The sequence below is a fragment of the Nomascus leucogenys genome, chromosome 10 (assembly GCF_006542625.1).
Source record: "Nomascus leucogenys isolate Asia chromosome 10, Asia_NLE_v1, whole genome shotgun sequence".
NCBI lineage: Eukaryota > Metazoa > Chordata > Mammalia > Primates > Hylobatidae > Nomascus > Nomascus leucogenys.
The window spans coordinates 29,269,419-29,341,507 of record NC_044390.1 but is presented as its reverse complement, the minus strand read 5'-3'; the positions used below and the strand labels follow the sequence as shown (position 1 = coordinate 29,341,507).

Sequence of the window (72,089 nt, the reverse complement as noted above, 5' to 3'; positions counted from 1 at the left end):
TCTGTCAATAATTCTGGATAGTTGGAATGTTGTGTTGACATGATTCCTTCTACTTTAACATAAATATAAATTTGGGTCAAATTTTACAAAAAACTAGGAATTATTTGATACTTTTTTTTTAGTTATGGTAACATCTTATTTCCCTTTCTTTTTTAAAATTTTTATTTCTCTTTTTTTAATAAGCCTTTGTCAGAATCTAAAAAAAAAAAATAGAGATGGGCTTCTTGCTATGCCGCCTAGGCTAGTCTTGAACTCCTGGCCTCAAGTGATCCTCTTGCCTTGGCCTCCCAAAGTGCTGGGATTACAGTCATGAGCCACCATGCCCAGCCCATCCTAGTTCTTAAAACCAGATTATTTGGATTGAAATATACATATGTATATGAATATATAATATCTAATTCCTCTTAAAATGGAATCCAGATAATAATGTTTGCATTTTCATGATGCTTTACTGTAAGTAAAGTGGCTAAGTGGTGCCTCCGGGACTTGAACTCATGCAGATTTTACTGCCACTTCATAGTATGTTCATAATAGCTTCTCTCAGGCAGGGCTATTATTCCCACTTACAAATGAGCAGACTAAGGCTCATAGAGATTTAATGAGCTGCTAATGTCAGAAGACTAAGAGTCAGAACTAGAATCCCAGTTCATGCTTTTTATTCAATATAATCTATGCATGATGATGTTTATTGCAGCTGTATTGTTAACAGCATAACAACAGAAAATCACCAGATGGCAATAGGCAAATAAGTGAAATAATACACCAACTAAATGGCATATTATGCTGTCATTAACATTATGACTTTAAACAATAATAATAAGGATGATAGCTACCACTTACTGAATGCTTACTTTGCGACAGGAACAGCCACAGTCCTTTATGTGAACTAATTTTGGTTTCACAACTCCATAAGACAGGTCCTATCATTGTCTGCATTGCATATGCTGAAAACTGAGGCTAAAATAAATTAAATTACTTGCCCAGAGCAACTCAGCTAAGAATGAGACTGATTCCAAAGCAGGGTTTCTCAACCTTGGTATGATTGACATTTTGGGTGGGGTAATTCTTTGTTGTAGGTGGGGCTCTCCTGTGCATTGTAGAATATTTAGCAGCATCCTTGGCCTCTACTCACCACTTGTGATAACCAAAAATGTCTCCAAACGTTGCTAAATGTCTTCTGGGGGACATTGAGAGCCACTACCCTAAAGCCTGTGCTTCACCATTATGCTGTTTACTCCCCTGCCAACACCACCAGCCTTCCTACAGAACCTGGTGGTAGGAACATACATATATTCACATACAGAAACAGATATGGTCAGAGACAGGATTCCCTGAGATACAGGTTCTGAGATTTGACGGCAGGAGTTTAGGGGGAGAGCGAGTGTTCCCACCCCAAGTAGTGTTTTTGGGAACCTCACCTGTGAGGAAGCAAGGGAAACAGAATTGAGCAGAGTGAGAGCTGGACTACAATGCCCACTGGTTGTGACAGGCCTCTGCCAATTCCACAGGCAGCTCTGCAACTGGGATGATCCTTTACAGTTGGCCTGACCTTCATCCACTCCCCATAGACCCATCACTGGATGCGGGCTACCCCCAAGGAGGGGGTGTGTTCTAGGACAGGGTGGGTCCCCAGGGAAAGGACTTGCTGAGAACATGATGTGTCCGAAATCGGTGGGTTCTTGGTCTCACTGACTTCAAGAATGAAGCCGCGGACCCTTGCGGTGAGTTACAGCTTTTAAGGTGGTGCGTCTGGAGTTTGTTCCTTCTGATGTTCGGATGTGTTCAGGGTTTCTTCCTTCTGGTAGGTTCGTGGTTTCGCTGGCTCAGGAGTGAAGCTGCAGACCTTCGCGGTGAGTGTTACAGCTCATAAAAGCAGTGTGGACCCAAAGAGTGAGCAGTAGCAAGATTTATTGCAAAGAGCAAAAGAACAAAGCTTCCAGAGTGTGGAAGGGGACCCGAGCGGGTTGCCACTGCTGGCTCGGGCAGCCTGCTTTTATTCTCTTATCTGGCCCCACCCACATCCTGCTGATTGGTAGAGCCGAGTGGTCTGTTTTAACAGGGTGCTGATTGGTGCATTTACAATCCCTGAGCTAGACATTAAAGTTCTCCACGTCCCCATCAGATCAGTTAGATACAGAGTATCGACATAAAGGTTCTCCAAGGCCCCCCCAGAGCAGCTAGATACAGAGTGTCGATTGGTGCATTCACAGACCCTGAGCTAGACACAGGGTGCTGATTGGTGTATTTACAATCCTTGAGCTAGACACAAAGGTTCTCCACATCTCCACCAGACTCAGGAGCCCAGCTGGCTTCACCCAGTGCATCCCGCACGGGGGCTGCAGGTGGAGCTGCCTGTCAGTCCCGCGCCCTGTGCTCGCACTCCTCAGCCCTTGGGTGGTCGATGGGACTGGGTGCCGTGAAGCAGGAGGTGGCGCTCGTCCGGGAGGTTCAGGCCGCACAGGAGCCCATGGAGGGGGTGGGAGGCTCAGGCATGGCGGGCTGCAGGTCCCGAGCCCTGCCCCGTGGGAAGGCAGCTAAGGCCCGGTGAGAAATCGAGCGCAGCACCAGCGGGCTGGCACTGCTGGGGGACCCAGTACACCCTCCGCAGCTGCTGGCCCGGGTGCTAAGTCCCTCATTGCCCGGGGCCGGCAAGGCCGGCCGGCCGGCCGCTCCGAGTGCAGGGCCCACCAAGCCCACGCCCACCCGGAACTCCAGCCGGCCCGCAAGCGCCGCGCCCAGCCCCGGTTCCTGCTCGCACCTCTCCCTCCACACCTCCCCGCAAGCTGAGGGAGCCGGCTCCTGCCTCGGCCAGCTCAGAAGAGGGCTCCCACAGTGCAGGGGTGGGTTGAAGGGCTCCTCAAGTGCCGCCAAAGTGGGAGCCCAGGCAGAGGAGGCGCCGAGAGCGAGCGAGGGCTGTGAGGACTGCCAGCATGCTGTCACCTCTCAATGATAGCCACCAGCACTTGCACATATGGTGACTGAATGCCCTCTCTGTCCTGAAGTGGCAATCTAGGCAGAACACCACAGCTACATATATGACTATTTTGATAGAATAATTTATAAATAACTTAAAATATACGAGCATGTGGACCAAGACTGGAAAGTAATAAGCAAATGAAACTTGTCATTAAAATGGTAGTGCTTGCAGGCATGGTGGCTGATCCCTGTAATCCTGGGACTTTGGGAGGCTAAGGTGGGTGGATGCTTGAGCCCAGGAGTTCCAGGCTGCAGCGAGCTATGATCACACCACTGAACTCCAGTCTGGGCAACAGAGCAAGACCATGTCTCTAAAAAATAATACAAATTGGCCAGGCGCAGTGGTTCACGCTTGTAATGCCAGCACTTTGGGAGGCTGAGGCAGGTGGATCACCTGAGGTCAGGAGCTCGAGACTAGCCTGGCCAACATGGTGAAACCCTGTCTCTACTAAAAATACAAAAATACAGGCGTGGTGGTGTGGGCCTGTAATCCCAGCTACTCAGGAAGCTGAGACAGGAGAATAGCTTGAACCCAGGAGGCGGAGGTTGCAGTGAGTAGAGATTGTGCCACTGCATCTCAGAGTCTGGGCGACAGAGTAAAACTCAGTCTCCAAAGAAATAATAATAATAATAAAATTTTAAATAGTATTTCTATAATGTATTTTTTCTCTTTTTTCAAAGTTGAATACAAGGATGTGGTCAACCATACGGTTCTTACCATTGAAAAAGAAGTGCTGAGGCCAGGCATGGTGGCTCGCGCCTGTAGTCCCAGCACTTTGGGATGCCAAGGCAGCTGGATCACTTGTGGTCAGGAGTTCAAGACCAGATTGGGTGACATGGTGAAACCCCAACTGTACTACAAATACAAAAATTAGCCATTGTGGTGGCACATGCCTGTAATCCCAGCTACTCAGGAGGCTGATGTGGGAGAATTGAACCCCGGAGGTGGAGATTGCAGTGAGCCAAGATGGCGCTACTGTACTCCAGCCTGGGCAACAAAGCAAGACTGTGTTTTAAATAAATAAATAAGTGCTGAGATCTCAGAAAATACAATGCCTAGCTTCAGAATACCATATATTATGTATTCATCTGGCTATAATGATTCCCCACCTGTTTATCCGTCCTAATGCAAGGAGCTTCCTTTCATAGTAATGCCAGGCACTGCTCTAAGTACTTTTATGTATCCTAACTTATTAAATGTCCTCAACCACCCTAAAGTAAGTACCTTTATAAGCTCCATTTTACAGGAAAGGAAACTGAGTTTCCAAGAGTTTAAGTAATTCAAGATCTACACAGCTAATAATTGTGAAACTGGGATTTGAAGCCGTATACTGTGACTCTCAAATCCTGGCTCTTACCAATCCTGGGCTACCACCTACTATATACATTTATTTCACACTGTGTCCCTGAAGTCCCCTCAGCATGACAGTAATTTGTCTTCTCACATTTTTTCTTTAAAAAACAAAACAAAACAAACTAGAGTAGTAAAGCTGTCAATGCAAGACTATGCTAAGGGATAAGGGATAAAAAAAATGCCTTCAAGTTTCCTATTTTAAAGTCTTTTGAGATTTAAAGGCTTTTAGATGCCAGTGGAGATTGTAAGAATAAAGTTATGCTATTTTTCTTTAAAGAATCAAGTCCCTCTTCTGCTTTCAACACAGAATAGGAAGGTCTATGAATACCTGTTTGAAGGATGACTCAGAGACAAAGCTTTACCCTCCCAAGAGACACAAGAGAACTAGACTACTTCTGGGACTCAAAAGGGAATTGCTGTTGAGCTGATTCACTAGGGACTGTTTCTGGTCCTCTGGGAAACGATTGAAAATTCAATTAAAGTTCATTAGCATTCTGAAAGACAATTTTTTCACCAACAGACCTGAGCGAATTTTCATATTCCAAATTCCCAGTGAATTTTTTAAAAAATGAATTCCCAACCTCAAAAATGGTCTTTTTTCCCAGAATGCCCAAGCAATTCAGAATCTCTGTTTCACAGGAATACACAACGCATGTGCCAGTTGAACAAGGCCTTCAAAAGGTCCACAGGTCAGTTGTCTCAATAGATAACTTTATTTGAAATGGAATGCATTTTGAAAATATGAAAAATAAATCACATCTCCCCAAAATCTTCTAAGAGGCATATTTACACAAGTTATGACCATGCTAAAAAATTCATGAATGTGATGGTGTATAAAGCATTTGGTACATGATGATACTTGCTTTCCAGAAGCTGGCATTTGTATATTATAAAACGTTAAGAAGAAGGCTGACCTCGGAATGTAACAGACAATAGTTTTATGTTTCTTCTCAATATACAGTGACCTGGAAGGACTACCTATTGTTAAAACCTGCTTCCCCACTGCTCAGCCTGCCATCAGCAGTCCAGCTGCAGAGCAGTGGAGAGTAGGTCTCACCAGCTTTTGTGCAGATGCTTCTAACCCAGAGTCCTTCTGCTTCCTTCATTGGACAATATTGCCCTTTCTAAGAAAACCCTTTTAGATCCTGTACTCCATTTAGCAAATGCCCTGCCAGCAAAGTCACAGATGACTTTTTTACCCAATCTTAGGTAAATCTGGATTATCTGCCCAATCGTACAAGTCAAAAAGCCACCCTTGAAAACTGTTGCAAGATTCGAGGAAACAGGTCTTAAGAACCTATCCAACACATGATTCCATAACTAATACATCTTAGGTTGTTTTAGGCAAATAGGTGTACCTCTTGAATCACTGATGGATTCAATATCAAGATCTATAATTTTCACGTTTAAAATTTATTCTGCCGAGGACATTTTACTGGTAGAGCAAAAACCAATCAGTTTGACACACACAAAAAAGAAAATAAACGTTCACAGTCCTATCTTCATAGGATTCTGTGCTATAAAATTGCTCCAGGTTCAAGTCTTAGACCACTCTTCTAAGGCTGCTACAGAATATAATATTAACACTAGAGCCAAGCTAAAACTACACGACTTTTCCCCTAGGGACAGAAAACAAGGGATATGTTTAAACTCATACACTTGCAGCAAACTTTACTGTCAGATTTAAAATTAGGGCTTTCTCTTAAAGGGCTTCTTTAAGAGAAACACAGAGTGTTTGGTATATGAGAGAAAAAAAGAGTTAAAACAGGACTTTCAACTTAATCTAGACTTCCTAACAGTGTTTACATGTGAGGGAAACTCCTTTAAGTAATGTGTATTTTTTATTTTTACCGTCATTGGAGACAAAAAAACAAAAACATAAACATTTGAAGTGAAGTTATAAAGATGGCTTGATTTCTACATTAGAGAATCCCAGCTTGCTCAATGAGGAAAATGCTCATTTTAAAAGGGCCCGTTATAGACATTTACTCTCTGACATCAGCACTCCCCATAAAGCATACACAGATCTAAATGGATTTCCACTAAGAAAGTCTGTTTAAGAAGCTTCATCATGATGTTTAGCCTGTCCCAGAATTCGTTGTTCTCAGGGAATGACATGAGAGCAAAGAAAAGGAACACTCAGTGAGGCAAGAGACAGCATCTCCCAGATGCTGGGGAGTTACACATTTTGTCCTTCCTTCCTTTGTCCCAACACACAGTTATTGAGCTCACTGTGTATGAGGCTTGGTGCCAACAGAAGTTCAAGGACGAAAGTTCAGTTTCCAGATGGAACATTACTCTTAATTTTCCAACTTTTACATTTTATGTTTATTTAAGGAGTGGGTCTTCTATTGGATCTGCCCTTTCGGTTGAAAAATGCATTTTTTACCTTTTTCCATGAAGCTGATTTGTCAGACTTCAAAATACCTTAGGTGGTTTTGTATCATTTTCTTACAGGTAGAATAGAGCCACTGAGACATTAAATGATGTACATTTATATTTTGTTTTGTTTAGTCTTATTGAGCATGTTTGCTTTTTTGCTCTGGAAAAATTATTAATAATAATTTCAAAGATGTCAAAACAATAAAAGCCATTCTACTTCTAATTTCTTAGATTTCACATTAAATGCTAAGAGGGGTTCAGAATAGAAAGTGATAAATGTCAACATAAATATCACACTAAGGAACAAGGGCTATGGAAAGTCAAGAAACCATTATTCCGGGGCCAGGTGTGGTGGCTCACACCTGTAATCCTAGCACTTTGGGAGGCCAAGGCAGATGGATCACCTGAGGTCAGGAGTTCAGGAACAGCCTGACCAATATGGTGAAACCCCATCTCTACTAAAAATACAAAAATTAGCTGGGCGTGGTGGCATTCACCTGTAGTCCCAGCTACTCAGGAGGCTAAGACAGGAGAATGGCACAAACCCAGGAGGCGGAGGTTGCAGTGAGCCGAGATCGTGCCACTGCACCCCAGCCTGGGCGACAGAGCGAGACTCCATCTCAAAAAAAAAAAAAAAAAAAAAAAAAAAAAAAGAAACCATGACTCTGGTGGCCCTATTAAGAACCATGGCCACCACGGGGGAAAAAAAAGAAATCCAGCCACCAAGAGGGAGCCTGGGCATATTTTTTTAAGCAATGAAATTACCTAGCCCCATATGTAAGCTAACAACATACAAATGCCTTTTTTAAAACCTACATCAATCTTAATTTGTAAAGTATTTGGTATGGATTTTATTTTTAGTACAAGAATTTAAAAAAAAATCCTCCATTGGGAAAAAACTGTGGTTCATTTGGAGTTATTATGATTTGCATGCATTAAAAATATAGTACTATGAGGTACTCCTCAAAAAGTACAGCCATAGTTCTAAGGAAGCTGAACCAAACTTGATTTAAGAAATCTTTAGATGTGGCTCTCATTTCATATACATATATACATACATATATATATATACATATTCATATATGTGCATATGTGTACACACATGTTCTCATATATGTATATATACATACATATTCATATATGTGTATACGTATATACATATGAAACGAGTTTTTAAATGTTGGCAACATATTTTCACAACCGCATCCTAAACAACCACTGGAAGTGGGGGTCCACTTAAGTTTTGTTTGCCATTAGCTTAATAGGGGAAAGCTATTTTAATTTTCCCTGCAACTTTTTGGATATGAGTTATGATCTCATATCCAAATAGTCATTTAAGTATTGCACTAAAAAGTAACTTGACCTTGGAACTCCTTTCTAGATGGAAGGAGAATAAAGACATCTGTAGCATGTAATTCTATTTTTATTTCTTGACTACATAACCTAGCAGTGGTCTAATACTGACCGTTTCAATTTAAATGCTGGAAAAATACTGACCAAGACTTTCTATGAAAAAGATAATGGAAAACAGAAACCAGTCAGTAAAGCCAGGCAGATAGGAAGTGATTTTCAGCCCCAAGAGGACTTTGTATCATCTATGGCTCCATTTAAACTTAAGTAGCATCTGTCCTGGTGGATTTTGAACATCCTTTTGATTTAACACAGAAGAAGGTTTGTTCTACCTTTAAAAGCACATCCTCTTTTTTTCCCCAACAGACTCTTCCACAAGTGGCTTCTAAGACAAGACTGGGGTTGTTTTCTTACTGAAAATCCTGTGTTTATCCAGTCTTTTCCTTTTCAATTTCTGAGTTTAGCTAACCTAACAACAAAACAGAATTCTCAAATTTCTCACAGAGCAATGAAAAGCAAAACAGTTGGTTTCTCTGATCAACATCATTTTCAGTATGAAAACAAAAAGTTATGACTCCTAGACCTTTGAAATATTTACAAATTGTACTTTAAACAACCAGATTTTTCAGTGTGCTTCTAAAACAAAGTAAAGGGATCAGAAAATGTGGTTCAAGTCAAGTGTGCAAAGCTCTCGAAGAAAGGTCCTGCAGCCTGGACAGGAGTACAAATATTATCTTATACAAGTTAAATGTACTCTTTCCCTCCACAACATTTTTGAAATGAAACAGCAAATGCATTTATACTCACAAATTAGTCAAAACGCCTCTTCTCCTTATTAAGCCCTTTACACACAGATGATAAAAGCAAGGTTTTCCTATAGGAGATGTGGCCCTACCACATATTCAAGATACAATCACCCTACCATCAGTTAGGTTATGTTTTAAATATTTTGAAATCAGGTATCCTTACTACTGATTTCCTTTCAGAAACTATCTTGAACATTAGATTTTCATAATTACACCATTTTTAACTTCTAGCTTTTTTAAACTTCTAGACAAACTATATGTCTGAGCAAAAACAAAAACAAAAATCCTCAAAAAAAGTAGTATCAGAGTTTTAATTTCAACCAGCTGGCACAACAATGAAAGTGTCAGACCTTCTGAAAGTACTCGAGGAATAATGAATAGCTTCTTAATGTTTTCCCCTCCACCGCCCTTTTTTATTTTCCAAGATTAGGAATTACTATGGATTAGGTTTTTGAAAATAAAGTTTCCTTTTTGGGAAATGGCCTACATTCAGAAATGTCTTAGAACAAGCATTTTAAAAAAACTAATAAATAATAATCAATCAAAATACATTAAAATAAAATTACAGTACATCATCGCTCCTAGAAAATTCACCATACTAGACGATCCTTTCAAAGGTTCATAAATAAAAGTCTTCTTGACTCGAAATCGTTTCCTGCATCGTGATGAAAAGTATGCAGAAAACTAAGAAGAATCGCAAGTTTTCGGTAGGGTGATGTCCAAACAACTTGATCTGGTGCGGGGCGGAGAGACTGTTTTGCTTTTGATCCAAGTGAAGACAATAGAAATGTGCTCGTCCCACTTCCTCAAGTCCTCAAAACCTGGAAAGAAATGACACCGAGTGAAGTAGGTGGCTAAGAACCCTCCGAGACCAGTTCTGTTCGGGCCGGTCCGCCTGACAAAGCGGGCTCAGAAAGACACCGCGGTGTTTCCCTCAACTGCCCAAACACATAGTCAAGTGGGGCTGGGGGACGCACCACGGGACAAGGACGGTCGTGATGGGCACGGTCGTGATGGCCGCGGGCGCGGTCCGCGAGGCCCCCTGCCTGGTTCGGATCTCCCCAGCCTCCCCTCTCTGCCCAGGCTCTCCTAGCTCCAGCTTGTTTCTGTTCCTTCTATCGCCCCAGAAACTTGGAATGAGTTCTGATTTCTCCATACAGGAGCCGAACCTGTGAACAAGCTTCCTACTCCTCCCAACTCACTACCCCCGAGACCCACTCCTCAGGGGCGCGAGTGCCGGGACCTTACCTTGTCTTGCCCGGGAGCTGCCCCCTTCAGGCAGAGTTGGAGGTGCTGCGGAGAAGCCGGTGTCCGTGCGGCTGCGAGTGCGGCTGTGGGTGTGGGTGCGGTATTTGGTGCGGATGAGGGTGCGGGTGAGGGTGTGGGTGCGAGTGAGGATGAGGGTGTGGATGTGGATGTGGATGCGGATACGGGTGGAGCTGCTGGGGCTGAGGCTTGGGTTGGGGCTGAGGCTGGGGTTGTGATTGGGGCTGGGGTTGCGGCTGAGGCTGAGGCTGGGGTTGGGGTTGGGGTTGGGGTTGGGGCTGGAGCTGCGGCTGCGGCTGCGAGGGGGGCTGCTGCTGGACCAGGTGCTGCTGCTTCTGCCGCGTGGACTTGACCGCCAGGATGGCCTGACGATTCTTGTACTGCACCATCTGCAGCGTGATCTCGGCGTTCCAGCCCTGGTCTTGCGGGCACCGAAAGTCGATCTCCTTGCCCTCTGCCATCACCACAGTGAAGTACATGTATTTGCCCTTGCGCTCCACACAGTCCACGGTCTTCATGTTGGAGAAGTGCAGTTCCTTGAGCTTGACCGGCGGCTCGAGGCTGGCGACAGCGGGGCCACTGGGTTGGGACGGCTCGGCCGGCCCCTGCCCGGGCTGTTGTTGCTGCTGCTGCTGTTGCTGCTGCTGGTGTTGCAGCTGCTTGGGCGGGATAAGCAGCAGCCCTTCCTCGGTGAGGATGCAACACTTTTTCTTCCAGAGCTGCAACAAGCCGTCGCTGCGCTTCTCCAGCACGCCCTCCTTCAGCGCTTTGCAGCCGCTGCTCTCCAGCATCCTCCCAGCATAAGAGGGGCCGCCGCTTGGCTCGGCCTCTCCGTTTCCAGCCGCGCGGGCCGGGGGCAGCAGCAGCAGCCGAGCGCCGTCCTCGCCCCAGCGGCTCCCACGGCCGCCTGCCCGGAGCGCGCAGAGGAGGCTAACACGCAGGAGGCAGAGCGGCGGTGGCGGCTCTGGGTCCCGGCAGAGGGACAGCCGCGTCCTGATGCGCCACAAGGTCCCGGAGCTCCGAGCTGCCGGGCCTCTGCCGTCCTCTTGCGAGCGCTCACTGAAGGGTACTGGCCGGGCCCCCTCGCGGCGCTTTTGAATGGGCCATCTTCCCCACCCCCGAGTGACACCCAGCGGAAAAGGCGGCTCCCGGCGCCCGCACCCCGGGGGAAAGCCCAGCTCCGAGAGGCGCTCGGCAGCCGGCGCACGCCTCATTAACTTGGGGCCTTTCCAAAGCCGGCTGCGTCCACGCCCCCCCGCGTCCCTCGCTCCGCCTCTCGCCGCCCACTTGCTTCCGCGCTTGTTCCCCTGGAAGGCGACCCGGACCCGAGCCCCGGAAACTCCTCTCCTCTACCCAGGGCGATCGCCCAAGGAGCCCTGGCTGCCTGACGACTCCTGCCGACGCTCACAGGGCACTGCGAGGCCATCCCCCGCGTCCCGCTTCTCCCCGGCCCGCGGGGCTCTCTGCTAACAGCCTCAGAAAGTGAGGACCGGGGCGCGGAGGCGGGGGCAGCCTCCAGGCAGTGCTGCCTCTTGGTTCTTGGGAATTAGCCCTGGGGATTCGCGCTGGGCTCCGAGAGCCCGCAGAACCAGCGTCGTGGCCTGGGCGAGCTGGGAGGCCGGGGCCGAGTCCCGCGAGTGTGCCTGCCCCGGACGCTTAGGTAAACAACTGAGCGCACAGAGGCCGAGAGGACATCGTGTCTTCCCACGCATTTTCGCTGACGGTCACTAAGTAGGTCTTCTTGGAAAGAGGGCGATTGTTCAAGCAATAGTGCGACTGTCGGGCTTGCCACGAGTGGAGAGGCGGACCCACGTCAGGTCGCATCTCGCCTGCTTTTTCTCGACCTCGACCGCAGGCGCTAACCCGTCTTCGGCTTTCTTCTTGACCCGTCCGTACGGTGTGCAACTCTTAATAACTCTCTACAAACCGGGGTAATATCCGGTGCTGAGATCCCACACTGCAAGGCGCAGTTCCAAACGCCTGGTCGTCCTCGCAGGTCCCTCTTTCCAAGGCCTAGCCAGATCTTGGTTTTGGAATCTCATTTATCTGTGACTTGGGGAATGCAATACCCCCAGCTCCCTCCTACTCCTACATTTAAACAATGCCTATAGAAGCCGCTTCCTGGGAAGTAAGGCATAACCGAGACCTAGCCTCCCGGTAGGGAAGTTCATCCGTTTAGTAAACAGCCCCAAATACGTGCGGACCCTCACGAGGATACGAAGAATTAAACCAGGGCTGGACAAGTCAGAGTGGGCCAAGGTAAGAGTTAGGGCTGCTCCTGTGCCCACACTGGAACAGATAGATTAGCTCATCCGCTAGTTGTGTGGCAAGAGCAAAGAATTCAAGAGGGGAAAAGTGAGAGGAGCTTAGAGAGCTAAGCAAGAATCGAATACTTTGTGTGTCATGGTAAGAAATTCGAAGTTAATACCAAGGTAATCATAACAAAGGACAACTTTTATACACGAGGGCGTCCTGAATATTCATCTAAGAAACAATGTCTGATCCAACGGGACAATCCAGCCAGCAATCCTGAGTCCCACCAAATTATGCTTGGCCAGCTTTCTAGCCTTCACATTGTTAATTTATTAGCAATCTTTTCATGAGAAAGGCAATTATTAAAATTACGTGGACTTCTAGTAAAATTATCTCAAAGATTTACAATTATGTATACCAATAACAAAAAAACTACATGTTTTCTGCTCCCCTGCCTTTGTAGGACAAGTGAGCATTCCAGAGAATTTCTACATGACCAGCTGTTCATTCTTTTAAGAGGATGACATTCTTCAGCTCATCTGGAAAGGATACTTCCTTTAAGTCTGTTATTCAGAGTCTCCAAGGGCAGGTGTAGTTGGGAAAGACATTTCATATGGAAAAACAAACTTGATAGGGTAAAAAAAATGAGATGTAATCTGGAGGCCCAAGTCATTTTCTTAGGAGAAACTCAAATGTATTTGGTGTTATCTAACCTGCAGTTTATCAGTCTGAAACAAATGCGTTCTACTCTCATTTGAAAATGTCCAAACAGCCACCAATTTTCAAAATCACCCATTTAACTAGAGACTTTAAAGCCCAGAATTTGCAGTTATGTATTTCAGAATGATTTAGTAATTTTGTGAGCAGCTCAGAGGTTAAGTCTACAATGTCTGACTATGGTGCATTATTGAAAATATCAGTAGTATAAGGATCCCGTAGATTGGTGATAACTTTGCTCTTAATTTGTTATTTCAACAGTCACCACCAACAGTTGGTGACTTAACAAATTAAGAGCATAGTTGCCATATGCTCATATTTGGCAAATATGTCAAAATGGCCATATTTGCCAATTTTTTAAGACAATAAATTCACAGAAAATGCATTACAGGAAATAAAAAAAAAAAAACTTTTGGGCCAGGCATGGTGGCTCACACCTGTAATACCACCACTCTAGGAGGCTGAGGTGAGAGGATCCCTTGAGCCCAGGAGTTTGAAACCAACCTGGGCTACATGGCAAGGCCTCCCTCTACAAATGTAAAAAAAAATTAGCCAGGTGTGGTGGCATGCGCCATGTAATCCCAGCTACTTGGGAGGCTGAGGTGGAGGACTCTTTGAGCCCAGAAGTTCAAGGCTGCAGGAGCTAGGATCGGACCACTATACAAGCCTGGGTGGCAGCAAGACCCTGTTTTAAAAAAAAAAAAAATTCAGCTGTATATGCAATGAAAACCTATAAGTCACTGAAAAGTTACTGAAGTTTAGAAAACTAGCCAACAAAATCATTGCTTTGGTAAACAAATTTGAAATGGCTAATTCAAAGTACATTTTACAGTTGGCAATATAAAGTTATCAGCAGCATGGGACAGTTCATTTTCTTCTCTTGGATAAAGTTTATCACTTGGCTTCAAGGACATCACTCAGTTTTCCTTTACATCTCCAGTGTCTCCTCTATGAGGTTCTTTCTCTTCTCTCCAAACTTTTAATGTTGGAATGGCCCAAGACTTTGTCTTTGGCTCTCTTGTTTATCTACACTCATTCCCTTGTTGATATCCAGTCTCATCACTTTTAATATCTATATGCCAGAGTCCCATATTTATACCCCCAACTTATAGCCAACTGCTTACTGCCGAAGAATAAACCACTGAGGTTAAAAATTAATAAACATACCAGGCAAGGGAACACTTACTAGTAAAGCCATTTACTGAGTAGTTCACTAGAGGTTTAAGTCTGAGGGGATTTTAGGTCATAGGAAAAAAAACTGAAAAAGAACACTCGGATGGTCAGAGGAGTCTGTAATTTATACACAATAGGTTATAACAAATTCCTACATGGAACTGCTCCAGTTTATAGGTTAGATAGAATTAACTATAGTGAAAAACAGCCTTCAGTTTTTATCTATTCCAGGCCAGTGAGTGCTACTGTAAGTTAAAAATTCTTCATTTACACTTCTCTACAGTATGGCTTGTGTAGTCTAAGAGAAATCAAACATGTGAATGAGCTCCCAAACTATTTTCCTCACTCTAACCTATTCTACCTGCAGCCCCCTTTCTCAGTTGACAGCAATCCTCTGTACAGATGCTCAAACTAAAAACCCTAGATCAGTACTGCCCTTACACCAGGCCAGGAAAGGCCCTTATCCAAGGCCCTGAGCTTTAGGATTGAGTGCTTTAGAGTCAAGATGACATGTCAATCCAGAAGGCATACTCATTCTGCACTACACTCTAGGTACTCAAGATCCCAAATACCCTGCCCAGAATAGCCCCGGCTGTTCCAGGAAATGCATTACATCATCATTGCATACACTGATGTGTTAGGGGGATGGGGCAGTTCGAATATACTGGTTATGGCATCCAAGTAAATGTGCAGAAGGCCCCTTGCCATACAGTTCAGAGCCGGGGTGGGAAGAAAAAGTAGGTGGCTCATGGGGTGAGGGTCAGCTCTGCCCCCAAGTTATATTCTGGCATAAATACAAACCTGGCTTCCCAGTTCTAATGAAAGTTTGTCAAGACAGGCACATTGGGCATATTTTCATTAAACTACTTTTAAATATTTAAACATATGGTATCTCCATTGTACTCTTGCCCCAGGCCTTCAAGTGTGTAGAAGCATGCCTGCCTTGTACTAATTTTTTTCTCTCCCAATATTTAATCTACACATTTAGTCAGGAAATCCTATTGGTTATGCCTTCAACTACATCTGGATTCTGTCCACTTCCTTCATTATCACCCTGATCCAAATCACCATCATATCCCCCCACTGGATTACTACAATGGCCTCCTAACTTGTCTCCCTGATTCTATCCTTATCTATTTTCAGCATAGCACTCAAGGTTATCTCCATCACTTTCTTCAAGTCTTGGCTCAACAGGCCTATCCTGATCACTCTCAAATGGTAGCCACTCAATTCCCCTTAATTTTTCCCATAGCATATATTATCTTCTAACATGCTACTCAATAATTTATTGTACCTATTGCTTATTTCTGTTCCCCTTCCTACTAGAATAGTATGCAAGCTATTCAAGAGGGCAAGGACCATTGTTTCTGATGTGTCCCAATCACCTAAAAAAAGTCTTGATACAAAGTAGATGCTCAACATAGGTAGAAATCTTGAATTGAATTAGAAGTCCATACCCATCATAAAAAGAATATCAATTTTTTCAAATGCTTTTGACAGATTTTTCATGATGCATCCTACTTTTTAAAATTTGAAGTGTAAGGACTTGAAATCTGCCCTACAAACATATCTCTGGTATACTTTTTAAATGGATAACTACATGCTAGGCCTCTCTGAATCTTAAATGCTTTTATAGTCAGACATCATCTAAAATAAATCCCACAAACCTTTTCCCAAGCAACATGCAATTTAATATTGTGAGAGGTGTTTATATAAACTAGCATCCTACTGTTTTCTAGTAAGAGTATTCAGAAGCACGAGAAACACAGTAATGGAACTGAGTTGGTAAGTTTCTTACTTGGCAGTTACATAGTCAAACACTTGATTAAAAGTCCATTAATCAATACTGGCTTAAAGACATGTAACAGAACTTGGAAAGTTATTAAGTGTTTAATTCATAATGATTACAAAATTCTGATCTGTAAACTAATTTGCAATATACAGTAGAAACTCATGACAATGATCATTATTAAAGATTTGGATACACCAAAGGTCAAACATCTTTCAAGAAAAAGTTAAAACCCAGTAAATTATGAACATGTCATGTTACCCTCATCAGGGTATAAAAGATAACCAAGGCTGGGTGCAGTGGCTCACGACTGTAATCCCAACACTTTGGGAGGCTGAGGCAGGCAGATTGCCTGAGGTCAGGAGCTGGAGACAAGTCTGGCCAACATGGTGAAACAAAAAACAAAAACAAAAAACAAAACGAAACAAAAAAAAAACGCGCCTGTAATCCCAGCTACTCGGGAGGCTAAGGCAGGGGAATTGCTTGAGCCAGGGAGATGAAGGTTACAGTGAGCCAAGATCGCACCACTGCACTCCAGCCGGGGCGACAGAGCGAGACTCTGTCTCAAAATAAATAAACAAATAAATAAATAACCAAATAGTCCCACATTCAGAGTGCAGTTTAGACTTCTTAGCCTTATTTCATCTTTGAAGTACTATTCAGAAGAAATATTCTAGATTCTAGTTTCCAAAAGTCCTTGAGTTGAAAACGTTAAGTATTAACACAGAACTATCCAGACTTCTTAGGTGGGTGTCCAGAGCTGCCTTCCTTTTCGCCTTAGTAGTTGATGAACTGATGCCTCCTAGTGACCAATCTGTGTAACAGCTTAAAGCAAGTGCTTTCTAAGAGTGCTTAGCGCTATTTTTTTTTTTTTAACTGTAGTACAACCTACTTGTGGATCCAAGCACCGTCCATCAGCTGTCTCCGTCCTTTCTGTTCTGTCAGCAGCCTAATTCAGTTCTCATTTCTCTCATCTAAGTTCTTGGGTGGCCCAATCACCTGATCCATACTCACACACACGGCCTTCAGTTTTACTCTTAAAACATGACAGAAAACTTATATTCGCCTCCCATTGTATACAACATTCCAATTCCTTACCCTTGCATGGCAAGCCCTCCACAGAATGGGTCCTACTTATTCTGACTCTCCTTCCACTCAACCTTAAGCGAGTGCCAGTCATACATCTCCTTGTCCTCGCGGCCTCCAATTTACCTTCCCAAATCCTCTGTAACCTTTCATTCTTCAAAGCCCTATTCAAATCCCAGATTTCCTCTGGCTGAGTTAATTCCTTCCTAATCACTTCAAACTCTGATGAGTAGTTATCCGATTTTCACATGTCTATTTCACTAAATATCCAAGATCCTGGATGAGTGTTTTCGCCATTGTACCTAACGGAGAGCTGATTGACAGCACTTAAACTGAGGGGAAATGACTAACGTTTTGTCTGGAAATGTATTGATATTATTCAAAACGGGCAAGCAGGCTATCTTATTGAATATTAACAAGTAACCAGGGAGTCTGATTATTTGTAAACTTGTTATGGTAATATTAGCTTTTAAGTGACAAACGAAAACATGGAACTGGATGAAACGGAGCAGAGGAAGGTAATCCAATGAAGGAGGCTGACAGAACCAGTATTATGTTGTCACAAAACTGCAGTCACTCAAAAGTGTTGATATTCTGGCTCTGGGTCTTTGGGGTGACAAGATACCCCAGTAACTAACAGTGGAAGCAATCCTCTATCCTCACTTAAGAGCCCAAGAACACCTACCACCTTTCCTAAGTATGCTTCTACTCTGAAACCCAGTAAATGCAACCCGTTGTTTGCAACTCAAATATGACAGTCACTTGGGCAAATACCTCCATTTAAGGAACTAAATTCCAAGGATATTTCCCTCTTTTGCTGTCATTTTTCCATTGCCACAGAACACACAGCCTGAGGACATAGGCTGTTCAATTTGATCACTACTGATCTCTGTAAAAAATAAAAAATCCAGTAATGGGCAAAGACCTTTCTTAAGTGATAGAGGACATATAGCAGTGAGTGTAGACAATTCCTCCCAAAAACATGAGAATAAAGAAGAAAGGTGGTAGTGGTGTTACTTTAGAAGAGGAACTTAGGCTTCAGAGCGGGTAAGTTTCATTACAGACAAGGTAATCTAAGAGTAAAAGGGAGAAAAGAATTCTGTGGGATAGCCACTCAGAAAGGTGGAGTAACACTTTTACAAAAGACAAAATCCAGGAAATGTTTATGGCAAGCTTGTACGTTGCCACTAAACCTACCAGAAAAAGCAAATCTCATTAGAACCGCCCCCATCACAATTTGTAACTACCTAAATAAATCACTGTCGAGTGACAATGAGCACCCCTTAAACAGGTCAGAAACCAGAAAGTTTTTGTTTCTAATGGGATTTCACTTACACTTTTAAGTCACTGTCTCAACCTCATTTGTGCATGCATGGCTCTGAGAAAGGTTATCATGCAAAATGAAATAAAAAGCCTTGGGCAAAGTAGGACTCCAATCATAATTAATCCTTTTGGGCCGTAAAGAAAATTACTTTTCTTAGCCCTGTTCACTTATTTCTGAAATGTAGTTATTTGCTTTATGTTCCAGGATATCCTTGATCAAATAATCCTTTTCTAAATCAACTTATTTCGACATACGTGGCCAATGTGGCTGTCATCCTAACCTCCCTTGGCATTCACACCCAGCTCTACTTTATTTACTACCCTACTTTTAGCACTGTAAGCATAAACCGTAGGTTCTTCTTTTTACAGAAGAGGTTGGATGCCAGTAGCCTTTAGCCTCCTTCAGCCCATCCTGTACCTTGAAACTGGACATGATGTATAGAGCCCCAGCAGCCACTTGATAATAAACCAACTTGCCAAAAAGTAGAATGAAAGTCTGCCTGAGAACCATGAAGCTCCCGTATCAGTCCCAGAGTCTGTGTCTAAGCCTAAGAAAAAACCCTGTGTAAGCCATATTGTATTGGGGCTGTGTTATACAACATTATAATAAACACAAACTCTTCAGGGCAGGGGAGAGAAAAAGGAAAGATTATCTCAATATTGTTTAAAATGAAATCTAGATTAACTCTGGTCTCTAAAATATTTCATCTCTGAAAGCTCCAGCCTAAAGAACATGCTTATTTAACCACTAGTTGTGTGACAGAAATATCTACAAGGCAGTGCAAAGTGTAGGGCCATCCAAATGCTGGCTCCAACACAAATCAACTGTGTCATTGTTAAAAGTTACTTAACTTCTATCCTTACGCATAAAAAGGGAATTAATATCCTCAATCAAGTATGATTAAGGCATTATTTTTATTATCTTAATGTTAAACGAACATTTAGTTCTCCCCAAATTGCTGATTAATACAGTAAACTGAAATCCCACTAGTTTAAAACTATACATGGAATAGCAATGAAGTTTTTCTCAAAACCTCTCAGTCTAGTTACATTATATCCAACTTTTGAAAACACGTGTACTTAATGGTCACCTTATACATACCACTTGAGGTTCCTTTACCGATCAAGCTTGACATTTTTGTCTGAAGGAGTTCACTACATATTTATCTGGAAATTAATTGTCCAGCTATAATTCAAGTAAAAGATTCCAAAATGATGGGGAAAAGCATACGTTCTTCTCCCTGAACAGGCATACAATATGTAATTTAAGCTTTGATGTCTTTGGTCATTTTGGAAAATGACTGCAACAAACTAAGCCCAGTCAGAAAAATTTTGCTTGTTTTAAGCCATTAAGTTTTGGAGGTTGTTTTGTTACACAGTACTAGGTAACTGCAACGATTGATATGCCTTCTCTTGACTTTAAAAAACAACTAAGTTGACTCTTGAATATCAAATTTGAACTAAGAGGGTCCACTTACACACAGGTTTACTTCTGTCTCTACCACCCCTGCGACAGCAAGACCCCCCCTCCTCCTCAGCTACTCATGAAGGCAATGAGGATTGAGACCTTTATAATCCAGTTCCACCTGAGTAATTACACACACACATACACACACACACACACACACACACAAAACAGTTTCATTCTGTTGCCCAGGTTGGAGTGCAGTGGCACTATCTCAGCTCACTGCAACCTCCACCTCCAGAGTTCAATCAATTCTCTTGCCTCAGCCTCCCGAGTAGCTCGGACTACAGGCACACACCACCACCACGTACAGCTAAGTTTTGTATTTTTAGTAGAGGCGGGGTTTTGCCATATTAGCCAGGCTGGTCTCGAACTCCTAACCTCAAGTCACTGGCCCGCCTCAGCCTCCCAAAGTGTTGGGATTACAGGCATGAGCCACCACACCTGGCCATAATATATTTCCAATTCCTTAACATTTTCTCTAGCTTACTTTTTACAGTATATAATACACATAACATACAAAGTGTGTGTTAAATGACTTATTGGTAAAGTTTCCACAGTAGGCTATCAGTCAAGTTTTGGGGGAAATCAGCTTATACACAGATTTGACTGAATGAAGCTGGGGCCCCTAGCCCCTGCATTATTAAAGGGCCAACTGTCTACACAATCCAGCTTTGTTTCATTGGTTTTCTCAATCTACAGGAATATGACTACAAAAGGCCTTAGAGACTGAGCTACTGAAAATCAATCATTCGACTTGCTACACAGTCCCACACAGGATTATGGTTGGTACATTGAATGGGTCTAGATAAATCCTAACTGACCTATACATCCAAAACTTTACTGTACACTTACCAAGTTCCAAGCCCAGTGGTGGAAATTAGGAAACTCATTAATGAGCAAGTATTTCTAGAATATTTTGAACTGGTTCAAAACCAGTTCAGATTTATAGAACCAAAGAGTAGGTACTGATGAAAAGGAGATCCTATGTTGAACTAGTAAAACGCATGCACAAAAGCCCAGTAGCAGAAGTAAAAGAAAACGCAGCCAAGCAGAGCTGAAATAGTGCAAATGCAGGTTAAATACGCTGGGCTGTTCATCTCCAAGTTGCTGTGAAGTGGCTAAGTCCACTCACCAAGCCAAAACAATAGCAAAGATAACAGGTCCAGTCTCTAGTTTTGAAATCCATAGTTAAGTGCGGCAACTCCCACTTGTAATCACAGCACCTCAGGAGGTTGAGGTGAGACAACCACTTGAGCCCAGGAGTTAGACACTAGTCCGGGCAACACAGTGAGAATCATCTCAAAAATAATAAAAATAAAACTGTGTTGACTGGCCTAATCCAAGTCTAAAATCACATCTGATCTCAAGACAGACACCCATGTCACATCCAGACCAGTGTCCAGGGCTTCAGGTAAATGTTGGAGATAGAAGGGATAGCCTGAATAATGACAATTTGGGTATTCTGAAGCATGAGAAATCCAAATATATAGCGATACTTCATTTCGTTTTACCCTAGATCACTTCTGGATTCTGCCAAAGGCCAAAGAAAGTAAATTAGCATATGAAAACACATGTATTAAAATAATACAAGAAAGGAATGAGATGAGATTTTCCAACCTAGCTGACTTCAGGTTAAGGTCAATTTTTTTGTTTTTTACAACATGTAAAATTTTCAGAACGAGGCATACCTTTAATTTTATTATCTAGTCTTAGTCTCAGTGTTCTTATGTACACTGAGTAATGCATCCCTTATCTAGGAGGAATTTTGCCTTTGAACCAAGAAAACCCCAACTAGTTCAGAAATGAAGTTCTAAAACCAATTTAAAAAGTAATCCCAATCACAAATTTTAGGTTTTCTTATGTTTAGGAAGTGCTCATAGGCTCTAAGTACTTTTGTTTCCTTATTAATGTTCACCACAATCTTTCGCAATACAGATGAAAACACTGATGCCGAACCAACAGGTGGTAGACAGACTCTAAAGCCTGTGTTTAAAGACATTACTACCCAAAGACACGACTTGTATTCTCATACATATCCATTAAAATTTGATGGCAGAGACATTTGTTTAGGGGCTGAAAAGTTTTAGTCTAAAACTAGATCTCCATTTTTATTCATGGATTCTTATTCCTATAGAGCAACCACATCTACTTTCCTAGTTGGATCAACTGATTCCACTTATTTGAAGATAATTACAAATATGGAGGGTAGTAGCAGTAGGAAAAATAACATTGTCTGATTCAACTTCAAAGTATCCACTGTGCGTTCAGTTTTTATGATACATGTACAAATTTTCTTTCACCTGAAAGGCCCTAGAAATACCCTGTAAAGAGCACATCCAGCAACTGGACTTAAGTTTCTAAGTAATACTCCCTATTCTAAGAAGCCAGCAATCCTTGGAGAAATGGCCCATTCCAGGGCTGAAACAGAAAACGCCTATAAGACTAGAAAACTTTTTGAGCCAAAAAGTACGCTGATAAAGAATATACTGGAATTCTTTCAACTATTTTCAGAGTTGAAGGAAAGCCGTAATAGTGATGTTACCCCAAAACACCAATCTGGAGTTTTGACTAAGGGGATTCACTGCAGATAAAACTTTATTCAGCGATTTTTTTAAAGCTTTTGTTCTTGGCTAAGTAAATTATCTTAACAGCTCTCTAACAGCATCTTGTTCACTGCCGCTGTCATTTAACCTACTTTTTCAGTTGCATATATGACCCTGAGGCCTTTACTGGCCCCTGGGGCCCATCTACCTCAAATGTTCTGACCTTCAAATGGCTGACTTGGTCTATCAATCATGTCTTCCTTTAAAAATTATCTTTCAGCCAGGTGCAGTGGCTAATGTCTGTAATCCCAGCACTTTGGGAGACCAAGATGGTGGATCACCTGAGTCCAGGAGTTCGAGACCAGCCTGGCCAACATGGTGAAACACCTCTCCTCAACAAATGTAAAAATTAGCTGGGTGTGGTGGCATGTGCCTCTGATCCCAGCTACTCGAGAGGCTGATTGCAGCAGTGCACTCCAACCTGGGCAAATGGAGTAAGACCCTGTCTCAAAAAAAAAAAAAAAAAAAAAAAAAAAAAAAAAAATTCTACCATGAAATGGTCATCCTTATCCTCACTTGAAATACTCTTGTAACAGGTGGTTCCAGTGTTTTAAACCCATTAAAAGGACTTCCACAGCTAAACTTTCTATGGACTGGCCACTTGTATTTCTACCTGTATTTCCAGTTATTTCAATTCCTTGAATGTGGCCTGAATTGTTCTGTTCTGGGACCTTCACCTGTATTTCCTCCTCTTCCTCCACCTGCACTGCTCACCGCTTAGAGGCTCTTCCTCTCACTTCACAAATTCCTACAGATTCTCAGAATCTCAGCTAAAAGCTCTCATAAAAATTTTGAGCATTCTGGTAGAAACTATTTTACAACCTCATGAAATTTACCAGAGCCGCAATTGCCTAATACATTATGAATGATAAAATTATGAATAAGACCTTCAACTCTGGATATGAGATCTGTCGACTTCTGGCACTCACGTGTTTAATCACACATTCCTAGTTCCTTCTTTTTGGCTTTAAGTTTAAAACATGTAAGAAAGTGGCTGGGCGTGGTGGCTCACGCTTGTAATCCCAGCACTTTTGAGAGGCCAGCACTTTGAGAGGCCGAGGTGGGAGGATCACTGGAGGTCAGGCGGTCGAGACCAGCCAGGCCAACATGGTGAAAACCCATCTCTACTAAAAGTACAAAAATCAGCTGGGCTCAGTGGCGCATGCCTGTAATCCCAACCACTTGGAATGCTGAGGCACGAGAATCGCTTGAACCCGGGAGCTGCCGTGAGCTGAGATCATGCCACTGCACTCCAGCCTGGGCAACAGAGCGAGACTCTATCTCAAAAATAAAAATAAATGAATAAAACATGTAAGAAACTAAAAAGCAATGCTTTTATGTAATATTTTATCCTGGGTTTCAAAATAATAAAACTCAGTTTGTTCTAGGATCCACAAAACTTAAAATGCCCAATTTCCCATAGGAAAATTAAACAACCAGACTGACTTATTTCCCGCCAGCAATCTACTATTTCTAAATACCCCATTTCTTCTTTTATTCAGACTCTTGGCTTGAGGATGACATGGTCGGGCCTCAATAAGCCCACTGTAAGTCAAAAACATAAGTAGAAGATGCGTTTAATACCCCAATAAACTCATAAAGTTGAAGTCTTAAGTCAAACCATTATAAGTCAGGGACTTTCTGTACTAAGATTTTAGTGAATAACTTAATTTTTGTAAACTGGAAAACCTGACAATATGATGTCAAAAGGAAGAAACACAAGATGCAAAGCATACTGTATTTTTGAAAATATAATACATCAATCAAAATTTCTTATGAATAAATACTTATCCTTGAGTAAAATAATTTCATATACCAACAAAGATGTTTCCATTTCCGTAAAGTCATGTAAGTGATCCTCAATCAGTCCAAGAACTTGGCTTTTTATCCAGGTTATATTTTAATATCTGGAGTTTTAATCCAGCATACAAAAATCACCAGTATACATCTATTAAGTTAACTGCAGTATTATTTCACCATCACCATTTACATGTACTTTTCAGGTATCAGAGACTTAGTGCTTTAAGTAGCAAATTACCTAAATTATGAACACATATTTCCAAAAACAAAATCAAGCCCATAATTACCAAGTATATATGTACAGTGCAGATTAAAAAAAACTGTATTAGCATATATTTCTCTTTTCTAAAGCTCCTATGAAGAACTTACGTGCTTCTGCACTATCAATCTATTCTGTACATTTAAAATAACATTTGTTTTGATTTAAAGTCAAAAATATAAACACTTAAATTTTTGTTAAGACTAACCCATAAAAAAGGACTCCAATTTTAAACCAATCCCTGAAACCAAAGCATTCAAATATTTGAATATTAGTTCAATATTTCTACATAGCACGATAAGATTTTCAGTTACTCAAAGTTTTGTCTTTATTTTTAATAATGGGAATGGCCTACAATTACAATAAACAGTTAATTCAGTTATCTTAGGGGCCTTACCATATCATTAACCTACTCACACAACCAGAATATTTTTATGAAAGTTAATATATCCTTTCCTGTTTAAGTGTGCTAAAACAGAAATAGAGGTAGAATCCCATTTTTCTTAAGTACCACTCTATAAGCCAATTCCACACAATTAAGGTATTTTTGCAATCTAAAATAGTGATGCTAATACTGCTTCAGTAAGCTAGATTTACTAATTTAAGAATCTTAAGAAATTATATACGTGGCTTTCAGACATCCATGTTAAACTATCAACTAATCAATTTGTGGAATTTGTGGAACACTTACCATACTTGAGTGACCATAAAGCAAACAACACTAAAATTTTTTCTAATCAGTTTTCTTTATAAGTGATTATATGATATTTCACCATTTCTAACAGGAAAAAATGAGACTTACTTGGCAGTCTGCATGGGCTGCTGGAAACTACAATCAGAGTGTAAAGGCAAATCTTAAAATGTCTCAAAAATGTTTGTAGATAACTCAGAATAATAACTCAGAATATAATCTATTGGGAACTATGGAATTCCATTTTAGTCTTCAAATAATAAACTCCACTTAGCAGGGATTGTGAGGTTGCTCTTAAAATTATATATTTACAGAACATAGTGGCCTCAGCACAAAATAGCTCACTCTAGACATCACTACTCTCCACTCTTCAAAAAAAAGTATATACATTCATTTAAAAAAAAAACACCCAAAATATCACCAGTACATTTTATAAAATTAAATCCAAATTTTATTAAGGATTTCAGGTTACATACTTCAAATTTCTAGAATGGAATGGAATCATTTTGGAACTGGAAAAATGGCATAAACACTGACATCCCTTAATACTTCAATTTTATAAAGAAAATTCTTCTGCAAACCACATCCCCTTTATGTAACAGGACTAGGTATTATCTACACCTTCACTTTGGCAATAGCTATTTCCTAAAGAATGAAAAAGATGATTTTGCTACTTCAGTTCATTAAAAATGGGATTCTATCTTTAAAGTTCAGAAAAAGCTGCATTTTGATGAACTATGGTTAAAAAAAAAAGCACAGTGTCTAATCAAAGCAAAGGAAATCATTTTGAAAATAAAGAGAAAAAAGCTATTATAATTGGTTAAGGATTTCCAGTAGTAAGTTAAAATCTCAGGAGAGGAATGGATAGCACTACAAACAATGTGTTCACATTCCAAGACCTTAACACTAACTTCTCAAAAAGGAAGTTTTCATTACCTCTAAAAATGAATTCAATGCAATTTTATTAAGAGCAGGAAATCTAGACCTTCCTCTAATGACAATCCAATAATCCACCCTCATTGTCGTCAAAAAAAAAAAAAAAAAAAAAAAAAAAGTTCAACCCCAAAATTAACAGTAATTAGCCTGAGGTATTGTAAATGTGGCTCTACAGTCTGAAATCTAATGGCATCTTTTGTCAAAAATAGTCTTATTTCCACTTTAAGTCTCATGACTACAATACTATAGTGCTATCCCTGTAGTATTTACAATACAGTCATCAAAAATATCTGAAAACAAATCTTAGACCTTGTGAAATAGTGCATCCATCCACTTCTATAAAAATAGGAGCCACACAAAGATCTAAAAAGAGTGCTGACTGCCCAGATCCAGAACAGAGGTACTTAACCTTTGCTTTCCAGTTTAGTTATCAAAGCATGGTGTGAACAAAATGCTGAGTGTCACACTGGCATTACAAATAGGCCCAAAATTTTGAGCTTTTAACAAGATTGAGAAAGATTATATGAGATTTAACTCAATATGCCTTAACACATCCATGAGGTAGTTAGGTAAACAGTACTACCCATTTTAATACACAGTAAACAGAAGCATGGGTAAGTGACATACTCATACTTTAAGCAATAAGAATTAGAAGAAACCATAGAAGCCTGGGGCTTTCTCTCTAGCTCTAACCCAAAGAAAATGAACTTGAATTTTTTTTTAAAAAGAAAACAGCATCAATCACTTAAGATTTTCTTCCTTTTTTTTTTTTTTACACTTGCTTATTAGTATAGTATCTTGTTCCAAAGCTGGTACCCTTTTCTTCAACAATGTGGTAAAAACTGAGTATAACCCTTAATTCAAGGTAGGCCTCTGCTTCTACCTGAATTGGTACAAAATTAAGACATTATCTTGTAAGAACTAAAATTGTATTTGAAATTTTTATTTTAGGCTGCAAAAACAAAAACAAGCAAACAAACAACAAATAACTTCAAAATAGGCTTGTCAAATGATGTAAATTCATCCTTTCCAGGGAAGCAGAAGGTAGACCCTACCACAAAGAAAAGATGCTTAGTTAATGGAGGTTAAATTTAAAAGTACAGTTAAATTCAGGCTAACTTCTGAAAATCCTGTTTTATTCACCTCACTGTGGTACCAGTAACTATACTGAGTCAGGTTACTTTACAGTTAACTATGTCACCTAAAACACAGTAATCCATTAAACACTCTAATACAGTTATTGGGTGTGGTCATACTGGAAATTCTTAACCATATAGTTGTCTTGCCAATTTTTTTTTTAAACAATAAATTGTCTTAGTATAAGTCACTGCATTTCTGTAACAAAGTAATGAAAGGCACAGCTAATCCAAGCGGACTTAACCCTATTCAACAACCAGCTGAAAAAATACTTTGGTTCTTCAAGGAAAAAATTACGAAAAAAAAAAAAAAGTATTTCCTTTAACAGTTGTTAATTTTCATAGCTGTACTCCAAGAGCTACATAAAAATATTCCAGAAGAACCAAATTATGTAGCAATGAATGAACATGCATGACAGAATTTGTGCATTCAACATATCTGGCAGAAAAACTAGTTAAAACGCTAGGTAGAACAAATTGGTCTTTAAAATATCAGTTTCCTGTCCTTTAAAAAAAAATTACCTAGTCTACCAAGAAAATACAAAAACAATAAGGCTGTAGTAAATAAGAGTTGTGTTTAGGCTATTACAGTGCAGGTTATCCTCAAGGCCACATACATCCTGCTTCACTGCTGCTTGCACTCTGCTGGGTTTTGATCCTTCTGTTAAAGGAAAACAACAAGTCAATCTATCTTCTTCTACCTGCTTCAGTGAATTTCTCAATAGTAATTACTGCCTTAATTATAACAGTAGCTCACTGTTGTCAAAAGAAATGGTATAGGACAATGGTGGTAAATTATTTATTTTATTAGCAAGTCACTGAAATGCTAAAATCAAGCTCAAACTTCACACTGTAGAATTAACTCCATAAAATGTGACACATGCTAAACCATAATCTTAAAAAAATAAAGTTACCAAGCAATTTATGTTAGGTATATTACCAATCAGCTTTGCTTTTGCTAATCCTAATATAACAAATTCTCAGGAATAATAGACTAGGACTGTCAGGGACTGAGTAAGAGTAGTTGGAAGGATCTAACAAACTGCACTGCTCCCCAGTTCCCAAACACTCCTACAACCAGATCTTTTAAAAACCTCTGTTTATTTTCTAATGCTTAAAAACTGTTAAAAATTTGTCCCATTAAAATAGAATCCTAGGGTTCACTGTACCTGAAACTATAAAAAGTACAAAGTCCAAACAAAAAACAATGTTTTTTAGAAAAAGGTCCACTGAAATTATGTGTACTGTTCAAAATGCCAGTGGGACTGAAAAAAGAAAGTTATCCAGTCAATAGGCTTTATTTATTAAAGACTAACGGAGAGAAACTTGATACTCAGAAACACCAACTCTTACTTTAGCTATCTTAAATTTCATAGAAAGCAGCACTAATTTTGCTCACCTTTGGGTCATAGTCTGGATCATTTTCCTCATCTCCTTCTTCTTCCCCTTCCTATATTAAAGTTCAAAATGCATCCATGAAGTATGTACATAGTAGGTAAATTGGCTCATAATGTAGGGAAAATTTAATACAAGTTACTCTACGGATCAACAGATTTTCATGATTACAGAGTTTGATGATAATACAATTTAATTTGAAAGCTTCTAATATGAAAAATTTCCCAACACAACTTGAGACATCCAGACAGCTTTTATTGAAAATAGTTACTGCAGCCAACGTTGGAAAAGTTTACTGCAGCTTTTGACTTCTTCAAAGAGCTGATAACCCTGCAGCAGAACAAAATTATTTGAAATAAAAAAATGTTGCTGAGTTTTGCAATTTATTTATTGAAACCTTATACATACATTGTTTGGCTGTAGAATTCTAAAATCATGTTTTCCAAAATGTTTTTATCCCAAATCACAGAATGATTATAGCAAAGGAATACATAAGTCATTCAATTTGCTTCTCAATGTGTTAACCACAGAGAATTATTTGCTCATTTGGTAAACATTACCTCATCCGCTTCTTCACCTTCTTCATCATACTGAAAAGGAAAAACAGCGTTAAGTGTTGAGTGAATGTAACACACATTTCAGAGTAGCATCAGTAACATTTATCACTGTATAAACTAGTGTCTAAAAAGAGAAAACCTACTTTCCTATCAAGGGGCTGATTATAAATTAAAACACATAGTAGCTGCAAGAATCACTCAGCTCACTGCCAATTTATAAAATTAAAGAACGGAGTACAATCATGTGGATAAAGTGGATGATCAGACAAGTATTACTGTAAATATTACTCCCCCCTACACTTAAATGTGGAATGCACTGTAAGAAAAGGACCTAAAGCCTACTCTAAACATTGCCGTTGAGCAATAAACATATTCAAAACATCTATATGCAACCTAATCTTAACCTAATCATCATTCAATACTACCTTGAATAGAAATTCTATGCCTCCCAGTAAATGTTTTCTTGTGCACTAAAAAAAGTCCTAGTTCTGTGAAGTCAAGGCAAGGGCATAATAGATCTATAGCACTAACCAAACATAAAAAAGTTTCATAACTCAGAAGAATCTTATTAGCAGAAAATTAAAAGCTAAGATAAATGAATCCAAAAATCCTAAGGAGACATATTTAAAACCCAGAAAAGCTATATACAGAACATCAGTAATTAGCCTAATTTTGAATTATATTATGTCCTGCTTCTTAAAAACTAAACTAATCTGTTACCAATTCTGACCACTATACCCTCACCCAATTATTTCTTTGCAGGATTCAAATTCACTTACATCATCATCATCATCTTCAATAGCTTCTCCAGTAAAATATAACACTGATCTTGGGATTATACGCTCACGTAAAAAGTGACCAATTTCGAAGTCTGCAGCAAGGATAGCTTCAGCATCATCATCCTATTTTTAAAGGAAAACAAAAGCAGAAAATTTAGGAATAACTGTGTTACTTAATTTGGCACATGTAAGACTCTTAGAGGCTGAGTGTGATGGCTCACACCTGTAGTCCCAACACTTCAGGAGGCCAAAGTAGGAGGATCACTTGAGCCCAGAAGTTCGAGAGCAACCTAGGCAACATAGTCAGACCCCCGCGTTTGTACAAAAAATCAACAATTAGCTGGGCAGGGTGGCACACGCCTGTAGTCTCAGCTACTTGAGAGGCTGAGGTGGGAGGACTGCTGGAGCCCAGCAGCTTGAGGCTGAAATGAGCTGTGATCACACCAGTGTACTCTAGCCTGGGCAACCGAAAAAAAAAAAAAAAGATAGACTCTTCAGTTTAAATTATATGATGAAGGGAGAAATGCTTAACTTTACTTTTTACTTTCCATGATTTTTCTCACACCATGTTAACAAATGATTTGTCATTTTTAAATTTCCTTAATAACTTTTCCAAGTTTTTAACAAAAAGAAAATAAGCTAGCAGGCCAGTATGCATACTAAGATAAATTGTGAAGAATAAAAATTAGAACTGCTTAGTTTTTGCTGGTTTAAACATAAATACATAAAAGCAACTGTTACATGTCCGCAACTTTCCTTTTAAAATATTATTGAAAACACCAAATAGAAAAAAAAAAAAAAACCCTTGGGTTACTGTTAATATACAGTTATTGTTAATATTGTTAAGTATATAGCCAATAGCAGGACATAATAAACAACCACAGAGGATCACTTTATAGTTCCTAAAAGACAGTACCCAAACAGTTGTACAGTTTTAAGTCTACTAATCCCAAATGAGACAGTCCCAGTTCAGAAAGACAATATACTAACTAAATCAGGTGCCCCTAACACTTTTCTTTTTTAGAGACACGGTCTCGCTATGTTGCCCAGGTTGGCCTCAAGTGATCCTTCCACCTCCGCCACCAGAGCAGCTGGGACTACAGGTGCCTGAAGCTGTACCTGGCTTAGGATTTCTATTTAATGGCAAAACACATGGCAAAAGTGGGTCTGACATTATTCACAATTAAAATAATCCCACTTTGGCCAGGTGCGGTGGCTCACGCCTGTAATCCTAGCACTTTGGGAGGCCAAGGCAGGCAGATTACCTGAGGTCAGGAGTTCAAGACCAGCCTGGCCAACATGGTGAAACCCCGTCTCTACTAAAAATACAAAAATTAGCGGGTTCAGTGGCGCGTGCCTGTAATCCCACCTACTCGGGAGGCTGAGGCAGGAGAATTGCTTGAACCCGGGAGGCAGAGGTTGCAGTGAGCGGAGATCACGCCACTGCACTCCAGCCTGGACCACAGAGCAATACTTCATCTCAAAAAAAATAATAATAAAATAAAATAATCCCACTTTAAGTTCTACAATACTAAACAATGAGCACACCCTCTGTGAATTCCATGAATGTTTGAGTCAACAACATAATCTAATAAATAAAAAAGTCCAAAAGGGGGGTGGGGAGGAATTCAAACCACAGGTGGAGGTTTTCTATCCTTAACTAGACTGTTTTGTCATCATCAATATTTAGTAACAAAAAAAAAAACCAGAACTTGAACACAAACTCCAACCCATCCACTGATATGAAAATAGTGTGATGCTCTATCTTAATACTTAAAGTAGTTTTTCTCACCTGAAATTCACATTGCTTTATGTTCTCTTTTTTTGTCCTATAAGCCAAGCCAGAAATACTTACTTTTGCCTTTTACAGATTTGTTCTAAGTCTTAGCCAAGAGTATTCCAATTCAAAAGTATTCAGTTTAGGTTAATTTCTAATTCCATATATGTACAAACTATTTAAACTATCTCAGTTAATTTAAATTCAAAAACATGCCCAAAAGAAAACCAAATTCAAAACATACCTGCCATACCTTGCATGTATAGACTTTAAGGTTGTTCCTCAGTTCAGTCTATATGGCAGGAACATTTCATGTTCTTTGCCATATGCCATATATGTGAACATACTTAGTCACAATATGAAACCATATTTACATTGGAGTAACAAATTCAGGAATGAATTCGAACCATAACGTAGTTAGGAATATAACAGTATATGACTTAATATATTCTGGTTTTACTAAGGAAGACAATAGTTTTGAAAAGTTAAATCCCTCATAGCAATATGTGTAAGTTTCAAAAGAAAAGAAAACCTTAAGCTTTTTATCTCAGCGTTTCTCAGTAGAGGCACTGATACCATTTTGAATGGAATTATTTTTCATATCCAAAAAGTCTGCCCCATGCATTGTAGGCCTCAGAACTCAATGTAACAACCATCCCACTCTCCACTTTTGAAATTCAGTGCTTTAATTTCAAATATACTTAACAATTCAATAAACATGTAAAAATTCAACTTACCAGATCTCCACTCTCAGGAACTGCAAAATTGAGAAAAGAAATTACAATGAATAAGAAGCTAAACAATGCTTTTTATAAAACAACCATTAATACTTAAGCTAAAACATTATTTACCTTCAGGAGGGGCAAAAAAGTTAAAGAAAGAGTCATTGGAAACTGTTTTAGTCACAGTACGAACTGTCCCACGTCCCTTGTGTTTCTGCTTCTTCTTAATAGTTTTCAAAGTGACATTCTTTCCTTTTTTCCAATCTATCTGACACCTTGCAAAACAAAGAAAAAAAATATATTACAATTGACAATCTTTCAACTGCTAAACTTTTAGAAGTAAATGTTCTACTTAGATTTCAAATTTTAGAAGAGTGAATTGCTTCAAATGTTTTCTATAGCAGTATAAAGGGAAAAATTTTATTTCTAAGCGAATATTTAAAATAAACATATTTACAATTAGCACAAACACATAGTATAATTTAAAGAAGCATTCCTTTGCAGAAATATATGTGAGACAGTCATGGGTCCAAGGAGAATTACAGGAAAATTGATAAGCACTTTTCAGAAAACATATTACCAAAATGTTCAGAGACAGACTATGTACATATGAAACTGAAAATAACCAAGTATACAAATCAAGTATAACAAAAACAGAAAAAACATTTTGTTAAGGTAGTAAAATTAAACTCACCCTGTACAACCCATAATTTCTGGTCCATCAAAAGAAAAGGGATCAGAATCATCTGGTTCTGACCTCATCCTGTATGTCTTTGTCAGCACTTCATTTGTAAAATATTCATTGGGTTCAAAGTGAAATTCTAAGACAAAACTCTGGGGAGAGGAAGCATAAAAATCAGTTAAATACCTACCTCATACATTTTTTCTACTCTGAAATACAATCTTCTTCTTTTTGAGACTGAGTCTTGCATTGTTGCCCAGGCCGGAGTGCAGGGGCACAATATCAGCTCACTGCAACCTTTGCCTCCCAGATTCAAGTGATTCTGGTGCCCCAGCCTGCCAATTATCTGGGATTATAGGTGTGTGCCACCACACCCAGTTAATTTTTGTATTTTTAGTACAGACAGGGTTTCACCATGTTGGACAGGCTGGTCTTGAACTCCAGACCAAGTGATCCACCCACCTCGGCCTCCCAAAGTGCTGGGATTACAGGCATGAGCCACCGCACCCAGCCATGAAATATTTAAGAATGGGACAGACTGTCAGATGAGACCCAAATTATGTTAAAATCAAAAAAATTACGTTAAAATCAGGATGAGGTACAAATTGAACTGAATAAAACTTAGTTTCAATTTACAACTATTAAATAATTAACATGTTTACACGACAGGCAAGGCATACCTGAATAAAGTGACCATGTTGTCTCCCCTACTCTCCAACTACCAGAGGAATCAGACTTTTAAATAGTAGACTAAACGTGAACTTGACACAGAAAAAGCCCAACCTTAAGCATCTACAGCCTATATTCTTAGTAGTTTTGCTCTTAGTTGACATTAATACTGGTGGTTTGGTGGACAGCTTGTTGGCTGATCTTTCCTTATTAGGGAGCGGGCATCCTCTAACATCAGTTTTGTGTAATTCCCAAGCTCATGCCTTTTAATGCAGAAAAAGTACTTATTCATGTTCCCTTAGCATTATTTTTATCCACTTATCCAGGAACAAGGATTATCTGTGTTTCAAACACAGTATATGTTCAGAAGGAGGAAAAGGAATAAATACTGCCTCACAATTAGCAGCATCCAAATATTTATTCACTATAACAAAGAGTACCAACCTTACCCTTGAATGTTATCTTTTTAAAAGCTTCTATTTATCTACCTGTAAGCATGTTACAAAATTACAAATATTTCAAAGTTCTTTTACCATAGGCTGGCCAGCATCTGAGAACTTCACTTTAATATCTTTCAGGTGCTTCAGAATAGGTTCATCGTGTTCCTTCAAATTAAAAAAATAATAAAAATGAATAACATGGCATTCGAGGACTGTGTTCTGTTACTACACAGACACCAGCTGACTGAGATATAATATATTTTAAAGTAGTTTTGTATAGCAGTTATGAACCTTAAGACTTATTCTCCAGGTTACGGCTTATACTAAAGCTAATTTATACTGTAGTTCTACTGCCACTGGTAGAGAAAAAGTGTCCAAATAGACAACTAAATCATTATATAGGTTGAAAAATTCAAAATCAAGTCTAAATAAGGCATATCTACTTTAAAAATGTTTCCTGATTGTAATCGCTGCCTTTTCCAGCTGCTTGTCCCCTTCCTCCTGGTCATTCCTTTTCCACTTTGCTAAAGTAGAATTGTAATAAGCAGTAATTGTGTGGAGATCATTTCTTTTTCACATGTAACTTCCAACAATGACAAGACAGGGCAACATGTACTACTACAATGTAGAGGGTAGGGGCTCACTCAAGAAATGCTTGAGGCAGTTTCCCAAAGGTGACAACTGTTATCGTTTGCTAGAGAATGTAACCACTGTGAATGAGTTTAACATCTTTATGGTATTCTTTTAAAATGCAAATTTATCCTGGAAGAGTTAAGGGAATTGCATAATTGCAGCTATAAGATTCACTTTCCCATCATACTTCCATACTAAGTATGTAAAGACAAAAGGCACAGGGTTATGAGAAAACACCAGTCGGTAATGAGCAATTATCAATGGGACCATTATCTCATTTTTTAAAATAAACTGTAATTTATTTGATTACATTAATCAAAGCTGTAATTTCCCTTCTACAGACATTAGTTATTTCAAAAGTAAGCAATCATTCTAAAAAGATCAACACTGAAGAGAACAGTGATCACAGCCATTTAAACTTCAAAGGTTTACCCTTCTAAGTAAATGGTATGTTTATGAATAAAATTACCTGAACCATATCACTGAGCAAGTCAACATTCTTAAAAACAGTTAACCAAAATTCAGGAATTCCTTTGGGATCTTCTTTTTCTTCATCCTTTTTCTCATCTTCAATCTTGGCCTTTTCTTTCAATTCCTCCTTGATAAGTGACAGCAAACATTATTTAATACATAGATTAGACCTCATGATAAAGTAGCAAAGGTATAAAAACCAAAAAGCACAGTCACCAGATACTACCTTCAAAGTTCTAGTCTGTGTAAACACCGCCATTGCCCATAACAAACCTTAATCCCATCAAAATTACTGCTACCACACCCCTCCAAAGAGAACCACTAAGGTGACCAAGATGTGTAGGAAAAACCATTTTAGTAAAAAAAAAAAAAAAAAAAAAAAACTTAAAAACTAATTAAAAATGAAGACTTAAGCATAATAAACAAGAAAAGCAACAGAAATACTAACTTGGTCCAATGTCTCACCCCATGGTGTTCTTAATCAAAACATTATATTCTCTTTACCAAACAACATAAAATAGCAATGCTAGAGAGGTGGATCACGTAACACAGCACTGAATGTGTGTCACAGCTCTGCCATTATTCATTGTGGGCAAGTCACTTAGAAGCCTCCATGTCTTCACTTGAAAATGGCAACAATCCTCAGCCTATCATGAAGTTCAAAAAAAAAAAAAAAGTTATAAGGAATCTACAAACTAAAAACTGTAAGCCAGGTGCAGTGGCTCACGCTTGTAATCCCAGCACTTTGGGAAGCTGAGGGTGGGTGGATCACTTAAGGTCAGGAGTTGGAGACCAGCCTGGCCAACATGATGAAACTCCATCTCTATTAAAAGTACAAAAAACCAGTCAGGCATGGTGGCGCACGCCTGTCATCCAGTTACTGGGAGGAGGAGGCAGAAGAATTGCTTGAACCCAGGAGGTGGAGGTTGCAATGAGCCGAGACTGTACTCCAGCCTGGGCAACAAAGACTCAAAAAAACTATAAAAATAGGCTGGGCACAGTGGCTCAATGGTTCAAGCCCATAATCCCAACAGTTTGAGAGGCTGAGGTGCAAAGATTGCTTGAAGCCAGGAGTCCAAGACCAGCCTAAGCAAGAAGACTCTGCCTCTACAAAAAAATGTAGATTAAGCCGGGCATGGTAGCTTCAGATAGTCCTAGCAACTTGGGAGGCTGAGGTGGGAGAATAGCTTGGGCCCAGGAATGAGCTGCAGTAAGCCAAGATCATGTCAGTGCACTCCAGCCTGGGCAACAGAGCAAGTCCCTGTCTTTTAAACAAAAAAACTATAAAATGTAAGGAAATAATGACTTTTTGAGTACAGATGGTGATGCCAGGTTGAATAACAGCTCATCTGCATTATCATTCTTACAAAAAGGAAAAATATTTCCTAGGTATAAAAATACAACTGATGCTCTAGGGAGGCCCTGGCCGAGGAAACGAGTTGCATTTGTCAGTTCAGCTGGCAATAGTGGCAGGAGCGGAGCTGGCGGGGCCTGTGCAACCGCCTGGGTTTGTGAAATGGCTGCTGACATTTCTGAATCCAGCGGGGCTGACTGCAAAGGAGACCCAAGGAACAGTGCCAAGTTAGATGCTGATTACCCACTTTGAGTCCTTTATTGTGGAGTCTGTTCATTACCAACAGAGTACTGTGAATATATATGCCTGATGTTGCTAAATGTAGACAATGATTAGAGAAGAATTTTCCAAATGAATTTGCAAAACTTACTGTGGAAAATTCACCCAAACAAGAAGCTGGAATTTGTCAGGGTCAAGGAACAGCAAGGGAAGAGGAGGAGAAGAAAAAACAGAAGAGAGGTGGAAGGGGTCAAATAAAACAAAAAACAAAGACGGTACCACAAAAGGTTACTATAGCCAAAATTCCCAGAGCAAAGAAGAAATATGTGACAAGACTTGTAGCCTTTAACTTTTGAAATTGATCTTAAATCACACAAAGATTTTTTGCTCAAAAATTCTCCTGTGGTGCCTCAGTAACAGACGAGGATGAAATTATCATTCAAGGAGACTTTACAGATGACATAATTGAGGTCATTCAGGAAAAATAGCCAGAAGTAGATGATGACAGCTTTGAAGATCTTGGAGAAGAAGTGAATTTGAAAATTTGTCTGTAGTTAATGGCCTGAACTGACAGTTGATATGGCCAAAGGGAGAGAGGCCTTTACATATATACATATATTCTACAGTAGAACTGTAGACTGCCCTCGTTCTTGGCATTTTCACTGTTCTGTACAAGGCTGCTTATTTTTTTTATTGCCAAAGTCAAATAAACAGGAGAGACTGTCATGCTCATACATGAATGGAATTTAGTCAAATAAAAAATTTTGGTCATTTGGTACTTTTTTTTTTTTGAGACGGAGTCTCACACTGTCGCCTGGGCTGGAGTGCAGTGGCGCGATCTCGGCTCACTGCAACCTCAGCCTCCCGGATTCAAGTGATTCTCCTGCCTCAGCCTCCCGAGTAGGTGGGATTAGAGGCACCCGCCTCCACGCCCAGCTAATATTTTGAATTTTTAGTAGAGACGGGATTTCACCATGTTGGCCAGGCTGGTCTCAAACTCCTGACTTCGTGATTGGCCCACCTCGGCCTCCCAAAGTGCTGGGATTACAGGCATGAGCCACAGTGCCTGGCCTTTCTCTTTCTCTCTTTTTATTTTTTGAAAAACCCAGTAGAGTTTTTGTGGTGAGCATTTTTGTTGATTATTTTACTGATCTAATGCTGAGTGATCTTTTTAAAAGAATTTGAATTTCGCTTCCTCACCAATAATATGTCTCCTTGCTTCTTTGATGTGATAGTTTTGAGATGGGTGAGAATCTAATAGATCTGCAGTTTAATTTGCTTGGTTGTTATGAAGTCCACCCTATGGGCACAATAACATACTGCTGGTAGGAGTTGTTCGAGATATTCTGGAGATTATTTGGTAAAGTATACTAAAAGCCTTAAAACCATGTATGTGCACTGTTTGAACCAGTAAGCCACTTCTTCGAAATTAGAAGACATTAGAAGAAACAATAAGCCTTGCAATAAAACTTATGGATGAAAGTATTCATCACAATATGATTTATAATAAAAAATTGCAAATGTTATAAATGGAACAATTGGAAAATGGTTAAGGAAGTGATGGTGCACTGTGCGGTATGCATATGTTTAAAGAATCATATTTTCTAAGATTATTTGGAAACATGTTTGGTAATGTCAAGTGGGGGCACCCCAGATACATTTTAGACATTTATCATCATCGTTCTGAGTAGAAGGCCATTCAGAGATGCTAGAGGTTCTTATTCTGGATATAAATTACATGAGTAAAATTCTGCTAACCAATTAAAAATAATGTACACCCATGTTCAATATATAGTCCTGGAAATAGCAATTGAAGTATGTCTTTTCACAAAAGAAAGTGACAGTTTTAATGATGCATTAGATGAATTTAAACTTTAAGTCAGGTGCTACAAATTGAAAACAAGACTTGTGTTTTAAACTGCTGTGGACACTTAAGAAACTTAGAACCCATGAAACCACTGCTTATTGCCATGCAAATTACAATCCTGAATGACTGTTTTTTAAAAATAAAGTATTAGAAAAACATGTAATAAAGATGTAAAATGAAAAAATGAAAAAAATACAACTGGTTATATAATATTGTACTCCATCACTAAATGCTAACATTTCTGACAAGTCCTAAGATTTTATCATCTAAAAAACATACTAAAATAAAGTTGGTACTAACCGAAATCTCATCTTCTTCATCTGGTTTCCATTCACATTCTTCTTCCGTGGGTTCATAAATTGCATTAATAATCTCAAATCGCTAAAATGATTAAAAAAAAAAAGGCTGTATAAAAACACTGGCATCCAAGCTAAAACCAGTAGTTTCTCACTAAGAAGTCTTAGAAATTTAACAAATGCATACCACAACTTTAACTGCTATTACTGATAGTTCCTCCAAGTGCTGCCTCTAATAACAATTTCAGTGAGAGTTCTAAAGACTAACCTCTTCCAAGTCTGCTTATATTTCCAGAATTCGTCTTCTAGAATGTTAGATAAATTAAACAAAGTAGGAGAAAGCATTACCTTATCAAACAGAGGCTGATAGAGAACAGCATACTTCCTTTCAAGATCGTGAACCTCCTCATAGAATTTGGCTTCTATCTGTGCACACTTAACTTGCAGGTTTTTGAGAGCATTCACTCGTCTTTTAACTACCCTAGGCAGGCTGAAAGGTTAGAAATCAGTTATATGGCATCATAGTAAAATGGAAGTCACACTTCTTTTGTCATACTGAAACTGAAGCATTGGAGTTAGTGAATGACAGGTTTTTTATCTGAAGCAAAAGGTAGATTCAAAGTAAATAAAAATCAAATAGATATAAATATATTGACCCACTGGCTATATTTCAAAAGTAGAAATGTAACAAGGTAAATTGATAAACAAAATGTAAATCATATTGTCAACCCTAAATCTTTACCCAAGTTAAGTGTTGGACTTGTCATTGCTGAAGTCATGGACAGACCATCTTAATTCTGAGAACAATGATTACTTGGATTTTTCTTTTACATATATCTCACCTATACAAGTTATTAGGAAAAAGGAGGGGAGCATATGCATATCAGGAAAAAGGACAAGATTCCACACACGATTATCTTTAGTCTCCATATTTAATTAGGAATTAGTAATTACATTATTAAATACGAGTGTAACATACTATAAAGAGGAGACATGGATTTTTAAAGTAACAGTGTTAGGCCAGGTGCTATGGCTCGCAACTGTAGTCCCAGCACCTTGGGAAGCCGAGGCGGGTGGATTGCTTTAGCCCAAAAGCTCAAGACCAGCCTGGGCAACATGGCAAAACCCTGTTTTTACAAAAAATACAAAAATTAGCTGGGTGTGGTGGTGCATGCCTGTGGTCCCAGTCACTTGGAAGGCTAAGATGAGAGCATCACCTGAGCCTGGGATGTCGAGGCTGAATTCAGCAAGATTGCACCACCACTGCACTCCAGCCTGGCTGACAGAATGAGACCCTATCTCAAAAATAAATAACAGCTTTGAGAAGATAAAATTCATACACCATACAATGAACTGTGAAGCACTATTTTGTTAAAATTTTATTTTAGGTTTAGGGGTATATGTGAAGGTTTGCTATACAGATTATTTTATCACCCAAGTATTAAGCCCAGTACCCAATAGTTAATTTTCTGCTCCTCTCCCTCCTCTCACACTCCACCCTCAAGTAACCCCAGTGTCTGTTGTTTCCTTCTTTGTGTTCATTGAGTTCTCATCATTTAGCTCCTACTTGTAAGTGGGAACGTGCGATATTTGGTTCTCTGTTCATGTGTTACTTTGCTAAGGATAATAGCCTCTAGCTCCATCCACGTTCCCACAAAAGACATGATCTCGTTCTTTGAATGGCTGCACAGTATTACGTGGTGTATACATTTTCTGTACCAGATCTGTCATTGATGGGCATTTAGGTTGATTCCATGTCTGCTAATGTGAACAGGGGGCACTGATTTTTAAAAGGTTATACACACTAGGTTATGAGTCTCCTAAAGAATGATTAAACCTCTCTAACAATAAATGTTCACACTTAAAATTTAAATAACTTCAGGGAATCTGTGCAACAGATACAAAATCCAGGTTAAACTTTCCTGCCACAAACTTTTGTAAATCAAATAATTCACTTACTTAGCCACCAGTTTACTTAAGATTATTAGAAATAAAAAACAAACACTTGAAGATACCAACTTTCTATTTCTGTTAATTTTAAGTAAAAAGCACTATTCTGCCAAGGTGGTGAACTAGCATGGGCTTCTGGCTTTTCTTGCTCCCCCAAAAAGCTAATCCCAGAAACTTTAGAACAAGAATGAAGCAACTGCTGAGGCACACACACACCATAAGCAATTTCAGGTAAGACTGGAGGTTGTGTTTAACTGTACAGGGTAACCAACAACTTAGGGAGGGAACGGCCACGGTAGGTAGCAGTGCGGACAGGCTGGAAGATAGCAATTTCGCAAGAAAGCTTTTTAAGTTCTGCTCCTGCCTTGCAACAATCATTGTCTGTCATCTTCACCCTTCCAAGAGCCCAATGCCAGGGCTGATGAAAGCTGCACTGGTTCAAAGCCTTCAAACATGTATTTGATCCAATCTAGGAATAATGAATTGACAACCAAAGGAGACTAGTCCCCCACCCTACAAAGCACACCATAAAAATTGCCTGGACTGGCAGAAAACTTTCAGTCTAAGGCAACTAGTGCTCTACTACTTAGGCTCACCCTGCACCCTTCTCCTTGTCACAGACCTTCATTTCTCCCCAAATATTCATTATTAGGGTAACTGGTATTGCCTAATGTGCTGGAGCTCAAAGAATAACTAGACACTTCAAGGGGACAATTAGAGTGAAATGATTATCATCTGAAGCAGCATAGAGAATTTAAACAAGAATGTAAATATACTTAGGAGGAAGATTAACAACATGCAACAAGACCAAGAAATCTACAAGAGTGGGAATGTTAAGTATGAAAAATACAATAACTAAAATAGGCAACAAATAAGAGAAACAGGATAGATTCAACTGAAGATAAAGTCCATGATGTTGAAAAGTTCTACCAGAAGGCAGCATGGAAGACAGATGGAAAATAGAAAAGCTCTGAGATATGGATGACAAAAGTAGCAACAGCTGACAGAGGAGTACGATCTCTTAACATATGAGAATGATACATTTCTCAGCATTAAAGCAATATAAAAATCCTTACTCTGCTTCCTAGACATGTTAATGAGATTTATGAATATCAAAGACAAAAGAAAATTCTAAAGGTGTCCAGTGAGAAAGAATAACCTACAAAGAAAAAGGAATCAGACTGACAACAGGCATTAAAAGAAACACCGAAATAAAGAAAAAAATAAATTGTAGTTTTTAAGAACTCTGAATTTATTATTTCATAGCCAAACTATTATTCAGATATAAAAGCAAGACAAAAATTATATCAGGTATACCAGGCTTCAGGTTTGCCACAGATACTCACTACATATTACTAAAAGCAACTTTTGAGGAAATTTTTTTAAAAATCCAGCAGATTCTATTTAAGGTATGGGTGTGGTCAAATATCTTGGTAAATTTCTTGCCTTGAAGGGAAAAATAGAGGGCCAGAGAAAGCACATTTATAAACAATATAAATATTGGTAAATTTAAGAAATCAACAGGGGTAAACAAACTTAGATATTAGGTTATAAGCCACTACCATAGTAACAAAAATCAATACATTAACTTTGGAACCAGAAGACGACTTGATCTATCCAATGGGAAGCAGAAAAGAAGGAAGAAAGACCCAAAGTAAAATAAATTAAAAAACAGAGAAAGATGGCAGCAATAAATCCAAAAACAATACAACTTTTAAGAAATGCAAATTTAGACTTACTAATAATAAAGAAGCAAACATTGAGGCCGAGTGTGGTGGCTCATGCCTGTAATCCCAGCACTTGGGAAGCCAAGGCAGGTGAATCGCTTTAACTCAGGAGTTCAAGACCAGCCTGGGCAACATGGCGAAACCCCATCTCTACAAAAATACAAAAATTAGCCAGGCATGGTTGTGCGTGCCTATAGTTCCAGCTACTTGGGAGGCTGAGGCAGGAGAATCGCTTGAGCCCAAGGATGAGGCTGCAGTGAGCCGTCATTGTGCCATGGCACTCCAGCCTGGATGACAAAGCGAGACACTGTATCCAAAAAATAAAAGCAGCAAACACTGATACTAGAGGAAGACACAAAGATGAAAAAAGACATACTAGGTTAAAAGTTTAAAAAAAAAAAAAAAAAAAAAAAAAAAGGCTGGGGGTGAAGGCTTAAGCCTGTGTTCCCAGCACTTTGGAAGACCAAGGTGGGCCCAAGAGTTCGAGACCAGTCTGGGCAACATAGGGAGACCCCGTCTCTACAAAAATAATAGCCAGGCATGATGATATGTACCTGTGGGTCCCAGCTACTTGGGAGGCTGAGGTGGGAGGATCACAGAGAGCCATGAGTGTGCCACTGTACTCTAATGTGGATCAGAGTGAGGCCTTGTCATAAAAGTGGGGGGTCGTTATTGTAGTATCAGACAAATAAAAATTATGACCCCCCAAAAACATTATAAAACACAATGGAAGACACATAACAGTAAAATGAAACGAGAACAAGAAATGTTCATCACAAATATCATACACCTAATATGGCTTCAAAATATTTCAGTCTACAAATGACAGAAAAAAACTGTCAGGTCAAACAGACAACCAATAAGCAGAAACAAAGAGAAGCTGAACAATACAATAAGCTTGAGCTATTAATTTCAGCATACAGATCTTCACACTCAACATTTACAAAAGTAAGAGTATTAAGGCCATAAAAAACACAAATTAAAAAACAAAAATCAAATGAATTAAGCATTCAATTTAAAAAACTGGAAAGAGTAACATAGAGCAAACCTAAAAAAGAAATAACATTAATGCCAGAAATCAGACAGCAGCAATAACAAAAGAGAGTATGGAAATGGAAAACCAAAAGCAAAATTAATATTCTAAAAACTTAATAAGATCAAGACAACTAGCAGAATTAAGATGCAAAATACAGAATATGTAAACCAGATTTTTAAAACTATTGTAAACTATGTACTAATCAATTTTAAACCTAAATGTGTACATGTTTAAAATATGAAACTCCAAAACTGATGAGAGAACTTGAATAAATTAGTATGTTAAAAAAAAAAAAAAATTCTCCAAAACTCCCCTGGACCTCTACTTCCCAAACTCCAAAGGCCCAAAGTAAATTTTTAGGAGAGTTCTACCCTAAGAACAGCTAATTCCTATCTTATACAAGTTGTTTCAGGAAACAGGAAAAATTTAAAAAGCAGCTCCATTCCTCAGGCAATTGAAATCTTGACTCCAAAAACCAGTTAAATATACCACTTCCTGAAACTTTCTTTATACACATACATACATGCATGCACACAACACAAGCTCATTTCACTAACAAGTAAGAACTGTAAAATTCAATTACTCAACAATGTAACAATAACACATCATGATTCAATTTACTACAGGAATGCAAGGCTAGTTTGATAACCAAAATAAGTATTTCCAAAACATGTATTTACTATTTACTTAATATATTGAAGGGAAAACTTCAATAGAGCATCTTAATTGATACAGTTAAAAAAAAAAAAAAAGGTCAGATTTAAAAACAGTAAATAGGCCTGAATTTAATGGAGATTTTATATTCATTCCCAGTATGAATAGAAATAAGACAAAGAATACTAATGTTTAACACAGTAGTGAAAGTCCTGGTAACGTTGTAAAGAAAAGTATGTGGTATAATGTAATGTGGAAGAACAGAGCTAAAACTGCCATTATTTGCAGATAAAATCTTGTGACTAGGGGGGCAAAACAGAACACATTACTACAATAAATTTAGCAAAGTTACTGGATACAAGAGCAACTTAAAAAAAAAAAAAAACAGCAACCCTCTGTAAATCAAGAACAGCCAAACAGAAAATACAAAAAAGATGCTATTCACAACAGCCACACAAAATATACAGAAATTAACTTAACCAACAGACTCCATGAGGATAACTTTGAAACTAAAGACACAGAATGTGACCTGAATAATTAGAAGTATGTGGATGAGACAATATTAAAGGATATAATTCTGTAAATCTACAAATGCAATATAATTCCTATCAACGTTTTAAGGTTTTTTTTGCTTGTTGACAACCCTGATAAACTTAACTGTCAAAAATGTGGATGATTGTGTTTAGGGGAGAAGTACAAAAGGAGGCAACCTGCCCTGCCAAATATTAAGACAACTATAAAGTCATAGTAATTAAGTGTGACAATGACAAGAGACAAAGACCAATAAAACAGAAAAGTGCTGCTCAAAGACAAACACACGTGTTTACAACTTGATATGCAATGAAGGCAGGCGGTACACCTAAATGGGGGAAGAATGGATTGATTAGTGAATAGTGTTAAAAAAAAAAAAAAAAAAAAACTAGCTCATGTCACTGGAGGAGGACCCAAAATAAATAAATAAATAAATAAATAAATAAACCTAGCTCATTAAAAAATGAGGCAGAAAAAAAAGGAACTGGAAGCCTACGTGCAACAAATACAAAGGTAGACTCTAAAGGGATTTAAGACCTAAATGTAAAAGGTAAAACTATTCAATACGAAATGTAGCAGAAACCAGGAAAGACTTCTTAAAAAGTTTCAAAAGCACAAGCCCTAGGGCAAAATATTTTACTAAAATAAAACTTAACTGTTTACCAGAGGACTCCATGGATAAATTAGTAGAAATAACACATTATTTAGAATGTCTAAAAACTGACAAGGGAATAACATTTGGAATACAAAGACTTTTGCAAAGCATTAAAAAAAAATTGCAATCCCAACAAGAAAATGGAAAAAGGGTACCAACGGGCAACGAAAAAGGTTCAAGAATTATGAAGAAAAGCTAAAAACTCATTAGAAATCATAAAACACAAATAAGACAAAATGAGTCCACACCTCTTAGACTGATTTAAAAATAAAAACAAAAACACTATGAAGCTGGATGGTGCCAATTGTTGGCAGACATGAAGATGAATCCATCTTCTTGCATTGAGTACAGTATTTCTGGAAATCATGCTAGAAGTTTAATACTTAAAGGCTTGCATACTCTATGTAAGTGGCAATCCCACTGCTGAGCACACATCTCAAAGAAATTTTCACACAGTTCCTTTACAGGACATGTACAAAGATGTCTATCACAATAGAATTTGTGTTGATAAAGGAGTCCATCATAGGAAAAGCAGATAATAAAACACAGCGAACACACACCACAGAGAACTAGGCAACATTTAGAAGCTACTAACTATAATTAACATATAGGCAGTAACTGAATGGATCTTAAAATCAAAAAAAAGTTTTTTAAATGTGTAAGCTAAGTAAGATATTCATGCTGTTAATAATGATTTATGTCATCAGTGAAATAAGAAATCTGTATTTCTAATTCTGTGCATTTCTAACATACCTCTAAACAAATCTCTGAAATGCTTAAGATCAGTATACTTCCTATAAACTTGAACCAAATAAACTTTAAAAGACCAATGTAAACAGGTGGTACTAAGCACAATTTTAAACTTCCAATAATCCTATACTGGATACTAACAGACAATAGGTTTCCACTACTGCATATCTAAATCCTAGATGGTCTTAAAAATAGTTACGCCTGCAACGTTGATTATAGAAAGATAAATAAGGACTATGGAAAAGTTGTACCTTTCAATGTATCCTGTTGGTGTTTCTACCAGACCATCAAGTCTTTCTTGAAGGGCTGCAAGAATCTGAGGATTTTGCATCATCTGAACAGTTAGCTGACGTGCTTTAAAAAAAAAAAAAAGGGCATCGAAAGAAGGATTTTATGAAAATGTATTATGCTTTTTTAATAGGACAATCCAATCTCATGAAGTTTTCCTAACTGGCCCATAAATTGCTGGTATATCTAATGAGTAGAGACGGGCAGGGCAAGCTAAAGAGAATACACTAGGAAGACCCAATGTTGAGGAATAATTTAGATTCCTAATCTATCTCTAGTCAAGATATTTCTCAAGGCCATTGCCACAACTATATGAACAATATCCTTTCTCTTCCTGGTATCTTGTGTTTCACCCACCTTGCATTTTAGGAAGCTCAAAGCTTCATTCACATGCCTATCCATGACTCTTGACAGTCCTCTGAATGCAGACAAGACATATCAGAAAACTGCAAATATACTGACAGTTTTAGGCCCAGGAGAAAGGTGAAGTGAGTGATCTGAATGTTTATGTTTGATGCTTGTGTAATGTATTTCTATGTGTATGAATAAAGTTAATAGTTGGGACAGTCAAAGGTTCTAATTGAAGCCAAACAAAATGTGGTTATCAATGGCTTTTTAAAAACATACTCAATCCAAATATGCACTAGACTTATACAAAACAAATTACGTTACTAATCTTCTCTTCATCATCAATACAGTTATTACACAAAGTGCCATAAACTTAATTTTCCCAATTATTTTTTTTGAGGTCAATTTACTTCTGATAATAATTCAATTATTGGATGATGTACACACAGTCAGGATAACCAGTATAGATTTTTAAATATCAATATTGGTCACTGAGGATACAGTTCTGTATCTGTTAAGAAAATGTTACGAAACAAAAGCTGAAGCTATTAATACAAGTTCTGAAGTCTTTTCACAATTAATTTCCATCTGGCTTAAAAATGAAAAGCTGAGTCATCTGGTACCTTAATATTCTTGGCCCAGATCTATAAGACATACCCTAAGCAGTACAATCCCCCACCACCACTCCTTTTAAAAAGTATCTGCTAAAATAAATTGTGAATATTACCTACATTTAATAAATGGCTCTTCTGCTTGAAGGAGTGATTTTTAAAAAGACACACACTACATGTTCTCTATATATTAAACACTAAACATAGTGTTATAAGCACCACATCACAACCTGTAACATTTCTAAATTCAGACAGAATCATGGGCAGCTGTTTGACACAAGTACACCAAGTCACTCCAACAGTGCAGGATGCAAACAATGACTTCTAATTGAGTTGCTGTATCTGTACCTACCCCCCCCTTCACACACACACACACACACACACACACACACAGTTACTAGAGGTATGGACCAGTAGATAAATGGGACAATGAGCAAGGGTCCAAAAAAATAGACTGGTACTTATAACTACCCTCTAGTAGACATGCGCCAGCAATCACTGGCTCCTGAAGTAATTTAAAGTAATACCTTTGATTTTTGTTTCTTCACCAGTTTCCTCTTCTTCTACTTCTTCAACATCATCCAAATCTTGATCAAGTTCAGACTGTTCTTTGCTATAATATCATAGTATCACACCGAGGTTCAAATGTACCAATTACCAAAAAAAATTACAGAAAAACTTAAAATTCATTTTCAAAATTAGTATCTCTTTCAAAGACATGAAACAGGAAATTCAAAAGGTAATTCCGTTTTCTAACTTCATATGTAAACAAGTACAAACTGGAAGTGCTTAAACTTTCATTAAAAGCATCTGGTCAAACATAAAGTTTATACTTTTGAAGCTTTATAAAATTGGTTTTGCAGGTTTTTGGGGAATGTGATGTCAACAAGTATGTGCATTCAACCAAATATCTACTGATTTTACTTTTCCTTCTTAGTAACAACATTCTCATTTTATATGAGATGGCAACACACCAACCTAAAAGTCTACATTTCCTAGCCTACCTTTAGCTAGACTATTTTGACAGCAAGATAAAAAAGCAGAAGTGCTGTATTTCTTTGAGGAAGTATCCTTAACAGGATGGTAGATAGCTGGGAAGCCTTTATCTTAATCCCTCTCCCCCTCCCACTTAGAATATGAATGTGATGGCTCAAGCTCCAGCAGCCACACTGGACCAGGAGGCATCCTAGAGAATGAAAGCCACCAGCTAAAGAAAAAGGAGTTAGGAAAACAGAAGAGTCCTGGATCCCTTATGGCTGTGGAGCAACTATACCAGCCTATACTATCTCTGGAGTTTCCTTTTCTTTACTTCACAGTGGAGGTAAGAAAGAATAAGGTGAGGACTTCTGAGTCTAGCTCTTGTTTAGAACAAAGCCAAGATGATAGCACCATTCAAAGAGAAGGTTAAAAAGTAATAAGATAGCATCCTTCCCATTTCATCTTAAAAAAAAAAAATCACCAAAAAATCTAATTTTTGAACATGAGATTACATCTAGCATTAGAAAGGAAAATAAGGATTCCTAAGTCAATATAAAACGTCATTGTACAATTCCTATGTAAATTTATTTTAACATTTGGTTAGATATGTAGTTGCTTTTGTGTCTAAACAGCATTTGAAAAATTAATTTTCCATAGGGACAAATAATGACTTAATTTTCATACAAGTACAGAAAAAAATCAACTGTACTCCGCCAGCATAATTCAGTCTTCAGAAATGATACATATTATTTCTGAAAGCTTTTTTTTTTTTTTTTTTCTGGAGACGGAGTCTTGCTCTGTCACCCAGGCTGCCTGGAGTGCAATGGCACAATCTCGGCTCACTGCACCCTCTGCCCCCCAAGCTCAAGCAATTCTCGTGCCTCAGCCTCCTGAATAGCTGGGACTACAGGAGTGCGCCACTGCACCCGGCCAAGTTTTGTATTTTTAGTAGAGACAGGGTTACACCATGTTGGCTGGGCTGGTCTCAAACTCCTGGCCTCAGGTGATCCTCCCACGTCCGCCTTCCAAAATCCTGGGATTATAGGCATGAGCCACCACGCCCAGCCTATTTCTGGAAGAACTTTGATTTTGTATAAACTTTAAGTGTTTGGTAAGTGTACACACTTAGGGGTCACTGGTTACAGATAACTGGAGCAACTCCTTCTTTAGTGTCTTTAATAATTTATTGAACATCTATATCCAAAGGCTTTAAAACAGCTGTCCACACACTATGCCCATGTGGCCAAATCCAGCCCACCCTATTATTGTAAATAAAATTTTATTGGAACACAGATGCACTACATTTATGTATTGTCTGCTTTCACACTACATCAGCAGAATTGAGTACAGTCATCCCTCAGACTCTATGGTGGACTGGTTCCAGGAAACCTCCCTACCAAAATCCTGGGATGTTCAAGTCCCTTATATAAAATGGCATAGTAATTGCAACTAACCTATGCACATCCTCCTGCATACTTTAAATCACCTCTAGATTACTTATAATAATACTATATACCATGTAAACGTTATGTAAATAGTTGTATTATGCTGGGCCAAAGTGGCTCATGCCTACAATCCCAACACTCTGGGAGCCAAGGCAAGTGGATCACTGGAGGCCAGGATTCAAGACCAGCCTGAGCAACACAGTAAGAATTCTCTATTAAAAAGAAAACAAACAATAGTTGTTATGTTCTACTGCTTATTTGTATTTATTATTGTGCTGTTATATTTTATTGTTTTTTACCCTAGTATTTTCCATCTGCAGTTGGTTGAATTCATAGATGCAAACTCATGGATGCTGAACCCACAGACACAGAGGGCCAACTGCAGTTAGAGAATCGTATGTGGCCCAAAATGCTGAAAATGTTTACCACCAAGCCTTTTACAGATTAAGGTTTACTGACTCTGGTTTTCAAGCACAAGAATCCCCTGTGACTTCCACCCTCCCAGGGCTAACAGGCATCCAAAATTAAGTAATAAGGAAGGGGGAAATCAAGCTGTCACAACCAATTTACTCTTTTTAAAGTTTAAAATGAGAGTTGCAAAGTTAAGATGGCAGATGCCACAAACTCATTTGATCTTAATCCTTCTAAAATCTCCATTAAAATTATGATAAAGGGTTTTTTTGTTTTGTTTTGTTAGCAGGCTAACACTGAAATCAAAGAAAACAAGGGCAGCAACATTTTGGAAGCTGGAAACCAGACATGTGATAATTTCACTGAGAGAACTGAAATCTAAGATTAGCAGTGGGGAAAGCTGAGAAGCAGCCCAATCACAGTCTTCAAAAGGATAAGAACTGGTGGTACCAGGTACATTTCTAGAACTAGGGCAAGGGGTGGGACAGGAGAGAAAGTCGCTAAAACAAGAAAGTAAAAACTGATAAGCAGTAAATCATTAGATCTTCTCTACACTAGCAGAAATATTCAGTTTCTTCTCAGGAAAGCGTAAAATTCAGAACTTGGACTGGAAGACAACAGACACAGTCAACAGTATCAAAGATATAGGACTATGTACACATTAGAATGCTAAATGTAGAGCCTCCTCTACATTTAGAGGAACACCAGAAGCCAGATCTTTACCCAGACACTGTTCAACGATGAATCTGACTAGTCCAGAAAAAAAAATAACCATTCTAACACTGGGGTTTCTAACAAATGCCCACTCTGGTGACCCTACACTGAAATCCCAAATTAACAAGACTCCCCACTCCAACGCTCAAATTTTCCAATCAATTTTCTTTTTTAAACATGTCTGAATTGTCTCTACACCCCACCCAATCCAATCTTAATGAGCAGCCAACCAAGTATTGATTTATATTTGAGGAAAGCATCTTAGATTGAGACCAAAACAAATGAGGGAAAGAAAATGTAAGAGCAAATGGACTATAAAGATGGAAGAAACATCCAGAGAAAAGACATTATCATCAATGAAACAAGAACAGGATGCTATTAAAAAAAAACAAAAAAAAAAACAAAACAAAACAGGAAGACCAAAGCAGGTCTTGGAAACTAAAACAACAGAAATTTTAAAACTCAACACAAGCTGAAAGTCTTCAGTTCTGCCCAGAAAGAAGAGCAAAGAGAGAAAGACGGAAAATAGGGCAAAAGATCATGAGAACAATGCAACACACAACATCTAATAGTAGCTCCAGAAAGAGAAAACAAACAAGGCAATCACAAAGTTCAATCAAGAATATCCCTGAACTAAAAGCCACTGAATTGCTGCACTGAAAGGGTCCACCACTGAATATGTAACATCAAGAGAAAAAAATAATAATGTGAAAATTTCAGAACTCTGAAGCCAGAGTAGGTTCCAGAAATGTATATATAGTGTAAATGTATATATTTCTTAATTATCACACACAAATGGTTAATTACAACGACTCTGAACTTCAACACAGCAACACCGGAAGCAAGGTGACAATGGAGCAATGCCTTCAAAATTCTGAAGAAAAACGAATCCCATCTTACTATCCTACGCCCAAACAAACTATCCGGCATAAAGGTAGAATAGCCGTTTTCAGTCATAACATGTCTTAAAATAATTTAGCTCCCTTGTACTCTTCCAAGAAGGTACTAACAAACCGAGAAAGCAATGTGAGATATGGCAAACAACAAACCCAAGAGGAGAAACAAGGTGAAACCTCAGGAAGATAGTAAAATAGATCCAATGACAGCCATGTCACCAAGGTTAAGCAATCCAAATTACAGGTGTGACACAGGAGACAATCACTTTGAGAACCATTATTACTAAAAATGCCGTTTCCACTCTTCTGTTTTTTTTTTAATGCTGAAGACAGAATGCGTAAGAATAGCCCAAATTTTTATTTGTACTTCTATGTGTTGATCTTGTACTGAAGTTTCCAGCCCTCCCACTATCATTCGCTGATGCCTACAACAGCTATGGAAAATAGTTTAGAATCCCCTCACTCCCAAGTGCTCTATTTTAACACGGGCTACTGTAAAATTACACACAACAAACACTGTGTACCTCATCCCATTCTTCCTGGCCCTGTTTCTATAAAACATCCATCCACATTAGAATCCTGCCACATGCCAACTTGATTAAACCTATACTTCCCAGGACACATGACCTTGCCCAATACTTCTCCACAGTAAGCCTTTATAAAGCCTCAGGAAACTTGAGGCCAGACTATGACCCAGATAGTCTTTCTTCCTTGTTATCCTATCTTACAGCCTTCAATTAACAGTGGCAAAGTTGCTTTACACAGCTAATTTTGTGATCACTATTCAAATTTTCAAAATTAAACACTGATTATTTGTAGGTGGTAAAGCTCTAAAGGAAAGCAAAGAAAGGAATTAGCAAAAGCCAGGATAGCACTTATATGTCTGCAAGGGAAAGGTGCAATTGAGAAGGGGCACACAAGGCTTCTGATAGTAATGTTCTATTTTTAACTTGTCTGAATATTCCTTAGGCTCTATATATAAATACATTTTATACACATTTTGAGTGTTTGGTACATTACAATGCAAGCAGTAAATCTTTGGGAAATATATACAATAAAAATGAATTCTGCAAGTATTTATAATCCATTATGCTCAGCACTTTCTTAAAAATAGTGACAAATGGTTTAGTATATATGATGGTTTCAAATACATGATCATAAATATACTAATAATCATAACATTCTATATTTTATCTTGAATACACTGCACTAGACTTTTGTAAAAGTAGGTACTAAGCATTAGTAACTACATTTTCATAATACGTAATTCATACTACTTGCTGTTAACAGAGTGAAAAGTGATGCCAAATCTCTGAAAAAGAACCAACTCTCTGCCACTTACTTGTCAATGTCTGCCATGTTGTAAGAACTCCAAATATCTATGGAGAGAAACATCAATGTTAAAAAAAGTATATGATTTATTAAAAAAAATATATATGAAACCAAAACCCTTTAAATCAATACCATGCTGAAAACTATCCCAAGAAATGTCTATTTCCTTTAAAATTACTATCAGTGTTAAGAAGAAAAACTCATGGAACATGCAAATTCTTACTAGTACCAAAAATAATTTTTCAGAGGATATTACTTAAAACAAAAAAGTTACCACTAAGCTTTTAGAATCTGTTGTATAAAGACTATGATAATAGCACCAGTGGTTAAAAACAAAACTAACAATTGCTAGAATCATAGGAAAGGAACAGTACAAAAGGATCTTCATTCAAATTCTTTCAACAATCAAGACAGGTCAATTTTTGCTTAAAGTTTTAGACTACTTAGCATCTTAAATCCATTTCGTATTTAGCAATATTCACTTTTATGTAATTCATGTTTAAGAAAACCAAAATCTGATGCCTACTGTACTCACTATGTCCTCTGGATATCTTTTTAAAAGACTTAATCCCTGGATCAAATAGCCATTTAGACTATTTCAAAAGCTCTAGGTCCCAATCTTAATGTCAGGTAAGCCTTCCCTGTCTCTCCAAATGTACATGTACCTCATGTTAGATAACTGACAACCACCAACCTCCAGCTTCCCCTAGATATGCTGGGGACATTGTCAAGACTTGTAGTTACCAGACCTGAGTAAGTTTACTGTTAAGACCGACCAGAGGATATCCTAAGTTCCTTCTCACTAAAAGATTAGTATGAACCTGGAGAATACTGCCTTTTAGAAAAACAAATCTTAAAGTAGATTGTTATATTCAGGCAGAAAAAAAAATGGTAGAATGCCACAGGTAATCTACAGATTACCAAAAAACAAAACCAAGTTTAGATAGAATCCATGTTAAAATCAAGTTTATCTTAGCCAGGCACAGTGGCACCAGCCTGTAGCCCCAGCTGCCCAAGAGACAGGAAGATCTTTTGAGCACACAAGTTCAAGGCCTGCCTGGGAAATACAGCAAGACCCTATCTCTAAAAAAATAATAAATAAATACAATCAAGTTATCTGGTAAAAATTAAAATCTTAATACGTATTTAATCCTCAAAACCTTGCACGTGTTTACTTTCATAGCAACGTATTATGCCTATGAACAAAGAGTTAAAAATGGAAAAGATCCTGATTTTAGCAGTTAAGAGCTAATATTTGGGGGAAACATTATTACTGACCTAGTATCTATCCTTTAGAGTAATTATAAAGAAAATTATTCTTCCTAATGTATCTAACTCTGTAAATATTTTCTATTTGTTATAAATAATTCCTAATAGCACTGATGAATTTTTCTAGTGATGCTGGGTAATGAGTCAGCATTTACAAAGTGTTTAGCAATTATGAATATTAATCAAAAATAAGAAAAACACTGAACTCTGACATCAAAGAAATCCAAGTAGGATTCCAGTTTGTCTATCACATCATCAATAATTTCCTTTTAATACAGGGAAACCTGTGGTGCACATGCATCCTTATTTCTGGCTAGTGTTCCTGTATCTTTTCTAGAGAGCAACCTGACAATAGGAGTATCAAAAGCCTTAAACATGTCCATCTCAGCCAAGCACCATGGCTCACATCTGCAATCCCAGCACTTTGGGAGGCCGACGCAGAAGGACCGCTTGAGGCCAGGAGTTCAAGACAAGCCTTGGCAACACAATGAGACGCTGTCTCTTAAAAACATAAAAGTTAAAAAAAACATGTCCATCTCCAGATTTATTCACTTATGAGCTCCACCATGAAAAAATTATAAAGAATCTAATGCCTTTGCTTTCCATGTTCACCTAGAAGTTTCTTCCACAGCTCTGAACAAGTCCTGTACATCCTTTGGCTCTCAGTTCAAAGTTTCACTCCCCAGAGATGCTTTCTCCAACCTGCACATTCTGGTTAAGTAAGATTTCTTGGTTGTACACACACTCCTATAAAGCTTTCTTTCTTTCCACCATAAGATGTCTCAGTCTGTAATTATAAATTAGTGTGACCTATGGTCTGTCTCTTCCAACTGACAAGATTCATGATTACAAGAATTAAATCTGATCGTGCCAATCATAGCGTTGCCTTCTTTGGGGTAGCACACAAAGCTTATTATAAACTTAGTACTATAATGGAATATGCAAAAATGGAATGCTTTGCAGTCACAAATGAAACAGATCTGAGTTGATATGAAGGAACACCAAAGCAAGGTATACGATGTATGCCAAAATCCCCTTTGGATATGGAAAAAATATCTATATCTATATCTATATCTATATATATCCACTCATATACGCACATACTTTAATACAAATAAACCCTTTCTGAAAACATACACCAAAAACCTAACCAGAGTAACCTAATGAGAAAGAAGGGACTAGGGGTAATGAGAACTAATTTCCCATTCACCATTACAGTCATGTGTGGATTATATGTTCTGAGAAATGTGTCTTTGGGTGATTTTATTGTTGTTCAAACATCAGAGTATACTTACACAAACCTAGATGGCATAGCCTACTACGCACCTAGGCTATGATATAGACTACTGCTCCCAGGCTACACACGTATACAGCATGTGACTGTACTGAATACCATAGGCAACTTTAATATAATGGCTAAGTATTTATGTGGTGCATGACTGTATTTGGTTTTCCAATACACAGATTTATATAATAATTTCCAATACACAAATTTATTCTGAAATTTGCTAGGTTTAATATATAGTGTTTACTAAACCCAGCAATTGTCAAAAATAGAAACAAAACCCCAAACTTCCAAATTTAAATTTTTATAACATTTTAATGTGTTCACAGAATGGCTACACTGCTAACCTCAATGTCCATTTGCAGCATTATATTTATAGTTTAAATTCTTAAAATGAAATAATCTTTAGTAAAGAGGATCCAAGACAGAACATTTACAGAACATTAACAGGAGGCATTTACTCCTCCAGAGAAGGCTGCTCTAACCTGCCCATTCTGGCTACATTGTATTTCTTGGTTGTAAGATCAACCTAATTTTCTAGTCAGTTGTAGTCAGATCATTTGGGCTGACATCAACTTTGTAGCTATCTACAAACTAAGACAAACAACTTCTGGCTCTATTTCATCATCTATATAAAGTAGAAAAACATCTGAGGAAGTGGGACCCAAAAATCTGCATTCAAAACAAGAAACAGCTTCTGAGAGGTGGTTCTCAGGTAGACCACAACGAGAAACACAAGTTTAGGTTAATACCTGTATTAATATTTTACTGCAGTTGACATTAAATAAAATCAGTGAGAATCTTATTTGTTAGACATTAAATTGCATTCCAAGATCTCTGTAAAAACTTTCATTCCTGAAAGTGACAAACTAGATTATGCAGATCAATTCTACCAATGAAAAATATGGCCGGACGCAGTGGCTCACACCTGTAATCCTAGCACTTTGAAAGGCCAAGGCAGGTGAATTGCCTGAGCTTAGGAGTTCGAGACCAGCCTGGGCAACATGGTGAAACCCAGACTCTACTAAAAATACAAAAAATTAGCCAGAATTGCTTGAACCCAGAGGAGGAGGCTGCAGTGAGCCGAGATCACACCACTGCACTCCAGTTTGGGTGACAGCGAGACCCTGTCTCAAAAAAACAAAAAAAGAATTAAAAGTACAGACATTTTATAACAAAAACATTTTGTTAAAAATCTTAAAAGCACTGAAATGCTAACAAGATAGTAAGGAATTACCAGACCAAAACTGACGGAAAAACAGGAAGCAGAAGGAAGGCACTTTTGCACTGAGGTCAACTGCCAATTATCAGCAATGTGAACTTTGGTTTTAACCAAAGTTAAAATTCTGAGCCTGTCCACGGTGGCTATCTTTATGGCAACCCTCCCAAATTAAGCAGGAACCCCAAAATGCTATATCCTCAAGAATAAATTCATTCTCCTGGACAAACAGCCCAAATTTACCTCATCTGTATTGCCCTCCAAACCCCAAGCTATGTACTTAAAATGATCTGTCCCTAGTATATTCAGACACCTGCATATCCAAATTTAAATGAAAGCTTCCTTCTAGACCTTAAAAAATTCATACAAGTAATTTTCACAGCCAACAGGAGAAACAGAAAATATAACAGAAATCAATCCTACACAAAGACTTAAAAATTGTCAGACTATAAACAAATATATACCTACAGACACAGTAAGCCTGGTTGTCTTTGATCTAAGTTTGAAAATACACTGTCTGCAAGGCAGTCACCTATTAAACGTGATATAACAAAATTTGGAAAACTAGAACTTCTAGAAATAAGAATAATTGGAATCAAACTAAATGGGCTGGCTTAAGAGTAAGATACACAGCTGAAGAGAGAATTAAGTGAGCTGAAATGAAGCCCAGAAGAAAACTTTCAAAATATGGCAGAGCCACAGAATCTAAAGGACTGAAAATACTGAAATGAAAAGACATGTTAGGATCCAATAAAGCCTAATAAAGACTTCATACAAATTCTAGGAGCAGGACAGAATATTTGAAGAAGTTAATATGCAATAATTTTCCATTTCCTTAAGTGATGAAAGACATCAATCCACAGATTCAAGTAGCCCTACAAATCAAAACCATAAAATAAAGAATCCATATATATATATTTATCCAGCTCGGGATACATCAGTAAAAAGGCAAGATAGCAAAAACAAATTCATCTCAAAAGCACACACAGAAAAGGTAGATTAACTTCAAAGGCACAAAGAGACTGACAGCTGTCTTCAATAAGACACTAAAAGACAACAGAATCCTCAATATGTTGAAAATAACTACAGCTCTTAAAATACTATCCCCAGCCAAAGCATCTTTTAAGAATGAAGGTGAGGCCATGTGCGGTAGCTCACATCTAGTCTCAGCACTTTGGAAGGCTGGGGCAGGAGGATCGCTTGAGGCCAGGAGTTCAAGGCCAGCCTGGGCAACACAGATCATCTCTACAAAAAATTAACATGCCTGCTGTAGTCCTAGCTACTTGGGAGAATGAGGCAGGAAGATCACTTGAACCCAGGAGTTTGAGGTTACAGTGAGCTATGATCGTGCCACTGCACTTCAACATATCTCCTTAATAAAAAAAAAAAAAAAATCAGTAATGTAAAAGACAGTTTCAGAATAAAACACTAACCAAAGTTGGTATCACGTATTAATGTCAGGAAAAAATAGAATTCAAGGAAAAACACTGAGATAAAAAGGTCACTTTATAATAGAAGGTTCATACATATATGGTGTGTATAAGATCTCAAAAGACATAACTGACCCCAAAAACATGCTTGAAGGCTTTTTTTTTTTTTTTTTTTTGGAGACAAGGCTTTGCTCTATTGCCCAGGCTATAGCGCAGTGGCGTGATCACAGCTCACTGCAGCCTTGACCTCACAGGCTCAAGTGATCCTCTCATCTCAGCCTCCTGAGTAGCTGGGACTACAGGTATGCATGCTCCACTACACTCAGCTAATTGTTTTAATTTTTTTTGTAAAGACAGGGTGTCTCACTGTGTTGCCTAGACTGGTCTGGAAATCCTGGGCTCCCGCCTTGGCCTCCCAAAGTGCTGTGATTGATTACAGGTGTGAGCCACCACACCTGGCCTCCTGAAAGCAAATCTTCCTTCCTAAACTGAACTAAAAACAAAATCTTCCACTGAAGTCCCAGGGGAGGCAACTGACGGAACTAACTGTATACACAGAGCTGACATAAGGCTAAGAAACCATTATCCAACTGCAGTCACATAACGTTTCAGTCAACACAGGACTGCATATACAACGGTGATCCCACAAGATTATAATGGAGCTGAAACATTCCTATTGCCTAGTAATGTCACAGCTCAATTCATTATTCATGTTTGTGGTGATGCTGGTATAAACAAACCTACTGCACAGTCATATAAAAGTATGGCACTTACAATTATGTACAGTACATAATACTTGATAAAGACAATAAATGACTTATTGGTTTATGTATTTACTATACTATGCTTTTTGTGGTTAGAGTACACTCCAACTTATTTTAAAAAAAGTTAAAACTGCCTATTCAACACAGCAACATGCTATACAGGTTTGTAGCCTAGGAACAACAAACAGGCTATACCATATAACCTAGGTATGTACTAGGCCGTACCATCTAGGTTTGTGTAAATACATTCTATGACATTCACAAAAGGATGAAATGGCCTAATGATGCATTTCTCCAGAACATATCCCCATCATTAACCATGCATGACTGTGTATGTAAACAAATTCTATGTTGGAAGAAGACTTCATGACCATAACTGCTATACAGCTTTTCCCTAGAGCACAGTGGGATAGAAGGTGGAGTGCTTTTGAATTTCACGCCGCTATGGTTTCAGTATTTGTCCCCTCTAAAATTCATGTTGAAATTCAATCCCCTATGTAGCAGCACTGAGAGGTGGGGGTCTTTAAGAAGTGATTGGATCATGAGGGCTCCACCCTCACAAATGAATTAATCCATTCATGGATTAATTATTTCTTTATAAATTACCCAGTTTCCCAGTAGGGAAACTGGAGATCCAAGCTACCCAGTTAGCACACTTAGCCCCCTCCCCATGTGATACCCTGCACTGCCTTGGGAACCTTCAGAGTCCCCACAAGTAAGGTTCTCACCACATAGGGCTCCCTCTATCTTGGATTTCTCAGCCTCTATAACTGCAAGAAATAAATTCTTTTTTTTTTTAAATAAATTACTCAGTTTCAGGTATTCTAAGCAACAGAAAATGAACTAATATTCATGCTGATTTATAGCAGAACAGTGTAAGTCAACATTCTTTCAAAACCAGGATAAAAATTATCTCATCATAAGTTATCACTGCTCACGTACGTAACCATGGACGGGTTATCTAACCACTCCATACCTATTTTTTTCCTTGTTAAAATGTTGATGGTACCTATCTCTAAGTACATTAAATGAGCTAACAATACACACAGAATTTAAAACAATGCCTGAATAATCAATCAGTGTTGCCTATTACATTATTTATCCCTGTTATGCTCTTCTGTACCCTCTTTAGAAAGTAATTCCAAGACCAAAATTCTAACTCTAGACAGGTGTGGTGGCTCACACCCACAAACTCAGCACTTTGGGAGGCCAAGGCAAGATCACTTTAGGTGAGTGAGACATTTAAGACCAGCCAGGGCAATACAGCAAGAGCCTGTCTCCACAAGGAAAAAATATATATAACCCTGTTTCCCAATAAAAATCAAAATGTACAAAACTTCTGAATAAGTAAAAATGTACACAAATATGCAGGAAGTAAAAGGCAGAGTTGGTAACCAAAGGGTATAGAAGCCAATTTCTATAGCAAGCCCAGTAATGTACCCCAACGTTCTGCAGTCATTGTGCTAAACGACTTACGTATGGATAGGTGTAAAGTAACAACTCTCTCCTTCTAACCCCTATTCTGCCCAAAAACTTACTTAGATGAAACTAGTTTGAAATGGAACTTAAAATCATCAATTATAACAGGTTCCTTTGTGTAAATGTTGTATTACTCTATGCCCCCTTTACCCTTTCCTTCCTTTATAGCTGTCATCACAATTTAACATTCTACATCTAAGCAACCAATTTGCCTCTTTTGCTCATGACATAAGATACATGTCCATACAGGTGCTAGATAGTTACCCAAAGAATAAACTGAGAACACAAGTAATTACAGGTTTGATTAAACTTGAAGATCTGAATGAATACACTGATCATTAATATTTTGATACTGATGAGGATTCATTCTCTCTAATCCTTTGTTTCAAATTTACAACCAAGAAGTGAATATTGTATTTTGACATCTTCAGACCTTTGAAGTCCAACAGATACTGTTTCTTTAGCCCCTTCTACAAAAAGACCCTTAGTTTTGAACATATTTTGAGAAATTCAGAATCAACTCAGTTTTACCAGGAGCCAACAGGAGCAAGCTGAATAAAATGAGATGGCATTTTGGATTCCATTAGTTATGGTACAGGTATTCGTTTCAAAAATCTCATTAAAGGCCAAGTGCAGTAATTTACCATATTCAGTATTAGCTTTATAATTCTGCAAATCAATGGGCCTAATATAGAAATAGGCACTTTGTAGCAGATAAAATTTGGAAAGATATTCAAATTGGTATAGTGAAAACTTTTAAATTTCTATTTACTAACATAATGTTGACTTGGAGGGAGAATCTATGAAAGTCAGGTTTTATGATAGAAGATGTCCAAGTCCACCTACCAGGGTTTAGTTCCATATATTCTCCAAAGGACAGTATTCTTAGAACTAAACTATAGATTTAGGCCATTTATTTAAACTTGGGCAACTTCAAACAAGCTTGAAACACAAGAGTGCCTTGAAAATAACTGTAAAAGTCACTTATTTCCCTTCGATTTTTAAATGGTACCCTATACATAAAAGGTTTTTCCCTTATTCAATCAAAGGTAATGTGTATTACTTCCAAAGTAAGTATAGGAGTATTAATTTAAGCTGACCAAAAAAAGAGGACCCAGATACTCGTTTCCAAAGATGTTTTGAATCCACCTATTTTCAAAAGGCCAAATTTCATTTTACAGCTCTTGGGAAACCAGGCAAGCAGTGTAAATTTTAAAATGTAGCAGTGAGATTTTTTAAATGTAGTGCTCCTTGAGGACATCCTGTGCCTGGTTCATCCTTTTTGTACTCTCAAAGTCTAGCCTTCCCAGATAGGATCTCAGTCCCAGCCTCCCTACACTGCCATCCCCCAGATCTATAAGAGCAGTGGGGTTCATTGACAAGGTTGCAGGCTACAAACTTGGCTAAGTTTATACTAACACCTCATTCCATCCCACCTCCCATCTTAAAAAGGAAATCGTTAAGTATCTTATTCTAGTGACTTCAATAAAGGAACTAATTTATAAGACAGCCAAGAACAATTAAAGTCGTAAAGGGCCAAACATTTTATTTTCATCTAAGAACCGTTTGCAGGGGTGGTCCGATCTTTTCGCTTCCCTGGGCCACACTAGAACTGTCTTGAGCCACACGTAAAATACATTAACTAGCTGAGAAGCTTTTTTTTTTTTTTCTTTAAAAAAAAAAAAAAACCCTCATGAATTTGTGTTGGGCCACATTTAAAGCCGTCTGGGCCGCGGGTTGGATAAGCTTGGTTTAGGGGTTTAGATCGATTAGGATCAATACTCCCCAAATAAAAAACCCTGATCAAGACACTCATCTAACTGTACCTGGGAAACACAATAACAACCTTTTGCTAATAACAGTTAACATAAGCACTATATACGCGTTAACTTTTTAAAATACTAGCAGTGGAGGCCCTTCCTTATCATCAGCTAACATCCACAATCTCTGGTACCAATAAAAAGATTAAGACCAAAGAGAAGCAGGGAAGAGTTTGAAACCCAGGGACAGGGCTTACTCGCTTACTCTTCCTTTTTACATTCCACCGTCTCTACAACTTTCAAAGTAAGGATAGCCTGAGGGCAGGGGTCTCCAACCAGGCCCAGCCAGTGGCCATGAAGCCCATTACCACGAAGCCCATTACCACGTGTGGAGCGAAGCCGCCGGGGGTTTCCCCTCCCCGCGCGGCCGCCCCCAATGGGCGGAGAGCCCAGGAGCGTCGCAGCCTCCCCCGCCCCCTCCCCGCCTCGGGGCCTCGTCCTTCCACAGCCCCTCCCTCTCGTCGGAATTCGCAGCCTCCGCCGTTCTTTTCATCTCCCAGCGGCCTCCCTCCTGGTATTATTTTTGAGGGAAAAGCAGGGGGGTGTCGAAGAGGCGGCCGGCTCTGCACTCGGCCCGGCCCGGCCCGTACGCCGGGGGCCTCCCGGTCCTCGCGGCGCAGCCGACTCTCAGGGCACCCGGGCGTCACCGCGGCCTCGCTCCGGTCCACGCGGAGAAGACGGTGGAGCTCTGAGAACCTTAGGCCGCCAGGCCGCGCCAACCCCTACGTCGCCTCAGCCGTCCCCGATAAAAGCGCTAGTCGGCCCCGGGGCCCCTCTCAGGCTCCGGGATCCGGACTCCGTGGTCCTGTCCGACCTCACAGGACGACCCCGGAGGCCACGGGCGGCCAGCGGCCCCGACTCCCGGCTCCCAGTCCCTCCATCCCTCCGGCCCTCCCATCTGCGCAGGCCGCCAAGCCAATACCACGTTCCCCCTTCCCTTCCAGGCCCCCATCCGTTACCGGCGGCTAGTATGGGGAGCCAGGCGGCCGGAGCTGCGCAGGCAGTGACTCAGGGCGGCAGCGGCAGCGGGAGGAGCAGGAGGCGGCGCCGCGAGCAGATGGCGCTAAAAAAGACCCAAGAGCCCGCCGCTCGCGCTCATATACAATTAGCGTCAGCACGTAGGGCCCTCTCGCTGCCCTCCCCCGCGCCTTGTAGTCTCCCAGCAACGCGAGCGAGAGGCGGGTCCAGGCCGGGTTGCCTAGCAACTGAACCGTCCTTCTTCCCCGGCAACCTGCATACCCCCACCGGGGACTCCTGCAGCCCCGAGGCCCAGGCATCCCTCTTGGGCTCCTCTGGTTCCCACCGGTGTCTAACCTCCTCTGTTCAGCACCGCACTATCTCTTTTCTCCCTGCTGAGCCAGAAAGGAAATTTCAACCCCATCAGTTGTGGGGAAGGCCTGGCCCGCGTGCCCGGCGCCCGGCCCGCCCCGCCCCCTTCGGCGTTGTGCTGGGAAAGCTGAGGGCGGGCGCCAGTCGCCTGGTCCTTCGCTCGCCGCAGCCTAGACGGCGGGCGCTCCCTGTCAAGGCCTAATTCCTCCAACTAGCCGGCCCCCGGTAACCATTTTCCCTCCCCGCCTAGGAAAAACAGTTTTTTCCTCTAGACCACTTCGGCGGCCCCTTCTGCCAGTTTTGCTTCTCCTATGCCAGCGGGTCTCCGCGCCTTTAGGGGGTGCTCGTCATCCTTTGCCCCCCACCCCCCACCCCGCCACATCCGTGTACCTGATGTACAGTCCGTCCGTTCGGCTTCAGTTCTTTCGACGGATGAAAATGGCATATTTGTGCATTCTCTGGATGCGTTATAATGAGGACCCTCAGTACGTCCGTTGTTTCATCTTTCTGAAAAAGTAAATCCCATTAAATCCTCAGGCTTGTAAAACCTCATAGCTAATTTTCAAGTGATGATGAATTGACTAATACTAACTCAAAAAGTTGTTCTCAGAGTATGGTCTGAGGGTCCCCAGACCCTTTCAGGGGGAAGGTCAAAACTATTTCCATATTCATGTGAAGACTGCCTTTTGCATTCTCATTCTCTCACAAGTGTACAGTGGGGTTTTCCGGAGGCTACGTGACATGTGATAAGGAAACAGACTGAAAATAGAAGCAGATAGGAGAATCCAGTCATCTGCGGTTAAACCAGACGTTAAAGAGATTTGCAAAAACTCGATTTGGGGGCAAGGGGGAGTATTTATTTTTCATATAAAAAATATTTTTTGTTAATATTTGATTGCTTTATTGTTTTTAAGTGAAATACTCTTAAATCTCACTTTTAATTTCTGATATAAATATCAGTATTAATAATGCACATAAAAGTTCTTTGGGGTCCTCAACTTTTAAAGCAGCGTAAAGGAATCCTAAGACCACAAAGTTTGAGAACCTCTTCTCTAAATCTTGCATTTATTAAACTTCAAACTGCCTAGAATCCCCTATTGTAATCCACACATTTAGCAACTATATCTTCCATTTTAGGGGATACAGTGTTTTCATTGGCCCTCCAGAACCTCATTGAAATTATTTGCCTTTCCCACTCTATGCTGCAGATGCCTCTGTTTATTCATTCATTTTAGTTTTTCATATACGATTCCTTTGTTGTTCTCATAGCCTATTCCTATACACCCTTCTCAACACTGATGTAATGCTAACAAGGAGCGTAATAGCATCAATAATGGATCTTCAGGAAGAACCCACTATACATAAACAAGGTAGACCAGTGCTCAGTTTGAACATAAATTTGACACATTAATTTCAATAAGAACTTCAGGAATGTTGCATTTTAATCAAAGCTGTGCACGATGCAAGGTAATTAGCATATTACAATGAACTAAATAACTTTCACTTTCTTTCCATAAATCTTTATGGTAGCAGAATTTCTGAGACAAAATTGAGAAGTTGGCTTCTGTGATGGTTTTTATCCTACACCAGAGAGCCTCATCAATTTTCGGCACTTCACACACGAAGGCTCTGGATTTTTTAGGTTTCACCCACCCCCCTGCCGCCCTGCCAACCCCTATAACTTAGGTGTTATCATTACCAGTACATATGCTCTTTCCCCCTTTTCTCCAACTTCCTCTTCTTTTTTCAGTGTATCCTAGCCAATCTAAGAAACTAAACAAAAAATTTCTAAAAATGCATGCCTTTGTAATACAGGCTTTTGAACCACTTTGTAAATCTAAGTCTTTGCCATTAAAGTTCAGGGAAGGGCAGACATTTACGCATTCATTCAACAAATATTTATGTCAGGCACAACTTCGGACTCTGGAAATACAGCATTTAGTAAGAAAGACAAGGTTCTTGATTTTACTGAAGTTATGGTCTAGTGAGGTGAGGCAAATGATTAGCAATAAAATAATTTTACTAATAAAATAGTAATAAAACAATTTCACTTATCAATAATAAATAATTGATAAGTGAAAGCTATAAAGAAAATAAAATTAGAAAAGGGGTAGAAGGTGACTGACCTGAAGATATCTTTGAGCTTTTTTTTTTTTTTCAACGGAGTTTCACTCTGTTGCCCAGGCTGGAGTGCAGTGGCACGATCTCGGCTCACTGCAACTTCTGCCTCCCGGTTTCAAGCAATTGTCCTGCCTCCGCCTCCCGATTAGCTGTGACTGCAGGCACGCGCAACCACGCCCAGCTAATTTTTTTGTATTTTTAGTAGAGATGGGGTTTCACCATGTTGGTCAGGCTGGTCTCGAGCTCCTGACCTCAAATGATCTGCCTGCCTCAGCCTCCCAAAGTGCTGGGATTACAGGTGTGAGCCTCTGCACTCGGCCACCTTCGAGCTTTTTACATTGGCCCCTCTTATGCCCCCAAATCACACAATGTAGTTAACTCATCTAATTTAAATTGCAATAAATGGTGACCCTGGTCACTGATCGTGGGCCATGCCAAATTTTCTGTTGCAGTTCCTTTTCTCATGCTCTCTTTGGCAGCATATATACTAAAATTAAAGGTCCTTCTTTCTCTATCTCCCATGATTTTCATTTGGTAGATTTTTATAGCATTGTAGCCTGGAGGCTTAGAGGTGTGGCTTTGGAGTCAAACAGCCTATTTTGTCCCCATTTTTCTACCACTTCATAGCTGTGTAACTTTGGATAAGTCACTTAGCCATCCAAGGTTTCATTTTCCACATCTGTAAAATGGGGAAAATAAGCATGCATTTCTCATAGGGCTGTTGTGAAACTTAAAAAAAAAAAAATTTTTTTTTTTTAATCAAGAGAGATCTTGGTGTATTACCCAGGCTGGTCTTGAACTCCTGGACTCAAGGGATCCTCCCACTTCAGCCTCCCAAAGTGTTGGGATTACAGGCATGAACCACCTTGCCCAGCTGTGAAACCTTTGGAGACAGAGTCTCACTCTGTCACCCAGGCTGAGGTGCAGTGGCGCAATCTTGGCTTACTGCAACCTCTGCCTCCCATGTTCAAGCAATTCTTGTGCCTCAGCCTCCCAAGTAGCTGAGACTGCGGGTGCATGCCACCACATCCCACTAATTTTTTGTATTTTAGTAGAGATGGGGTTTCACAATGCCCAGGCTGGTCTCAACCTCCTAAGCTCAGAAAATCCACCCGCCTCGGCCTCCAAAAGTGCTAGGATTACAGGTGTGAGCCACTGTGCCTGGCTCAGCTGTGAAACTTTAAATAACACATTGAAATTGCTTAACATAATGCCTGACATATATAGTGAACGCTCAATAAAAGGTAACCATTTTTAACCTCTTGCTGAAGTTTTGTTTTTATTTTTGTTTTATTTAAAGGTTTAAGGAACTACCCCGAAGTCTTCTGATAGTGTCTGACACTTTTTGTGACATATTTTATTAAAAGCTATCTAGTCACAACTTTTAAAAGACATTTTCCTGAGCTGAAATAATGCACACCAATTACCACAAAAATATTATAGTCAACATTTCTCAATATTGGGTAAGAACTATAGAGATCAACAAGAAAGTTGATGACAAAGATGGTATTTTACCTGTGCTTTGTCTGTATTTCAGCCCCTATGTAGTAGAAAAAAAGCATAGGCTTTAACATCAGACATAGCCTATACCTATAGGCTCCTTCCAACACTTTGTGACCTTGCCAAAGTGCTTATTCACTCTGATCTTCAAGCTTCTCTATCTGAAAAATGCATTAATAATTATAATAAAACCTGTGTCTTTATTAGCATGAAATAGAGAAATGTATGTAAGTTCCCAGAGCAATGACTTGCCCTTTAAGCACTCGGTATTTATTTTCTTCCCTCTGAATTAATCTGTAGGTAAAACATCCAAGGGAACTAATAATAATTATCATCTAAAACTGCACAAGATACATTTAAATAACAGTTACCTTAGTTTCAGATCTGGATTTTTTTCTCTACTTTTCCCCAAATTAATTTATAGCTGCAATGTAATCAAATTCCAAGCGGAAAATTATGGACAAGATGCTTTAAGTTTTTCTCTCTACATTCAAAAAAAGGATTAATAGTTTTTTTGTTTAAAAAAAAAAATCTTTTTCTTTTTTTGAGATGTAGTTTTGCTCTTGCTGACCAGGCTAGAGTGCACTGATGCGATCTCGGCTTACCACAACCTCCACCTCCCAGGTTCAAGCGATTCTCCTGCCTCAGCCTCCCAAGTAGCTGGGATTACAGGCATGCACCACCATGCCTGGCTAATTTTGTATTTTTAGTAGAGATGGGGTTTCTCCATGTTGGTCAGGCTAGTCTCAAACTCCCGACCTCAGGTGATCCGCCCTCCTTGGCCTCCCAAAGTGCTAGGATTACAGGATTGAGCCATTGTGCCTGGCTTTTTTTTTTTTTTGAGACAAGGTCTCACTCTGTCACCCAGGCTGGAGTGCAGTGGTACAACTACAGCTTGACCTCCCTGGCTCAAGTAATCCTCCCACTTCAGCCTCCCACGTAGCTGGGACTACAGATGTACACCACCGTGCCTGGCTAATTTTTTTATTTTGGGGATCTCACTATGTTGCCCAGGCTGGTCTCCAACTCCTGTGCTCAAGCAGTCCTCCCACCTCAGCCTCCCAAAATGCTGGGATTACAGGCATGAGCCACTATGCCTGCCTTGTTTAACAATATTTTTATTTTCCTGTCATTACTTAACTGAATTTTTTATTGAAATAATTATAGATTCACATGAAGTTTTGAGAAATAACACAGAGAGATCCATGAAAACTTTCCCCAGTTTACCATAATGGTAACAATCCCTGATCTTATTCAGATTTTCCCAGTCTCACTTGGATCCATTTGTGTGTTTATGGATTTAGTTCTATACAATATTACCATTTGTGGGTTTGTGTATCTGTCACCAAGAAGACACAGATCAGCTATATCGCCCAAGGATCCCTTATGTTGCCCTTTTATTCATTATTTTTAAATTTTAATTCTTTTTTTTCCTGGACAGGATTATTGCAGTGTACGTTGACCTTTTATTATGGTCAGGGTTTTTTGGTTTTTTTGTTTTTTTATATGCCAAATAATGTTCTACATTCCTAGATTTGATTTTATTTTGTTTCTCACACATAGACCACTTAGGTAGAAAATATGCCATTGTTAGGCTGGGCGCGGTGGCTCACGCCTGTAATCCCAGCACTTTGGGAGGCCGAGGCACGTGGATCACCTGTGGTTGGGAATTCAAGACCAGCCTGACCAACGTGGAGAAACCCTGTCTCTACTAAAAATACAATATTAACTGGGCGTGGTGGTACATGCCTGTAATCCCAGCTACTCGGGAAGCTGAGGCAGGAGAATCGTTTGAACCTGGGAGGCGGAGGTTGCAGTGAGCCAAGATCGTGCCATTGCACTCCAGCCTGGGCAACAATAGCGAAACTCCATCTCAAAAAAAAAAAAGAAAATATGCCATTGTTTTGTGCGGGCCTTCAATATTTCTTACCTAAACCATTTGCAATAGCCTCGCAGTTGTTCTCCCTAATACTAATCTCATATTCCACTTCAATCTACCAAAGTTATTGCTCTAAAATATAAGTCTAATCAAGTCAGAGAAAGTTCTCTGACTCATCAAGACAAAGCTGGCTGCAACCCTTCTCTGTTTGTGGACAACACTTGTATGTGGGTATTTATGTAGATATGTATTCATTCATTCATTCATTCATTCATGAGCCCACGTTTCCTTCTCCCACAACACACACCGCACTAGACTGTTAACTGCTGCAGGGCAGTGTTATTGTTTTTTACATACCCTTGGTTTAAACAGTGACTGGCAGTGAACGGCTTTCAGTAAATATTTATTTGCTTGAAAGAATGAAATGAAAGGAAGGATGCAAGGAAGAAAGGAAGGGAAGGATGGAGAAAGGAAATAAAGAGGTTATTGAAAACGAACAGGAAGTTACAATACTTTATGTAAATAATCCTTTTTTGAAGTCTATTCCATCAATTCTACATTTATCATAGAGTCTATATTGGACAAATTTGACAATCTAATCTGCACAAGAAGATTTTGGATATGGTTTGGACATTGGGTTTTCATTTGAATATTATTTGGGTGTTTGTTTGGATATTATTTTCCCTCATCCATGAAACAACTTGCTGGTAAAAAGAAAGTAAAGAAATGTTGATATATTTTAGATCATAGTGAATAAAAAAACAAATTACATAGTGTAATTTGGAGACGATCAGAGTTCCCATTACTGAGACAATTGAGAGTGAAATGTTGTATATGCACAGCATGGAGTATTATGTAGCAGAACATTGAATGTAATATGACAATATTGAATCTTTAAAATGTAGTGGTTGCCAAATAAAGCCACAACAAGATACCCTTACACATCTATTAGATTTGCTCAAATTTTAAAAAATATAATAGTACAAAATGCTGACAAAGACATAAAACAACAGGAACTCTTAACTCTGCTGGCGGGAATGCAAAATGGTCCAATCACTTCAGAAGACTGTTTGGCAGTTTCTTCAGTGGCTCATGCCTGTAATCCTAGCACTGTGGGAGGCTGAGGTGGGAGTTTTGCTTGAGCTCAGAAGTTTCAGACCAGCCTGGGCAACACAGCAACATCTTGTCTCTACAAAAAATTTAAAAATTAGCCAGGCATGGTGGTGCATGCCTGTAGTCCCAGCTACTCAGGAGACTGAGGTGGGATGTCCACTTGAGCCGGGAGGGAGTGGAGGGGTGTATGTTGGGGGGTCAAGGCTGCAGTGAGCATTCGTGCCGCTGTTCTACAGCCTGGCTGACAGAGAGTGACCCTGTCTCAAAAAAATTTAAAAATAGGCTGGCAGGCACAGTGGCTCACGCTTGTAATCCCAGCACTTTGGGAGGCTGAGGCAGGTGGATCACCTGAGGTCAGGAGTTCCAGACCAGCTTGGCCAACATGACAAAACCCCATCTCTACTAAAAAGAGAAAATTAGCCTGGCGTGGTGACCCGCACCTGTAATCCCAGCTACTCAGGAGGCTGAGAGGCAAGAGAACCACTTGAACCTGGGAGGTGGAAGTTGCACTGAGCTGAGATCATGCCATTGCACTCCAGCCTGGGTGACAGAATGAGACTCCATCTCAAAAAAAAAAAAAAAAAAGAACAACAAAAAAATTTTAATAATAAATGAAATAAAGTTTAATATACTTTTACTATATGACACAGTAATCTTTCTACTGAGTAGTTACCCAAGTGAATTGAAAACTTATATACACACACAAACACACACACGTATATAACTTTATTTCTAATTGGCAAAACCAGGAAACAGCCAAGATCTCTCTCTCTGCAGGTGAGTGGATAAACAAACACTGGCACATTTACATGATGGAAATAAAAAGAAAGGAGCTAATGATTCTGAGGTAGGATGCAGGACTTGGCTCCAGAGGTGGGGTTTGGACATCAGGATCAAATTGAGGACTAGCTAAAACAAGTCTAGGGTGGAAGTGCCTCTCCATAAGACATGCCCACCAGTGTGCTTGTCAGTTTACCATTGCCATGGCAACACCTGAAAGTTACCACTCCTTTCCATGGCAATGACCTGGAAGTTACTACCCTCATTCTAGAAACTTCTGCATAACCACCTCTTAATTTACATATAATTTAAAGTGGGTATAAATAGGACTGCAGAAGTGCCTCTGAGCTGCTATTCTGGGCACACTGCCTATAGGGTAACTCTGCTCTGGCAGGAGGAGTACCTTTGCTGCTGCTGTACCCTGCCACTTCAATAAAAGCTGCTATTTAACACTGCCACTCACCCTTGAATTCTTTCCTGGGCAAAGCCAAGAACCCTCCAGGGCTAAGCCTCAATTCTGGGGCTCACCTGTCCTGCATCAATTCA

The 72,089-nt window shown here is 39.3% G+C and overlaps 2 protein-coding genes and 1 pseudogene across 12 annotated transcripts; 1 reads left to right on the top strand and 2 right to left on the bottom strand.

Annotated features, from left to right (window-relative positions):
- Positions 1–5,023: 5,023 nt before the first annotated feature.
- PHLDA1 (pleckstrin homology like domain family A member 1) lies at positions 5,024–11,508 on the bottom strand. The gene is made up of 2 exons (XM_030819951.1): positions 10,117–11,508; positions 5,024–9,689 (listed from the first exon to the last, which is right to left on the bottom strand). The coding sequence occupies exon 1, from the start codon at positions 11,346–11,348 to the stop codon at positions 10,143–10,145; it is 1,206 nt and encodes a 401-aa protein (XP_030675811.1). The 5' UTR covers positions 11,349–11,508; the 3' UTR covers positions 5,024–9,689; positions 10,117–10,142.
- Positions 11,509–25,720: 14,212 nt separating this feature from the next.
- NAP1L1 (nucleosome assembly protein 1 like 1) lies at positions 25,721–64,657 on the bottom strand. 11 transcript variants are annotated; one of them, XR_004031935.1, is made up of 16 exons: positions 64,541–64,640; positions 53,566–53,602; positions 48,307–48,392; positions 46,784–46,886; positions 39,578–39,719; positions 39,234–39,314; positions 35,492–35,620; positions 34,483–34,554; positions 33,293–33,432; positions 32,728–32,873; positions 32,614–32,633; positions 30,100–30,222; positions 29,324–29,353; positions 28,768–29,093; positions 27,958–28,029; positions 25,721–27,283 (listed from the first exon to the last, which is right to left on the bottom strand). XR_004031935.1 is itself a non-coding variant. In XM_030819944.1 (16 exons), the coding sequence occupies exons 1-15, from the start codon at positions 64,593–64,595 to the stop codon at positions 27,994–27,996; spliced, it is 1,251 nt and encodes a 416-aa protein (XP_030675804.1). In that variant the 5' UTR covers positions 64,596–64,657; the 3' UTR covers positions 25,721–27,283; positions 27,986–27,993. The 11 variants fall into 11 exon arrangements, 9 of the variants coding, with proteins under 9 accessions (XP_030675804.1, XP_030675803.1, XP_012355502.1 ...); XR_004031936.1 differs by lacking the exon at positions 64,541–64,640 and adding an exon at positions 63,781–63,999; XM_030819944.1 differs by having other exon boundaries at positions 27,986–28,029; positions 28,768–28,818; positions 64,541–64,657.
- Positions 36,748–37,848, top strand: LOC100594074 (annotated as a pseudogene).
- Positions 64,658–72,089: the final 7,432 nt, after the last annotated feature.

What these genes read in the sequence shown, in the direction of transcription:
- NAP1L1 (XM_030819944.1), bottom strand. Translation starts at nt 64,595, where the DNA reads ATGCCATTTTCATCCGTCGAAAGAACTGAAGCCGAACGGACGGACTGT. An exon ending in CTTTTTTGCCCCTCCTGAAG is followed by an intron (nt 32,634 to 32,727) that starts GTAAATAATGTT and finishes TCAATTTTGCAG; the next exon opens with TTCCTGAGAGTGGAGATCTG. An exon ending in TTCCTGAGAGTGGAGATCTG is followed by an intron (nt 30,223 to 32,613) that starts GTAAGTTGAATT and finishes CTTTAAAAATAG; the next exon opens with GATGATGATGCTGAAGCTAT.
- PHLDA1 (XM_030819951.1), bottom strand. Translation starts at nt 11,348, where the DNA reads ATGAGGCGTGCGCCGGCTGCCGAGCGCCTCTCGGAGCTGGGCTTTCCC.